The sequence below is a fragment of the Crassostrea angulata genome, chromosome 5 (assembly GCF_025612915.1).
Source record: "Crassostrea angulata isolate pt1a10 chromosome 5, ASM2561291v2, whole genome shotgun sequence".
In the NCBI taxonomy this organism is placed as follows: Eukaryota; Metazoa; Mollusca; class Bivalvia; order Ostreida; family Ostreidae; genus Magallana; species Magallana angulata.
The window spans coordinates 1,759,454-1,816,975 of NC_069115.1; the positions used below are offsets into that span (position 1 = coordinate 1,759,454).

General features: G+C 34.9%; 4 protein-coding genes across 4 annotated transcripts; 1 reads left to right on the forward strand and 3 right to left on the reverse strand.

The window, feature by feature from the left end:
• Positions 1–8,904: 8,904 nt before the first annotated feature.
• LOC128184606 (putative per-hexamer repeat protein 5) lies at positions 8,905–28,174 on the forward strand. Its single transcript, XM_052854164.1, has 5 exons — positions 8,905–9,155; positions 25,493–25,635; positions 25,876–26,298; positions 26,539–26,712; positions 26,954–28,174. Exons 2-5 carry the CDS (start codon positions 25,509–25,511, stop codon positions 27,187–27,189), a joined length of 960 nt encoding a protein of 319 aa, XP_052710124.1. The 5' UTR covers positions 8,905–9,155; positions 25,493–25,508; the 3' UTR covers positions 27,190–28,174.
• Positions 17,921–19,043, reverse strand: LOC128183615 (uncharacterized). The gene is made up of 2 exons (XM_052852714.1): positions 18,962–19,043; positions 17,921–18,336 (listed from the first exon to the last, which is right to left on the reverse strand). Exons 1-2 carry the CDS (start codon positions 19,041–19,043, stop codon positions 17,921–17,923), a joined length of 498 nt encoding a protein of 165 aa, XP_052708674.1.
• Positions 28,175–30,116: 1,942 nt separating the features above from the next.
• LOC128184648 (tumor susceptibility gene 101 protein-like) lies at positions 30,117–45,757 on the reverse strand. The gene is made up of 11 exons (XM_052854211.1): positions 45,552–45,757; positions 43,415–43,499; positions 43,225–43,290; positions 42,375–42,538; positions 41,931–42,084; positions 36,559–36,801; positions 36,309–36,433; positions 35,888–35,980; positions 35,341–35,474; positions 32,079–32,181; positions 30,117–31,131 (listed from the first exon to the last, which is right to left on the reverse strand). Exons 1-11 carry the CDS (start codon positions 45,591–45,593, stop codon positions 31,042–31,044), a joined length of 1,299 nt encoding a protein of 432 aa, XP_052710171.1. The 5' UTR covers positions 45,594–45,757; the 3' UTR covers positions 30,117–31,041.
• Positions 45,758–46,833: 1,076 nt separating this feature from the next.
• LOC128186333 (stress-induced-phosphoprotein 1-like) lies at positions 46,834–53,826 on the reverse strand. Its single transcript, XM_052856133.1, has 8 exons — positions 53,720–53,826; positions 53,311–53,520; positions 52,573–52,641; positions 51,123–51,207; positions 50,347–50,447; positions 48,268–48,338; positions 47,457–47,515; positions 46,834–47,356 (listed from the first exon to the last, which is right to left on the reverse strand). Exons 1-8 carry the CDS (start codon positions 53,732–53,734, stop codon positions 47,232–47,234), a joined length of 735 nt encoding a protein of 244 aa, XP_052712093.1. The 5' UTR covers positions 53,735–53,826; the 3' UTR covers positions 46,834–47,231.
• Positions 53,827–57,522: the final 3,696 nt, after the last annotated feature.

Genomic DNA, 57,522 nt, shown 5'->3' on the forward strand with positions numbered 1-57,522 from the left:
CAAAAATAAAACAGACACAAATCAAAATCACAGAATTTTAAAGATTTTCTTTGTATTTCTATCTCATTTCAAGTTTTTTGCCAAGAAATATCAGATTTGTAAAACAATGATTCGACTAATAACTAATTACCTTAGTTCTTTTTTGTTATCACATCCTCTAGTTGAATGTACCGTTCATTATACCTTAACTACTGCAAATATTTATAGTAAAAACGACTGTTTATTATTCATATCTAAATTATAATGTGGTAAATCAAATCATTAAATAGCAATGATTCTACTACTAACAGACTTTACTGCATATTTTAAATCTTACTACATGTATATATCAATACTTTTTATTCAAAATATTTATAATACTCTCACCATTGATCTGCTGGTAGTTGTAAGAGTATTATGAGAATTTTGATTTAAAAATGCGCATCAAATCATTATCACATATGATAAATCATAAGGTCTTTAATAAATTGTCTTTTTCAAAGAGCCAGTGGCTGCCACATTTATACTGCTGAAATATTCTTTTCACATGTGTCTAATTATTGTAAAGAACCATGGCTCTTTTGTTAATTGACTAAACCTAAAAAGCGCTATAGCACTACAATGGGCCAGCGAAAGTACTGTTTCATATATTATAAAAAGGACCCCACTGGATATAATCTTTCGAGCTTTATTGGGTTATCCTGGTATCATATTTATGTTTTTAAACCCCATTATGTATGAAATTATAATCATTTTATATTGAAACACAATATGTACAATTTGTATATTTATATGTATGATGACATGATACCAAATCTATCTATCTATCTATCTATCTATCTATCTATCTATCTATCTATCTATCTATCTATCTATCTTGTCGATGATATTAATAAAGGCCCATGTACACCCGCCACTTTGTTTCACCTACCGTGTAAAGGGTTATGAAATGTTGAATTAGTTTGCATCACAGGAATATGGCGCAGTGTTCAGTGAACAGAATCAGTATTTATTATGTGTGAGTGTTTGCCATTGAGCACGATAAAAGAGGGTCTCAAAAAATTAGACAATGGAAAACTCTGTTAATCTAATCATTAGAGGAAGAATTTTTGATTGCTACGCACATATATACATTTTAATAGACATTTTATTATGTGTGTTCCTTTTGCAAGTTTTGTGTCTGACCAAATGAACACTTCACCATACTTTTTTTTTTAAACTTGATAAAAGACGATTTGTTAAAAGAAAGCAATGAAATTATGTTTGTGTTAATGTACGAGTATAATAAATTTAGCTCTGCTAATATGTTAAGTTCGATGCAAGATTTCCTAATGTAAAAAAATTATCGTTTAGTTGGATTCATCGTTCATTATCTTAACTACTGCAAATATTTATAGTACCAATGTGTAACGACGACTGTTTATTATTCACATCTAAATTTCAATATGGTTAATCAAATCATTAAATACAGAATGTCATTAAAACACATTCAGTCTGTTGTTTTTAAAGATATAAAGATATTTAAATTATGAAAAATTTTGGCAGACACTCTGGAAAAAAAAAGTATGGCAAGCGTGCATGTATTCTGCTTTTACTTGATATTGGATATCTATGTACAATTGTCGACTTATTTTTCACTGATGACAAATTGTAATGTCGGGTTTGCTTTTTTATCCGAAAAACAACGCATATTATATCCAACATTGTTTATAATTGCACCAGTATTTCCATTTTTTAAAACTTTTTAATATTTTTTTTATATTCATCTGTATCATTGTACATTAAAAAATTGAATATCAGTTTATCTTTTGCATTATGTAACTGTAATAAACGTCTGTATTTTAAAAAAATAAATAAAAAGTTTGTTTTATTATATAAATAAATTTGTTTTATTATAAACAGTATGGCTTTTTTCCTTATAGCGTATTTAACAACGAAAACCTAAAACGGTGTAAAAAATGAATTGTTTCTACCTAATTGAATAAGCTTGATATATTTACAATGTATTTTGTATCTTGCATTTTGTCGATTAAAATAATTGAAATGTAAAGTACATAACATATATAAAGACGATAGTGGTAATTATCTCATATTAGACACTACTGTTGAAAATATGCACCTTTTACTGGTAAATATATATGGCCCAAATTCAGATACACCAAATTTTTACTCAGAATTAAGGAATAAAATTGACTCCTATCTTAATACACAACATATGGAGGTGATTTCAATGGAGCAATGAATAAAGACTTAGACTCTATGAATTATAAACATTTGAATAACTCAAAAGCAAGAATAGAAGTTTTGAAATTAATGGAGACATTGAATCTTGTGGACATATTTCGGGAAAAAAATGCAAATTTGAAAAGATACACATGGAGAAGGAAATGTCCTATAAAAGAAGGAAGATTAGATTTTTTCCTTATATCTGAAACTCTAACAAACAGAGTAACACATGTTAAATTTGAAAATAGCTATCGTTCAGATCATTTTCCAGTAATTCTTGAATTTAACGTAAATGAATTTATGAATGGGAAAGGCTTTTGGAAATTCAACAATTAGTTAATACAACATATATTATCTCTATAAAAAAATAATTAAGGAAGTAAAAAAAACCAATATGTTTGTCCTATATATAATATAGATAATCTGGATAATATAAAAAATGAAGATATTCAATTTACAATTGATGGTCAACTTTTTATAAATATTCTTCTTACTGAAATAAGTGGTAAGTCCATTTTCATATTCTGCTTTTAAGAAAAAAATTCAAATGAAAGAGAAAAGGAATTAGAAAAAGAGATTACTTGTCTTGAGCAGAACTTAACGGAAAAACCCATAGATTTATTATCAAATAAACAAGATGCGCTACTCAATATAAGAAAAATAGATTTAAAGGTAAATGTATCAGGTCAAAGTCTAAATGGATTCACGAAGGAGAAAAGCCATCCAAATATGTCATTAACCTACAGACTAGGAACTACATAAGTAAACAAATACCAAATATTGAAAAAATTTTATCAATTGGAAATATTAAAAGAAACTAAATCGTTTAATGAACGCTTGTATAAGAAAAGAGAAAATATGATTGAAGAAAGTTTCCATGAAAAATTTAAAAAAAAAATAAGGTGTCAAAAACTTAATAGAGAAGAGCCAAATACCCTTGAAGGTCCTTTAACTGATACAGAAATTCTGAATTTCCTTAAGAAAATGAAAAATTACAAAAGTCCTTACCCTGATGGTTATACAAGTGAGTTCTTTAAATTTTTCTGGAGAGACTTAAGAACATTTATCACAAGAGCAATAAACCACTCTTTTCAAATAGGAAACTTTTCAGAAATAAATAAACTAGGTTTAACTACATGCATTCCCAAATCTGGAAAACCTAAACAATTTATAAAAAATTGGGGCCCCATTACTTTACTAAATATTATTAACAAGCTAGCTTTAGGAAGCTTAGCTGAACGCATGAAAACTGTTCTAGATAAATTGATAAATAATGATCAGACTGGATTTTTGAAGGGAAGATTTACTCGGGAAAATATGACTTATATATGACCTTTTGTATTATACAGAGCAAAACAATATACTAGGCCTTTTAATGTTAATTGATTTTGAAAATGCTTTTGACACCATCTCATGGAGTTTTATCTCAAAAACACTCTAGACTTTTTTAATTTTGGACCCTCTTTCAAAAATTGGATAAAAACATTCTATAATGGAATAAAGGCTTGTGTGATAAAAAATGGTATAATTTCAGAATTTTTTTTATCCAGAAAGGGGCTGTAAGCAAGGCAATCCGATATCCCCATATCTCTTTCTTCTCTGTGCTGAGATTTTAGGAATATTAATAAGAAATGAAAAAGATATCAAAGGAGCAAACTCCATTTAGTAAACCCCAAATTATAAATGATAACATATGGCACAATCCCAAATCACCGTAGACAATAAATCAATATTTATCAAAAGTTATGTTAATAAAGGATTTATTTTTGTCAGAGATCTACTTAATATAGATGAAACATTCATTAACTTTAATAAATTGACACACATTAATCCAAAGACAAATTTTATAGAGTATGCAAGTTTAACAACTGCAGTTACAACCAGACTGCATACACAAGATATATACTTACCAAACATACAGAACACAATACAATATGGACCAATTGTCCCTTATCATATTCTATTGTTTATTAATACTTGTAAAGGTTGTAAACCCATGTACAACATACTATTAGACAAAAAAAGAGAAATATGTGACTCTATATCAAAATGGAGAGAAAAGGGTTACAACTATTCACAAACTTCTTGTAATAAAATTTTTGAACTCCCTTTTAAGTGTACACAGGAATCAAAACTACATTGGCTGCAATATCAATATTTCATAGGATTGTTCCTACAAATAAATATCTCTTTTTTTAAAAAAAACAGGGTCTGCTGTATGCACTTTTTGTAAAACAGATGAAGAAAGTATTAGTCATTTATTTAATGAATGTAATATAATAAAAGAATTGTGGTGTGATGTTAAACAGTGGATTTTTACACAGTTTGAAATCTCGATTACCTCTGATATTTAATTAGTTCTTTTTGGAAAATATAAACATAAAGAAAGTTATAAATTTTTTAACCTGATAGCTCTTATTGTGAAGCAATATATTTTTTCATGTCAATACAAAAGTAATTCGATACCAAATATACATGCTTTGAAAAAGGTCATAACAGAAAGAATCTTAACAGAAAAAAAAATTGTTGTTAAAAAGATGTAAATATAAGGAATATGAAAGCCACTGGCAGGATATTTGTGAAAAATTGTAGGTATATAGACAAGATTAAGTTTTCTGGGGTTTTTTGTGTTTTGATCTCTGTGAACCCTCATATCTTTTCATTGTCGTCAATAAAGTGTAGTCTATACATTTATAGTGATCCACCTGCATAATCAATCTCTCTCTCTCTCTCTCTCTCTCTCTCTCTCTCTCTCTCTCTCTCAGCTTCACTTCATATGAATTATACAAAATTGTACTATTAAGAAGAAATAGCTTAATGATTATGTAATATGTTTCTACAAATGTTCCAATTACCTACTATGTCATATATGTACATATGTTGTGAAATGAAAAACCCAATTAAAAAATTGATTTATCTAATTGCTAATATTTTGTTTACACACCAAAATATTAAAATATTAAATTTGCATTAATTACAAAACAAAAGCATCTTTAAATTAGCACACGGTAAGATTAACTTTTGAAGTAAATGATTGAATGGTTACTAGTAGTTTACAATTCTGCAAAATGGTAATTCCACTTAAATGAATTGATTTCTTTTTTTTTAAATTACAATTGTTATTCATTTAAATTAAGGTCCGTGCTCTTAAAATATTGCGAATGTATATGTATTTCGTAACAGTTTTTAGGGTATAAAGATCATGCTGGTTTTGTTTAGTAATCTGAACGTTTGTCTACAAAACATAATATTTGACTCGTACAACATATATATATATATATATATATATATATATATATATATATATATATATATATATATATATATATATATATATATATATATATATATATATATATATATATAATGACCGAGAAGAATTTGCTTTTTTTAATATGATATTCAAAGGGTCTATTGCATCGGCTGTATAGTTTACACAGCAATACAGCCGCCTCAGGGCATAGCGTTGTAATTTAAATCAATATTAAAATAGAAAATAAAATAAATATAAAATATGAGAAATAAAATGGGTTTTTTCAATGTATGAAGAAATCTGTTCACCAGAGAGTCAGTCGTATCATCCGTGTGGTGAACATTGTTAGGTGGCATTGCGTGGTATATATAGTAGAGATGTAAGCTCTAACCTTGAGACCACCGGTCAGTCACGTGACTGGGTCTTACGCCGTAAGGTGTCATCGTCCGACGAGACAGTTGGTGCTCGTGTATTTATAGCAGGACAGTAACTGGCCTTGTTATATTTCATCGTCATCTTATGTTTATAGCAGGACAGTAACTGGCCTTGTTATATTTCATCGTCATCTTATGCTTCATCCTCGTCCTAACCATCAGTGACCACTGACGCCGTCCAATTACTATGTATCGTCATCGATCCCATTGTTATCATCATCTCAAGATAATAATAACAGTAATCGTCAAAAGTTATCAGTAATCATCACATTATATATATATATATATATATATATATATATATATATATATATATATATATATATATATATATATATATATATATATATTTGCATTCCCATTGTTCTTTCCCACTGTAAGCCCATACGGAGGAGCTGCAATTATTTCTCTATAATCGCAATTGCTCTGTCTGTATACTATGACGTCATAAAGGTGTAACGTTAAATATACTTTTCCATGACGTTATAGATTTAAACCACTATACGATACATCATGTGTTTTTCTCCAACTCCATAAAATTGATGTATTTAATTAAAACATGTTTTTGATAACATTTTAAAGGAATTACTGTTTTAACATATCATTGATTCTGTTAACAAATCTATAAATGAATCAAAAAGATACATTACAGTCTGAATGTATACTTTTGATGAAATAGCTAAATGTCAAGGTCTAGGCTAATACAGGGTATTTGCGAGTGGTAAAATGCAAATATAAGTAATAAACAACGATTATTTAGTGAACATGGCGTTATGAATAGCAACTGCTCTGCTGGCATATTTTCCATGATGCGCTAGCGCGCATCATGGAATATGCCAACAGAGCAATTGCTATTCATAACGCTATGTTCACTAAATAACGTTGTTTATTTCTTAAATATATATATATATATATATATATATATATATATATATATATATATATATATATATATATATATATATATATATATATATATAACACCATCATTCAAAAATCGATATGACATCGTGATTTCAGACTGCTAAAACTAGTTTTAAAATTTATATTTACGTTAACTTCAAACGTGTTATTTATGTATTTGATATTGGTGTGTGTTTTTTTTTAAAGTAATATTTTTTGTTTTCCCTCTATCTCTTGTTCCTGCATCTTTTTTTTTCTCTTTAAAATCTTGATTTTTTACTTCCATTAACTGTTGAGGAGTGGTGGGAGGGACTAGAGGTGGGGTGACTATTACAGGTTCCGTTCACCTATAGCGGAGCACACTCACCTGTAAGATACAATAGTTATATACACCTGGGTACGTGGCGCCGTGTTACTGCAGACTCCGGTGATAGATGGTCACCGAACACATCTATAACCCCCCGCAACATCAGCTATTTAAAGATTTACCTTTTCAACTCTTCCTGAGGGTACTCATTATAAGTAGTTAGTCTGGGTACTTTACATGGAAATCTACTTTATCCCCTGTTAAATTTCATCTTACGTTTGTAAATTGACGATACAAAAAATCCATTTTTACGGTACATTTTGGGTGTTGGTACATGCAAAATAAGACGACCTTGTTCTGTAGTATAGGCAGCAAGTGGAAATAGTATTCAGTTATGGCAAAAGGGCAATAGGTACGTTTTAAATTTACAAGATGGGTGCTGATATAAATTTTAAATTTCAGTGTAATATTTTAGATTTTGTGAATCAATGTATTACCCCCCTCTTCTAAATTTGAAAATTACAGTATGAAAAAAAAAAAAATTTGCCGTGTTATTTTCGAATAGCGTAACTTTGTTACATTATTTATATGATTTTTAAAACAGTTTATAAATGTACTTGTAAATTTTTACCTAATCTTTTTTTTATATATGTAAAAATAGAATTTACAAGGTGAAAATATATAGTAAAATAAGACGTACTATTCATCTTTTTAGAAGCTACATGTATGTTACACTTTCTTTTACCTTAACAAGCACTTAAGTCAAAGCCGCTTTTGTTTCTATTCTTCACTAGAAATCGGAAAAGGGTACCATTATAATTCAAATAGCTGCAATTGAAAATTAAATAAAGTTTTTTTTAATCCAGTTGCAAACAGTATTGCATGGGAAAGTAATGACAAAATTTTTTTTTGGAACTTTTCGTTAAAGACTTTCATTTTTCCGCACATGAAAATTACTATTGTTATTGATAATCAGTATAACAAGTCTTACGTATGTCAGACACCATAAACCTTTTTATAAAATGCAATTTCAACAAAAGCCTAGTTTTAAAAGACAGGACTTTTTTCAGCTTTTCATCTTAAAGTTATAAAATCTGAAAAAAATTGTAAAAACAAGTATTTCGCGGCTGCAATTAATTAACTTCACGCACATCATATCATTAATATACAATGCAGTTTAATAGCTATAGCTTAATTAATTATTTGATGCCGAATCAATTATTTTCGCACATAAGTATATCTAAGAAATTTATTCATTAGCTACCTTCTAAAACTTTATACTCATTTAAATTGAATTGGAAAACTTTATACTCATTTAAATTGAATTGGAACAGTTAAAGGTTTTTATAAACGCGTAAACTGCCCCATACCAATTTTTATTAGGTTAGTTACTGACTCACTACGGAGTATATATATATATAATACAATGAAACTATTACAAAGAACGAGTGGAATTTGTCTTTGAACTTTGAACTTCGCAAGAAAAATGCAGTAGGCTATAACTAGTAACTCATAACACGTAGAAGTGAATACTTTTATTCCGTGTTGGATATTTTTTATTTAATTTTTTTTTTCGAGGGGGGGGGGGGGGCTTATGATAAATATTTTTGTAACATTTTGTCACAGTATATACATATACATTGACATACTAAATTAACCGAAGGTATGTAAAACAGCAATATTATTATCTCTATTATTAAAGAAAAAAATTCACTTTAAAATCACTTACAGATAATTTTAGCAAAAATGTTGTTAAAAAAGGAAAAAAAGAAAAAAAATGAAAAACGTACACGTTCATATACCGCATTGACCTAAACTCAGGTAAGACGGATATTTTTAGATGTGTTCATAACTCGTAGACCTCCGAGAGTATACCTGGCGATGTGGTTGATGACAAATGATGGATTGTATGACGTCATCGCTGCGATATCATCACTGGTAACCAAGTATCTGGATTGCGCCACCTGGTGGAGAGAATGTAAGAATCTAGGGGAAGTGTGAAGGTATTGAAGAGTTATAATTAACTGAGGGAGAACTTTCCTTCATCTTCATAGTGAGTATGATTTTACAAATTCTAAAGTGGCAAACATTTTATGCTATAAAGTATCGATGAAAGTTAATGGAAACAGAATATTTTACTTTATTTTTTTTTGTCATCAAGATAAAATCATTGAAATAACAAATGGGGAATATAGAGAAGAAATGCGAAAAGATCAACATTCTTAAGCGTTTGCACACATTTTTTTATTTGTACATTTTAAATTCATGAAAAGGATTTTTTTAAAGGTGTACAAATACTTCATACATGGAAATGAATAAGAGTTTATCCATATCGACGAATTTTCGTTAAAACTATTACTATTTTTCTTGTGACAGAACGCGCAGGGAATATTTTGTATGTTTTATCCAAGGGTAAGAAAACGTCTGAACAATAAGATCAGTAGTTCAGCTTCAGATAGCTTAAGGAGGTTAGATGGCCGACATAGTAACCAGCAGATTTGCCTTAAAATTTAATTTTGGCCATAAACTATTTACCCACGCAACCGCTCAGCCCTCTTGATTCTTGTTAAGTACTCCGTTGCAATGTTTTTCAAAATAAAGATTTACCCTGCATGCTAAGAAAACTGAAAACAATTAATTAGGGACACGAAATTTTCGGGTTTTTTTGTCTTTCAAGACAGTGTGAATATATTTTATTTTCATAAACAAAATTTAACTTAAACAACATGTGATCTGCCTGCTTCCTTCATTCAGTTGATTTTTTTTCTATAGTTCGCTTCTCCTATATAACCTCTTATACAGAATTATTTGAATGTGTTGTTTTGTGATAAATCGTGCACGGAATTTATTGTAAAACTACTGTGTATGTCAGAATCTTCAATCAATTCAAATTTTCATAATATGGCTATAGGAAGATTAACATGCATTAATTTTAATTAAGCTAATTTAACGATACCTTTTTGAAAAAAGGGTAAAATAGACTCACACCCAATCTTATACAAAATCAGATCTCTACAACAGTGTCACAAGGCGCAGAGAGTGCGTTTTTGTGTTGTTAAATAGATCTGTATCGTGTTCTGATTGACAGATACACCCTTGATTGAACCATACGATCGAATTCATCTCAGTTTGCAATAACATTTCCTCAGCGTCGGTCTTTAAGCCGAATATATAGCAAAACCCTTGGTCTTTAAGATACTTTAAAATGCATCATCACTTTAAAAAAACCGACAAAAGTGAATTTGAAAGGCGCGAAAAAAACCTCAGTTTATATTAAATAATAGAATACGAATCAGTCCATACACGGACGAAGAAAGTTTTTCCGGGGGGGGGGGGGGGGGATAAATTCTTGATTTTTTTTATAAACATTAAGATGTATGGTTGTATTTATATATGAACTATTAATTGAAATTTCGTTTTCAATGAAGCGATCAGGCGAACCATTCTTTCAGCATTGGAGATAATAGCGTCAGATAGTATTGTCATGTAAATTTTGAATTTACCGGGTGGCATTAAAAAAATTTACAACATGACAGTATTGACAAAGACGTTTCTTATCCGCTGATCCATACTGGACGAGGTTCCTTCATAGAACATTAATCCTACCGGTGGATTAAATTCCTCCCAGAGGCTTGATGAATTGTGTTCGCCAATTTATTAGAGATCAGATAAAAATGTATGAATTTATGGAAAAATTCTTTGAAGAGGATTATTGCACCTGCCGCGGCCATTGAAGAGAAAAACAAAACGATTCAATAGGGCATATATATAATTCATATTTCTTTCCCTTCCCAACTTCGCGGGTTATTAAGCGATGATTGTTCAAATCAATTCAACACCACATAAAAGTATAAACAATGAATTTTAATTTCTAATTTCATTTTTTTTTCTTGAACAAACAAAGAATGTATTAATAAATGTTAAAAACGTTGTTCTAAGCAAGTTAATGATGTTTAAGTATACGGTCGCTAGCTTTTGAATCTAATTCAGTCGTTATCTAAATTTCAGTTTCTATTTGGAGTAAAGAAGATCTTTAAGCAACAAATTATGAAAACAAAATTATAAAATGGATCATTAAAAGAATTTATTCATTTTTGAAATCCTATTTCAACATTCTTTAAACTGAATGTACATTTCAGCCAATTGTGTTAAAAACATATAATTTAATATTTAACACTATGTAATTTGACGGCTACTTCGGTTAAAATAGCCCTTCAATTTGAAAAGAAAAATATGAACTCGTCCGAAGAATTGCGTAGACGGGGATTTCGAAATATGGATCTACAATATGTAATTTGAGCGAGGGCAATTTGTTTTGTTTCTTTTTTAAAGTTATTTTTTATACACAAAAAAAATTTACGAAGATGCCGTATTGACATATATGTCTTTGTTGAAATTCAAAGGAATTAATTTGATTTAAAATTACTGCTTTAAACAAAATATCATGTCTATACTTAAATACTAAATACTTAAATACTAAGACTTAAATACTAAGTCATGAGACAGAGTCACATTATCTTCACAGTAGATTAATGGCAAATATCCATTCCTTGAGCCAGAAAGTATTAACTCGTAGATAAAATAAACTCTCCAGTACTTTCAGTACTTTGATTTCAAAATGTAGTCTCATTAGTGTAATACTTAGGCGAGACAATTAATCATTTGCACACAGTTTAAGCTATGATACAACATTTTTCAAATTACATGTATATAGAAAAATATATTTTTTTTAAATGATTTTTTTTAATATCAAGAAGGAATAAGATAAAGCTTTCATCAAACGTCATTTTTTTTAATCGTTATTGCCCTGCAAACACATCAGGATTGTTTGAAACGGGAAAACCGGTGAAAGAAAAACTTAACTCAGCGTAATTTTCCAATAAATTTCAATTGTTTATAATTCTAATAATATCATGCGGGTGTCAATTTCAACAGTTACCCTCCCAAGTGCCTGTTTGCGAGGGTAACTGTTGAAATTACAACCCAAGAAAACCATTGTCAACCGACGCGAAGTCGAGGTTGACAATGGTTTTCGAGGGGTGTCAATTTCAACAGCTACCCTCCCAAACAGGCACTATTAATTTTATTATACTGAATGTCTTAATTTTAAAGAGAATTTTACTGCTTTTATATAGAAATGAAGTGAATTCTACGGCGATTTGATCGTGCATAATTTACGCGCATGTAACAATTCGTTGTGTTACCCGTTGCCAAGTGTGTTGCTAACACTGAGGGTAATAGAACGGATTACCAACTGCGTCTAAACCAATCAGATTTCAGTATTTAACATTAAAGTGTAATAGAAAAAATTGTTTATAAGGAACACTTACTTAGTATTACTTCTTCTTGACCTCATTTTAACTTTTTGTATGCAATATTTCCTGTATGTGCAGCTCTATAGATTGTTTTTGACACTATTATATAAATAGTGCCCGTTTGGGAGGGTAACAGTCGAAATTGACACCCCGAGAAAACCATTATCATTTAATATTTATTCGTTTGATGAGATATCGGCACTTCTGATTGGTCGAAAAATTTCTTTGATACCTGCATCAATAAAATTTTAGCCGGATCTACTTTTCTCAACTGTTCTGATCTAATACTATTTATAGAACGGGAATTTCCAAGATTAACACTGTCAACAAAATGTAAAGTTGTGTCTGTTTTATTGTCAGCAAACAAAATACAACCTTGTGGATATAAAAACTTGAAAGTTTAACCTTCAAAAATAAACAAAACACATTATTTGATTCACGAAACAGAAAATTAAGCGTCTTCTCACGATTTCGTCTGCTTGAGATCAATCAACATTTACAGCGAGGCTGGCTGTTCCTTTTCCAGGAATATTATAACAAAAACATATATAGAGGATATCTATATTGTGTGATTTTATATCTGCTTTATCCAACGAGTTGAAATGGTGTATATATTCGCGAGGCTTGCCGAGCGAATATAACCATTTCAACGAGTTGGATAAAGCAAATATAAAATCACACAATTATAGATGTTCTATTTATCTCATACAATTTGATTTATATTATGAAGCTTTTGAGACAGTCCCTTGTGTGACCCAAATTGTTTTTTTTTCAAAGATTAAAAACGATGATGCAACGTTGTGTTATGCGGCTATTATGACCTTGCGCAATACAATTTAGTACGTCATTCCTGAGATAAATCTAACTGTTTTAATGTAAAGTTTCACTGAAATAAACCTTAAAATAATTTTTTAGCTCTAGATAATTTTTCTTAGGGCTTTTTAACTTGATTAAATGGAAATTCCGATTAGAAGACTTGAATAATCAAGTTTGTTGACATACACAAAGTTGCGAATGCTCGTTAGTTTGAATTGACTCGAACGAGGAACAGGTGTTGATGCATGATGTTTAATAAAACAAACACTAGGCTAGCCTTATAATTCAAAATTGAAAATAGTGAATAAGGATGCTTACTGGTGGTGGAATAAAAGTCTCATTAAACATTATTTCGGTAAGTTCTTGTATATAATCACAACCAGAGCGCTCTGTTTTCATCGCGTCGTCAGGATGAACTCCTTGATAGTTTTTGTAGTTTTATAAATTTCACAAAGCAAATTGAAAGTTGGAAGTGGGCTAAATTTATGAAAAATCTTGACAAACAAGAAAAAAAGGGTCTTGTGGTTACGGTTATGAATAACTTTGCAAAAAAAGGTGGGGGGGGGGGGGGGGGGGGCTAACCCCCCCCCCCCTCACAATAGCCCCCCGGTTCCGACGACTGTGCTACGCAGTTATGTGTTTTCCTTCATATTTGTAATTTAAATCTTTGACAAAATCAATTTTATATTAATTTTTGTAGTAGATATAGTTATGTTGAAAGTACTAGCAAATCTTCGAAAATAGGTCACTGAAGCGTTGAAGCGAGGGGCTGTGTCAAAAGTAGTTCCGACCGGAAGTATTTGATATAGCATCACCCGTGTGATATAGCAAAGGTTTATCACACGGGTAATATACACCACACGTATGAGATAAAGACCTATAAACTTTCACGGTAACACTGCTGTTAAAATTTGGTAACGATAAATTTTTAATTTACACACGTACATGATTGGTCATCAGAATAAGCGTCGTAAAGAAAGCAATGAGTAATGCATCAACTCCTTCGGCGCATTCCAAGCGGCAGATATACCATTTAAGTACATCACTGACCACAACGTTTACAAAAGTCGCTTATACATACTATTCTTTGTCGACATATCAGCTATTTTCATCCACGATCGCCTTTCCTTGGATGGTTATGTCCAGTTGCATATTCCAGCGATCTCACATGAAAACTAGTTTTATTACGAGTTTTTCAGCACAGTGAATAATATCACAAGCTATCGCATGTATTTTCCTTCGTTTTCAATTCAGCCGGTTCAGATTTTAACTCACTATTTGTGTTTAATCCATTAAATTCAGCTCAATAGCTCTGCATCAGCTGAAGGCGCATCCATTTTGAATATTGTTGCTGTTGTTGTTTTGTATTCATACGCGCCGCTTCATTTACATTATTTACATTTTTGATCAATGACACTTCACATATTTTTATTTAAAAATGTTTTATTAAATGATAAGAAATGAAGATAATGATTTTTCTATTGATCGACGTATCAAAGAAAAAATTGACCGGAAAACTTTTTCATCAATGCGCTACGCGCATTGATGAAGTTTTCCGGTCAATTTTTTCTTTGATACGTCGATCAATAGAAAAATTATTATCTTCATTTCTTAAGTCAACCGACGCGAATGGAGGTTGACAATGGTTTTCGAGGGGTTTCAATTTCAACTGTTATCCTCCCAAACAGGCACTATTTATTTTGTTATACTGAATGTCTTCATTTTTAAGAAAATTTCACTTCTTTTATATAGGAATAACGTGAATTATACAGCAAACCGTACGCGCATAATTTTCGCGCATGTAACATTTTTTAATGTTACCCGTTGCTAAGTGCGTTGCTAACGCTGAGGATAATAGAAAGGATTATGAACTGCGTCTTAACCAATCAGATTTCAGTATTTAACATGAAAGTATAACAATATTTATCATTGAATGTTATAAATACACATAATTTAACATTAAATGTGTTATTCTGTGGGATCACAATGTCCAAGCAGTTGTTATATATTTTGTATATAAACAAAATGGGTCAATTTTAATTTTATAAACAATAACGAAGCAGCAATCAAAATGAGTCCGAATTGAGTTTCCAGCCTTATGTCATAAGTAAAACGGTAGTTCTACCTACTCTGTAAATCTCATAGCTTTATCTTAAATCAAAAATGAGAAAAGCTCCGGACAAAATCACTTTTTAAAACGTGAAAAACGTCAATATCTGACGAATTTAAAAACGTCATCAAATATTTTTTTCATATCATAGAGATCTTTTAGATACACAATAAACCTGTAAATTTCAAAACAATCGATGCAAGCGTTTTTGAAATATTTGAGTTGGAAAAAAAATAAGAACTAGAGTAAAGCTCGTTGCAAAGCAACGAGTGGGTCTTCCGTTTATGCCATTGGCATTATCGTGTCTATACTGTATGAATGTTGAAATCGCTTTAAGAATTTCATTTCTATAGACAATATAAATCAGAATGAAAGCAGCTATTATCATCTCTCTCTCTCTCTCTCTCTCTCTCTTTCTGTCTCTCTCTCTATCTCTTTCTGTCTCTCTCTCTCTATCTCTGTCTGTCTGTCTGTTTCACTCTCTGAGAAATCATATGAGTTTAAGGAGGCTGAAATAAGGGGGCTTCATAACTACCCCCATTCCTTCCCCCGCCTAGATTATACAAAACATGTTACAGTTTTAAGTTCAGTATTATAAAACTATATAATTTCAAAAATAGCACCCCATGAACCAGTGAAAAGCTATTGATTGCCCACCCAAAACCTTTCAGGTTAAACGAAGATATATATCTGACATGCCTCCAAGTTTTTTGTGCTCTGTGTTACACATTTGATTGATGGACCATCACCAGCGGACTGACCATTGACCAACTCGGTGCACTCGTCTCGACCTCATGTTTGATCATATCAATTCATTTTTAAGGAAGTTGTATAGTCAACAAATCACCCATCAGATTTACCTCAACATTTTGAATCATAAAGTAAAGTTTTGAGAGAAAAAAATCAAAATATTTTAGCTTTAAAATTTTATCTTACATTTTTACATAAAGCTCTTCCTCTGAAGGAGATACACATAGTCTAAAATTTGGCCACGACCATCCAGCGCTCTTAATAAGCCACAAACCGGTGGCCAAACAGTTACATACATTTATCTATGCTTTGTATGTATCTCATCTTTATGCTACCATACATTTAGTCGTTCTTTGATGAACTTTCTTTCTTCTTTTTATTTTTTCTTCATTTATGCATTTGAATAACAATTGTGAAAGATGTAAGCCTTCTGTCTTACAGGATCCTATTGAATCTTATGGATGACAAGTCCAGTATTTCTTTCTCAAACGGTTTTATTAAGCGTGATCGTATAGTTAAGATTACAACAATCTAAAGCAGCCCAAATCAGGAGTCTCAGCATCTCTATAAGCGGTATCTATCTAAATCTTCTCTAAATCTAAATCTCTTCAACATCATTTTACATGGGTATATATAACATTTTACTTATGATGGACAGTTCTGACTAGTTCGGCCCATTTACGGCGATCATGAGTGAACATTTAGTGTTCAAAATTAAGATTAATATTTTATTCCTAAATAAAGTAACAAAACCGTCAAAACTGCCAATCAAAGAGTCTGGATGCAGGATGTGAGTCTCCGAGTCCTGGGTCTCGGAGTCCCCCACCTAGTATGAGGCATCACTTACTCACAATACGTTCATTCATACACGGCATAAAAGGTTACAAAGGTTAATATATAGAATACACAATACATGACTCAATATAGAGTACTAGAGCTATCGTTGCAGACACAGAATCGCCAAATATGTCACATGTTGTTAAACTCTCAATTTGGATATTATTATGCCCGTATTATGCACCTGATTTCATAACATCATTTAGGAATACTACGCATTGCTACAAGAGTCACAGAGTTCATTCTGTCAATTATCATTAACACCATTCAGTGCGCAGCATCTAGGTACACATAAATATCATAGTGACCATTATGTAATACTAGCAATTCAAGGTCATAGCATGGCTATCTGTTTACATACGTCCCCCAAACAAAAGAAATATCCCGAAGGGAGATTTCTCATGCCTGGCGCCCGGAATAGGAAAGCGTCCTTGATCTACCCTTGATCAGACGAACTTCCTAGTGACATACCAGTCAGAACATCTATGTTAAGAGATAGTAACAAGTGACATGTTTCCACCTCCGGCTTGGAACACCATTCATCTATAAAAACAAATCTATACCCAGGATGTATACATGTTCATAAAATCATATAGCTTGATTATATCGCATTACAATCATGAAAACAATAATGAATAAAGTATGATAATAATGACCAAGATGAAATAACCATAGTTGAATATAATCGTAATTCATCATCAAAGTAATACTAAGTATGATTAAGCTTGATGTCACATATATATAAAAAGTCAGTGCATGCTTATAAGTTCACAAAAATATCTCTTCCTTCCTAGGGGCGAGGTTCGCGTCATAAGTTCGGAGTCCATCGGTTTCTTCCTGAATTTTTCCAGGGTGAATCAACAAATACAAGATTTACATTAGCGCAAGATAACGCACATTTCTACTTTACACATTTCACATTTTTAATTTTCACTAACTTTCACAATTCCTTTATAAGGAATACACAACTTCTTCGCGGCTGTAGCTTAATTATTCATCCATCATCGGCACCCGTGGATAGAGGGTCGGCGCGGATGGCGAGGCGACTTCTCGCGGAGCGTCTCCTGCGTTCCTCTGTTGCATAGACATCGCGGCCTTCTCTTCCAGGTATTTACGTGCCAGCTCTGGGTCCGGTCGATAGTATTTGGTCCATGGAGATTCTTCATTTTTCTCCTCTCCAAGTAATTGTTGTGCTAGTTTAGTCGAAATTGTCCCTGTGTTACTGGTCAATTTGCGAGTTGCGATTCTTCCGCTTCGTCGGGGTTTCTCTTGGATCCTAGTGTCTTTCGGGATTGGTTCAAGTTCAATAATGTCGCTAGAGGTCCTTTTCTCTGGATTCTCACAACAAAATACAGTGTCTTTGGAAGAACCTTTCTTATCTCCGTCACTACCGCTTTTTCGACAACCTGTCCAGCAACCACGACAACATATACCACCCCACTTTTTAAATATTTTTCCGTTTCTTAATACAAAGTACTATCGTTATTGTTACTGCCAAAGTTAAAACCAGGGGCTTCCCACCAAAGAACATGGGTTGCAAATTAGTTACTGGCAATTCCGCCATAAGCGAATTCATAGGGAAAACTTTAATATCTTTAGTCTTAAGACAATAAACCATGAAAACCCGAGGAACCTTGTCCCATACTCAAAATGTTGATCGCAAAATTCGATTGTTTTTACGAATTATCTTAAATCACTTACAAAAGTCACACTTACAAAAATCAGTCGTAAAATTTCTTTACTTATTTTCTGTCTCATGTATTTTGAGTATATGTTAAATCTATACATACAAATAACCGAGGTGCTGAGTCCGCGTTTACTAGTCGGCGTATCTCAATACATGTTTAATGTCACAGGGGGTCATCCTGTCATGTCTTTTTAAAAGCGTGCAATATATACAAAGCTAAGCTTATTCAAGATCATTTACATCTACATATACAACAATATAACCTATTTAGTTTATTATTTTGGCTAATTCCTTCATAATAGCCAAACAATCTACAGCAAACTTTTGTTTGCTATTTTCCCTACGGGGCTTAGGAATTGATTTACGCGGTTTAGGGATTGGTTTGAAGCCTCGACCTACTTTAGGGACTATTTCATCTATTTCCATATTTTCATCTAAGGGTACATTTGGGTTATCTAAGGGTATTTCATAGTCTTGACCACTATTTTCACCACATTGATTTGACTCATGGGTCTCATCCGATTCTGAATCTACGGTCTGATCATTCTCGTGTTTATACTGCTGATCATCCATGATTTTCTTAGCTCTTATACGTCTTTGAAGTTCTGCTAGGGGAATATCCTCTTCGTCTGAAGATCCTTCTCTTTCCCATTGTTTGGACTGTATAGCTCTTTCCAATGGTTCTGGTTGCATGTCTTCATTTTCTGACGACGATTCATCTTCTGGTGGCACCACATAGTTAGTTTTTCTTAGAGTTCTTACACCATCTTCAGTAGTTGATGAAAGGGGCCAGTGCGAAATGTCTGCTAGTCTTAATTGTCGTGCGTGGCATTTGGTGGTTAATCCAGTCAATTGATCTCTCACCACGAAACTAACTGGTCCTTTCTGCTCAATGATTCGATAATATGGTAGCCACTTTTTATCTAACTTGTTTTGTCTTCTGTTGTTCTTAAGGTAGACAGGGTCACCTACCTGAAAATTTTCATCTTTGCTTTTCCTATCGGCTTGAGCTTTCTGTTTCTTCTTGGCTTCCTTCATATTACGATGTACTAGCAGGAAAGCTTTATGTTGTTCTTGAAGGGCGATCTTGTGTTGATCTTCTCCCGCATATCTCCTTCGAGGTTTCATTAACGTATCAAGAGGTAATACGACATCTCTGTTGTACATAAGGTAATATGGAGAAAACTTTGACGAATCGTTAGGATGGAAACGAATGGCTGCCAACGTCTGATTAAGATGAATATCCCATGTTTGAGCGTTGTCTGTTGTTTTCTTAGCCATCACGTCATGTAGAGTTCTATGAAATCGTTCTACTTTACCATTACCTTGAGGGCTGTAATAAGATGTTTTGATATGGTTGATATTCAATTCTTTTAAAGTTTCTTCCACTTTCTTATTCACATTTTCTGTTCCGTTGTCTGTGAGGATTTGAAGAGGACAGCCATATCTTGGATATATTTCTTCTAAGATAAGATGTACTATGTTGTCAGCTGACTTATCAGGAACGGGAAAAGCTTCTGGCCAACCAGAGTAAATGTCAATAAAAGAAACTATGTACTTGTTTCCCGACAAGGATGTTGGATATGGTCCTGATAGATCAAGTCCTACTTTAGCCATTGGAAAAGGTGGTATATCTGTCTCTTGAAGTGGAGGTTGATTTTTCTTATTGCTCCTCGTTTGGCATACTACACATCCTTCTATATAAGAGTATAACCTTTTGTACAGATTTGGTATGTAGTACTTTTGTCTGATTACGTCATATGTTTTGTCCACTCCCATATGTCCAAGTCCGTCATGATATTGCTGCACTACTAAAAGTTCTAACTCACGTGGTACATACAGGCGAAGTTTTGGGCCTTCTGAGTCTCCATCTGAAAGATAGTACATTAAACCATCAATTTTCAAAAACTTCTTTTCTTCGGTTGCCGTTGCTGTTCCTTTATTTAACCGATTCTTCAGTTTCTTGATCTGCTCATCGTGTTGCTGACTTTCTTTGATGTTGATTTCTTCTGGTAGATCAATAAATGGTTTTACCAATTCGTCGTGTTGTTTAACTTCACATCTGGCTAATCTCTTAGGCGAAAAGGCAATGGAGTTAAGTACGTTCACTTCAAAGAAATTGTCCTTAACATCTGGTTCATCATGCTCTGATTGTTCTTCCTCTTCACACTCGAGGTTGACTGTCGGTAATCGGGATAAGAGATCTGCACAGCAGTTAAATCTTCCTTCTATGTACTCTACCTTACAGTTATATCCTGCAATACTTAATGCCCATAGTTGAATTTTCTTATTTTGCATTGGAGATTCCAAGATATACTTGAGCGGCTTATGGTCTGTTCTTATAGTAAACTGAGCACCGTGTAAATAATGGTCTAACTTCTGAAGGGCGTAATGGATTGCAAATGCCTCCTTTTCTATGGTTGACCACTTTTCTTGAGTTTTACTCAGCTTGTGGGATAAGTAATATATTGGCTTATCTTCTCCCTCATCTGTCTTTTGAGTAAGGCACGCTCCAATACAATTGTCGCTGGCATCGGTGTACAGGATGTAAGGCTTATTAGTATCTGGATATGCTAGTAAAGGCACTACCGTTAAACTTTCTTTAATAAAGTCAAACGCTTTTTGGCAACATGGCGTCCATTTGAACCTTGCATATTTTCTGGTTAAGTCAATCAATGGTTCCGCAATCTTAGAGAAGTTCGGTATAAATCTCCTGTAATAACTACACATACCTATAAAGCCACGAACTTCTCGGACTGTAGTGGGCGCTGGTAACTTTCTTATAGCTTCGACTTTCTTTGGATCAGGTGTAACGCCATGTTCATCAATGATGAAACCAAGATATTCTGTCTGTTCCTTGAAGAAACTACATTTCTTTAGCTTCATTTTAAGTCCATGCTTCCTTAGGCGGTTGAAAACGTCTTGAATATGGCGAAGATGATCTTCCGGTGTCTCTGAGAATATAAGAATGTCATCCAGGTATGCGATAGCAAACTCTTCTTGTCCTTGAAGAACTATGTTCATCAGCTCTTGAAAGACTGCCGGTGCATTACTCAACCCAAATGGCATCCGGTTAAATTGGAATAGTCCTTTGTGACATGCAAAGGCCGTTTTTTCTTTACTTGAATCTTCTAATTTCACTTGCCAATATCCACTCTTTAAGTCTAGTGCAGTGAAATATTTTGCCTTACCTAGTAAACATAGGATGTCATCAATCAACGGTAGCGGGAATGATACGGGTTTCACTATCTTATTCAAGCTTCTAAAGTCAACGCACATCCGGTCTGATCCGTCCTTTTTCTTCACCACTACTAAGGGAAATGACCAAGGCGATTGTGATCTCTCAATTATCTTTGCGTCCATCATTTCCAGTATGGCCTTGTCAATTATCTGTCTTTTATTTAAGGGTACACGGTAGGGTCTGTTCTTTATTGGGTGGTGATCTCCAGTTTCTATCTTCATTTTAACAGTATCAGTCACTCCAAGGTCACTGTCTTTCTTTGCAAATAAATCATTGTTTTTGCTCACAAGTCTTTTGATTGAGTGTTCAAATCTTCTAGGTACATCAATTTCTTCTTTTGTGTCTTGAGTAGTCTGTATTTCTGAGATTTCCTTCTGTTTTAATGCGGTAATTCGTCCTACTATGTAGCCTCTTGGAATTTTATAATTTTTGTTAGTTTGGTTAACGAAGATCATTGGAACTTTCTTATCCTTCCGAACTATACAAACGGCGTCTTTTAAATATAGTCCTGGGTCTTCCATAATGCAGTTATTGTCTATGCTGTTCACTTCAACCAAGTCATTTTTTTCCAGAGGAAAATTGTTATTTATTTTTCCATAGAATACAGTCACCGTGTTTGGTCTCATAATAAGTTTCTTAGGAGTTCTTACAATAGTTGAGATGTGTAAATCTTCTTTAAGTTCCGCGTATACTTTGCCATCAATACGCATGAGTCCAAGATCAAAGTATAAACGAACATTGTTTTTCTTGAGCCAATCACGGCCGAGAATCATGTTTCGGTTGAGTCCCTTTGTCACATAAAGTTTGTGGTCTAAAGTTAACCCTGAAATCTTAAAGGAAATATTTACATACCCTATCGCAATTAAAGAATTGCCATTTGCTGCTTGTAAAGAGGGGATGTCATTATTAAACAACTTGGGGCGGGGAAATAGATTATCATACATTTTCTTACTAATTAGAGATACGGCTGCACCTGTATCTACCAAAGCTCTAAATTTATTTTTACCTACTTTTAATAAACAGCTACTGGGGTTGTTAGTAAAATTAATTTCATATGTAGGTCTTTGTTTAAAGTTCTTTCTTCGGGCTTCAACGAAGGAAGAACGTCTTAGTTTTCCTGTTTTTGTTTGTCAAAATAAGAGCGCGATTTGAAATTTTGAGACGATCCCCTATTTACTTGGTCGCTAGATTTATATGTTCGGCCTTGACGATTTGATGGTCTGCCCCGATTTTGCTGCGCTCTTTGATACATATGCGAGCCCCAACAATCTGCACGCACATGACCTACTTTACCACAATTCCAACATTCCACAGGCGAACGGGGTTTCTGCTCTATATTATGGACGGGTTTGTTTTGACTGGGTCGTTTATTTATTTGAGGACTGGACCTGACTTGGGGTTTATTTTGAGTACAAAATCGAGCCCTATGACCCGCCTGTTTGCATTTAAAACACCTACTATTACGCGCATGGTCAATTTCCATTGGTTCTACATGCCTTGTTTCTACTGAGGTAAGATTATCTGCTCTATCCTTTAATAAGGGAAGAGTAGTATCAAAATTTGAAAGAGTCCGTCTGTTGTCATTACTTTGTACAATTTCTGTCATATTTGACCCTCTTATCGCTAGCCTCTGTCTCAAATGTTGTTCTCGCATTGCTATTTGAATTGCGGATTCTAAATCTTTAGGGTTTTCTCGCAAAATTTTCATTCTGAGGTAGTCGAATGTCAACCCGTCACAAAAGATATCTACTAACTGTTGTTGTATCAAAGGGTCTTTTAGTCTGTCATTACTGTAGGCGTCTTCCGCGATTTGCAATAGTCTCTCGGCGAACAACTGAACACTTTCATTTGAATGTTGTCGAGTCTTACGCATTACTGCTAACGCGTGTTGGGGGTCTGTTATTTCTGCAAATCTATTTTTAAGGGATTCCTTAAGATCGTTCCAAGATGGGATTTCTTCAGACGCATCTGTTTCATCTAAATACCTTTTAATATAATCCCCAACTGAACCCTTACTCGTTATGTATGCAAGCATGGGGATCTCATGACCTTGTTTCCCAGACATAACACTGTACTTTTCAACTTCCTTTATCCACTGTTTAAATTTTTGAGCATCTCCCTCAAAAGGAGTTATCACAGAGGATAGGGGCACTGAGAGTGCGGCTGTTATAGCTTTAACTTGACCAATAAAAAAATCTTTTTCATCATCCTGATCTGGGACTCGGTGTCGAGGTTCACGAGTTTCATACGGCCTAGCATCATGATATGTTTCAAAAGTATTTTGTTTAATCTGCTCTTTTTCTGGGGATTTTTGACCTGTTTCTTGCCCTTTATTTTCATTGTTCTGACCCAACCCCGCGAATTGTTTTTCTAATTGCTCCATTTGATTTTTAAATTCTTTTTTATCAAACCCATCACCTGTCGCCATATTGGTTGCATAGACAAAGTTGTTTACTTCGAGATAGCTATAAGAGACATATAGAAATGGTTCTTACCTTACTCTGTATTGAACTTCGCTCAGTCCTGGTCACGGCACCAAGAAAGTTCATGTAAGCCTTCTGTCTTACAGGATCCTATTGAGGGTCAGCTCAAGCTTATGGATGACAAGTCCAGTATTTCTTTCTCAAACGGTTTTATTAAGCGTGATCGTATAGTTAAGATTACAACAATCTAAAGCAGCCCAAATCAGGAGTCTCAGCATCTCTATAAGCGGTATCTATCTAAATCTTCTCTAAATCTAAATCTCTTCAACATCATTTTACATGGGTATATATAACATTTTACTTATGATGGACAGTTCTGACTAGTTCGGCCCATTTACGGCGATCATGAGTGAACATTTAGTGTTCAAAATTAAGATTAATATTTTATTCCTAAATAAAGTAACAAAACCGTCAAAACTGCCAATCAAAGAGTCTGGATGCAGGATGTGAGTCTCCGAGTCCTGGGTCTCGGAGTCCCCCACCTAGTATGAGGCATCACTTACTCACAATACGTTCATTCATACACGGCATAAAAGGTTACAAAGGTTAATATATAGAATACACAATACATGACTCAATATAGAGTACTAGAGCTATCGTTGCAGACACAGAATCGCCAAATATGTCACATGTTGTTAAACTCTCAATTTGGATATTATTATGCCCGTATTATGCACCTGATTTCATAACATCATTTAGGAATACTACGCATTGCTACAAGAGTCACAGAGTTCATTCTGTCAATTATCATTAACACCATTCAGTGCGCAGCATCTAGGTACACATAAATATCATAGTGACCATTATGTAATACTAGCAATTCAAGGTCATAGCATGGCTATCTGTTTACAAAGAAACAAAACACGTGATCAATTTTTTTAACGTGAAATGACAAAATTACAAACTTCTTAACATGAATAGCTACCGTGAAAATTCACCATTACCACCCCCCCCCCCCTCCCCCCGAAAAAAAGGTTTGCGTTCAAGGGACATAACTTTTTTGTAAACGGGATTGGACAAAAGTAGACGATAGAATCAATAAAATTCCAATGAGTTTGTCCACGTCTAGTAAGGGCATGCTAGCCTAATGGTCCCTGACCCTGTTAATAGATAGACGTACGTGACAGCGGTCTAAGCTTTTGTCTTCACAGGCCCCTCCCGCCAAGGATGAGGGTTGAGAGTTTATGGGCCGTCGGGGGGACACTCCTGGCCCTGGTGTCCATTGCGGGCGCGGACGATCTTCTACAGACGCTGTTCGCCGCCGGCCTTATTGTCCCTGTTATTGGATTTTTCAGTAAGTGTTGTCAAAACCATTATCTTTTAAAAAACTGTGTTAATCTTCGTGAATATGAAAACGTGTACATGTAAATTGTAAACACACTCAGTATTAATGTTGTATTTAAGTTATGGAATTAAGGGCACATATTTGAGACATTTCGAATCCAACAAGGTTGATTGGATAAAGAATTAATAAATTTGAAAGAAATCAGATAAACCTAGAAGTTCAATAAACAATTTGGTCTTGTGTTTACAGCCGGTGGGGTTCAGCTCACACCGGCTCAACTAGCGGCTGCTTTTATCGGCGCCATCGCCGTCACGTCGGACAAGATTCCTCCCTTTTCTTCTTCGTCTTCATCGTCATCGTCATCATCATCCGGGACACCGGTGGCAAGTCCTGTAGTTCTTGGAAGCGCATATAGTGGAGGAACTGGCACCGGGACTGGAACGGGAACCGGAACTGGAACGGGCACAGGAACTGGAACGGGCACAGGAACTGGCACGGACACCGGAACTGGAACGGGCACAGGAACTGGTACGGGAACAGGAACTGGCACGGGAACCGGAACTGGCACGGACACCGGAACTGGAACGGGCACTGGAACTGGTACAGACACCGGAACTGGAACAGGTACCGGCACTGGAACAGACACAGGAACTGGAACAGGAACTAACACAGGTAAGATACTTGACAGAAAAGATATACTTTTTGTTGCTTTCCTGACTATATATACACTACATTAAATTTATATATGGGAAGCGTGTAAAATTGAACGTACAGTATTGATTGCGTGCATTAATTATCCATTGGGATAAACTTACTGCTCACATACTTTTTTTCATTCTTTAAAAACTGTAAACACAAACGGTTTCAGTATAGCAAATCACCTCCCCCTCACACTGTAAAACGACCTTTCAGGAGCATGGTGCACCACCGCAGGATACACGTACGACCAGACGGCCGCCGCCTGCTACAAGGTGGTGTCGACCCCCGCCAGCTGGACGGACGCCACCGCGGCGTGTACGGGAGACAGCGGGCACCTGCTGAAGGTGGACAGTGACGCCAGATACAGCTTCCTGGTCAACCAGATCAGTAAGTGACGTACATTGTGCGCGTGCTCCTCAACAACTATATAATGACAGATTTAATTGAACAAAAATAATCAGCATTTTAAAAAATGCCCAAGGATACAATTTTTGGGCCGAGAAGGATTAGAAAAAGAAACTGTTAATAAACAGTAATAGATTGAAAATATATTTTCTGTATTAGGGATCGTGGTAATCGTACATTTTGTCACACAAGCTCACAATGGTTTCCGCCATTATACTTGTAGCTTCGGGTTCTCTACAGACCGTCTACATCCAAGGCAAGCGGGCAGACGTCAGCTCGAATTTCCTCTACGACGACAACAGTCAGATCACTTACTTTAAGTGGGATCAGAACGAGCCGTCTACTGGCGCCACGGACCTGAAGATCCGAACCAACCAGTCCACCAACCTGTGGACAGCCGTGGACGGGACGGACACCGCCGCTTATATCTGTGAAATATACGACACCACAAGCGGCTAGCTGCCATTAATCATGGCGGTAGCGTAATAACCATAGGGCAATACGAGGAGCGGGATGTTGGGGATTAACGTTATAACGATAGGCCGTAGTGATATATAACTTGGAATTGTGACAGTGCTTTAGAACTTTGAACTTGGATAATTATAGAACTTTAGCCGTAAAAAGGCAGCGTTTTGAGGCTTTGAATCGAGCCGTAATTACAGTAGAAAACAGTACATTCGTATTATATATATATAAGAAGAAAGTGATAATGTTATACAAAAATTTGTTTTGAAACAATACTCTATATAAGCAGTAAAAATCAAAACTGTGTAATAAGAACAATGGTAAATCAAAACTTTTCAGAATCTATCAATTATCAACAGCGAACTGTAAACGTGTAATATTATTAGACACCGGTAAAAATCAGCATTTTAGATCAACGCATTGATAACCAGATAAAATAGCTTGTAAAACAAAACTCTCATTTACAAGGGAAATCACTGTTAAGAGTATGTGTGGTTATTGAATATGAATATTTTAGCATTTGTAGATTTGCGCCTTCCCGAAAAATACTGTAAACGTACTACATTTGGTTGTGTATTCTATTTAGCGCTTTTGGCGGAATGCGGCTTCCGCTAAATCAAGTACATCGCTAAATGTCATTAATATATGTATAAGAATAGGAACATTCAGGAATGCGCTAATTCAAATTCACTCCAACTTGTTTAAAAACTAATTTCCGCCAAATATCGTACACGCCAAATATAATACGTTTACATTAATCTCGCCGACGAAAATACATTGCTACGTTATATCCGCAAAATTAACCCATGAAAATAATTATCTAAGTTTACAATATTCAGTTCGAAATCTTTTGGGTCTAGATAACAGAATGAGTAAAAATAGTGTTCAACATTTACTTTACATAGCTTGAGTTTTGCACTAATTGTTCATTTTTGATTTATCGTTATGTTATTCCAAGTAATAAAAATCATTAAATGTTTGTTATTACTCTTTTTTGAGGGGGGGGGGGCTGTTAAAATTATCTTGAATGAGTTGAAAATTTTATAAAATGCTTGTTAAATCATTACAATGCATCCATCTGTTTGGTGGGAAATGTCATGTTGTAAATTTTGAATTTTGGCAATAAATACAAAGTTTACAACATGACGTAAATCTGGTATTTACTGCCTCCCGGTAAATTCAAAATTTACAACATGACAGAATAAGAAGTGAAGAATTGTGAGACTGGGTGTTTTGCAAATACAAGATAACAAAATGCCGGTCACTTTCAGATAGTTCAGATATTTCCAGGTTTCTTGCACCTTCATAGTTGTGGCCATTTTAATACTAATTATATTGATCTCCGTCAGGATAAGAGATTCGCGTTAAGATACTGTATAGAAAAAAAATCAAAATTAAAAGCTAAAATATATGGCTAATAAAATTCTTTATTAAATTGTTAAAGCTTGAATAATAAAACTACTGGCCAAGAGTTAATTCTCGACACTTCTTGACCATTCTGACAAGGCCTAAGGAGTTCTCTCCCTTGAAATGAACGTCATAACACAAGGGACGTGTGTGTGTGTGTGTGTGTGTGTGTGTGTGTGTGTGTGTGTGTGTGTGTGTGTGTGTGTGTGTGTGACACACTGTGTGTATATATAATCAAAAAAAGAAAAAGAAAATGAAAATGAACAGTTCCAAAGTTTCTGAATAGAAACTTTGGAACTGTTCATTTTCTTTTTCTTTTTTTGATTATTTATACTGTGTGATATAATCTTTCACTCTTTTTGGATTATATATATACACACACACACACACACGTCCCGATAACACGCATTATTACGAGATGCATATTATGCTTGGCGAGGATTAGTATTAAGCCAAGTTGTTTTTACAAGAACTTGCTCATGTCACCAGTTTTTTAATACATTCAAGGCGGATCTGATAATAATGCACCAGTATATAAATAGTGCCTGTTTGGGAGGGTAACAGTTGAAATTGACACCCCGAGAAAACCATTGTCAACCGACGCGAAGCGGAGGTTGACAATGGTTTTCGAGGGGTGTCAATTTCAACTGTTATCCTCCAAAACAGGCACTATTTATTTTGTTATACTGAATGTCTTTTTTAAAATTTTTAAGAAAATTTTACTGCTTTTATATAGGAATAACGTGAATTCTACAGTGAACCGTACGCGCATAATTTTCGCGCATGTAACATTTTTTAATGTTACCCGTTGCCAAGTGCGTTGCTAACGCTGAGGGTAATATTATATAAATAGTGCCTGTTTGGGAGGGTAACAGTTGAAATTGACACCCCGAGAAAATCATTGTCAACCGACGCGAAGCGGAGGTTGACAATGGTTTTCGAGGGGTGTCAATTTCAACTGTTATCCTCCCAAACAGGCACTATTTATTTTGTTATACTGAATGTCTTTTTTAAAATTTTTAAGAAAATTTTACTGCTTTTATATAGGAATAACGTGAATTCTACAGCGAACCGTACGCGCATAATTTTCGCGCATGTAATATTTTTTAATGTTACCCGTTGCCAAGTGCGTTGCTAACGCTGAGGGTAATAGTAAATATTATTAACTGCGTCTTAACCAATCAGATTTCAGTATTTAACATGAAAGTATAACAATAAATATTATTAACTGCGTCTTAACCAATCAGATTTCAGTATTTAACATGAAAGTATAACAATTAAAACTTATTTCAAGTTCAAGCCATCGTAGGATTAAATATGGCGTCATTTGAAGTTATGGGCTATATAGTACAAAATCGATACAGTGTGTTATCACAGGCAAAAACCCTAGAAAATGTAAATATACACAAATATATGTACCCCTCTGTTCGCTGGTCCTTAACCTAGTGGTATGTTTTCTAAAAGACGTTATCTAAAACAGAGATATTTCAGCTTTGAAATAAAAAAGAAACGTGTACTTTTTTCCTTTGTTTATGAGTCAATATTTACACAGTCATTATTACACGGTAACATAACAGTAACAATTACTACAATACATCCACGGTAGACAAACACCATTTTGTCTGCGTCAACAATAACCATGACGTCATCATGTCATTATGTCCGCAGTCAAACCTTAAATATCATGAGTAACAGATCAGAACCTCAGAGGACAAAGAGGACAAATTCAATCCACTGGGAGTTAGCCCAATGTTTAATCATAAATAAATTTCATTTCACATCCATGTTATAATGCAAATGCCATAAAAAATTGATAGCTGGTTTTACAAGTGTTGGAGATGTTGAACACAAGTTCAATATACAATGCACTGCCATCTTGTAGTCAAACAACAACTTATCAAAAAAACCAAAATAAGCTATTTGGTAATTTGTGTAACAGTGTAAAATAGTGCTGTATTTTTTTTCCTGACAAAACAAATAAATACGGTACTTACTTTCCATTAGACATACATCAGAAAATTAGAGGGTTAATCGTTTTAGTTTCTTATACTTGGATAAAACATGTCTATATTTAAATATCTAAACCCTGTCTATAAAAGTTCATTTTATATAAATAATCAGTTGTTTACCATCCAAATCTATAATCATGTCTTTCCGTTCAATTTTCCATCATACAGACTTCAATAAATGAGAATGATGCACATGTATAATAACCTCATTTCTGATGAGCAGAGATTTGAAAAAAATAATTCCTTCTGAATTGCAAACATTCATAAATAAAATCTAGCAGTGTATGAAAAATCAAAATGGTGTCTATCTCCAAAATCCCCTTGAGAAACAGTCACAACTAGGAGTCCGATGAAATCTAACACAGACTGGTCACTCCTTGATTTGTTCAGCAATTATGTCGTCCACTCCACGCAGAAGACTGATAGGCGTTCATGCCATTGGAGGAAGTCCTGCTTTCTCTCGACATTTCTGTATCAAGGCTCTTAAGAAGAATTGTTTCCTAGATAACTCTCGTACTTGCTGCAAAACAAAGGACATTTTTTCTTCTTCAAAATGCAAGTTTAAAAGTAATGTATGATTTTTCTGCTATCTATCTATCAAGTTGATTGATTACGAGTTTTCAAAGGTTCCATCAAATTAGATCAATGTGATCAATATATTAGACAGATTAAGCTTAACAATATCAAAGAATAAAATATAATATTATTTTGATAGTCATAAAAATATTTTGAATTTGAAAAATATTCAAATGATACCTAATAATACATGTTTACATGTACTGTAAATATAGAATATTCTTTTGTATTGATGAGAATGAAACAAAGAGTATCAGGGTTAATAAGATTTTTAAATTTGGGAAGAAATAAAAGAGGATAGCAAGATATCCCAAGCTCTTTTTGTTTTATAAAAAATAACCAGAATGCTATATTTACATTCAGTGTATATTTCCCCTTATGTTTGAATTGGAAATCTGCGACATTCAATTTTTTATGAAATTAATACGGTACACTTTGCTAATTCATGCGCCATGATCACAAATATATACATACATCTACTCCTAAATAAATAAGATTTTTCTGCACAAAGTTTCTGGTACTATATTTTTTTTGTATATAGTTAATACCATGTTAATATGGCTGTTCCATGTATGTTTCATATCCCTGACTAAGAGCGTAAAACTTTATAACTTTAAAACTTTAATTTGTATAGCTTTATAGAGACGATAACAATATTTCATAGAAATACACATCAGTATGAAAATAAAAATTTAAGCATTGAATGCTTATTTTTGGATTTTGTCAGTCCTATGACACACCAAGTGGTGCAGACAAATTATCACACTGCGCTAACGTGCGGTATTCAATTTGTCTGCACAGCTTGGTGTTTCATAGGACCGACGACAACCAAAAGTAGTCATTCAATGCTTAAATGAACACCCTGTCTTTGGTGTTATGGCTGCTACTGACCTTGAGGAAGACGTCAAGGTCAATGACATCCTTACGGAGTGCCTCGCCCAGATAGTAGATAGCGTCCTCTATAGCCTGCTCCTCGGCGAAGGAGTTCAGTAGTCTAGAAATAGAACATTTGTTCAACATAAACTCACAGTAATAACAAACCACAGTCTGTACTATCGATATCTGTTTGGTGACTGGTCATTGTCACTGTCTGAGTGCATGGTGGATAAGTGGTAGCCACTGATTGGAAGTATGGTAGTCAGGGAGTGACTTCTTACAGACTTATCTTTTTAGTAACTATTCACTATCTGTACCATTATTAAGGTGAGGTTTGAGGTTACAGGGAGATAACTTAGATTTCATTGTGACTGACATACATCAACTATACTCTCTAATAGTGGTGGCAATTCACTGAATGTACCACAGTTAAGTAGTGACTACCTAAATACTGACTTACTGTTTAAAAGTTGAATATAAGTGTATAATAACTCTCTGTGCAGTTGTTAAATGGTAACTTCTAACTGTCAAAGCAGTAAATAAGTGGCGTTATAGTGGTAAGTGGTGATTTACTATCTATGCAGGGGTTAAATGGTAACTACTCAACACCTGTACACTGGTTTAGTGTTTGCTACATGTACTTGCTGTCTGTAAAGTGGATATATGGTATGTGCTGTGGGTGGTGGTGATTTACTCTCTGTATAGTGGATATATGCTATGTGATGTGGGTGGTGGTGATTTACTCTCTGTATAGTGGTTATATGCTATGTGCTGTGGGTGGTGGTGATTTACTCTCTGTATAGTGGTTATATGCTATGTGCTGTGGGTGGTGGTGATTTACTCTCTGTATAGTGGTTATATGGTATGTGATGTGGGTGGTGGTGATTTACTCTCTGTATCGTGGTTATATGCTATGTGCTGTGGGTGGTGGTGAATTACTCTCTGTATAGTGGTTATATGCTATGTGCTGTGGGTGGTGGTGATTTACTCTCTGTATAGTGGTTATATGGTATGTGATGTGGGTGGTGGTGATTTACTCTCTGTATAGTGGTTATATGGTATGTGATGTGGGTGGTGGTGATTTACTCTCTGTATAGTGGTTATATGCTATGTGCTGTGGGTGGTGGTGATTTACTCTCTGTATAGTGGTTATATGGCGTGTGCTGTGGGTGTTGGTGATTTACTCTCTGTATAGTGGTTATATGGTATGTGCTGTGGTTGGTGGTGATTTACTCTATGCATAGTGGTTATATGGTATGTGCTGTGGGTGTTGGTGATTTACTCTCTGTATAGAGGATATATGGTATGTGCTGTGGGTGGTGGTGATTTCATTCTGTATAGTGGTTATATGGTATGTGCTGTGGGTGGTGGTGATTTCCTCTCTGTATAGTGGTTATATTGTGTGTGCTGTGGGAGGTGGTGATTTACTCTCTGTATAGTGGATATATGGTATGTGCTGTGGGTGGTGGTGATTTACTCTCTGTATAGTGGTTATATGGCGTGTGCTGTGGGTGGTGGTGATTTACTCTCTGTATAGTGGATATATGGTATGTGCTGTGGGTGGTGGTGATTTGATTCTGTATAGTGAATATATGGTATGTGCTGTGGGTGGTGGTGATTTCATTCTGTATAGTGGTTATATGGTATGTGCTGTGGGAGGTGGTGATTTACTCTCTGTATAGTGGTTATATGGCGTGTGCTGTGGGTGGTGGTGATTTCATTCTGTATAGTGGTTATATGGTATGTGCTGTGGGAGGTGGTGATTTACTCTCTGTATAGTGGTTATATGGTATGTGCTGTGGGAGGTGGTGATTTACTCTCTGTATAGTGGTTATATGGTATGTGCTGTGGGTGGTGGTGATTTACTCTCTGTATAGTGGTTATATGGCGTGTGCTGTGGGTGGTGGTGATTTACTCTCTGTATAGTGGTTATATGGTATGTGATGTGGGTGGTGGTGATTTACTCTCTGTATAGTGGTTATATGGTATGTGCTGTGGGAGGTGGTGATTTACTCTCTATATAGTGGTTATATGGTATGTGCTGTGGGTGGTGGTGATTTCATTCTGTATAGTGGTTATATGGTATGTGCTGTGGGTGGTGGTGATTTACTCTCTGTATAGTGGTTATATTGTGTGTGCTGTGGGAGGTGGTGATTTACTCTCTGTATAGTGGTTATATGGTATGTGCTGTGGGAGGTGGTGATTTACTCTCTGTATAGTGGCTATATGGCGTGTGCTGTGGGTGGTGGTGATTTCATTCTGTATAGTGGTTATATGGTATGTGCTGTGGGAGGTGGTGATTTACTCTCTGTATAGTGGTTATATGGTATGTGCTGTGGGTGGTGGTGATTTACTCTCTGTATAGTGGTTATATGCTATGTGCTGTGGGAGGTGGTGATTTACTCTCTGTATAGTGGTTATATGGTATGTGCTGTGGGTGGTGGTGATTTCCTCTCTGTATAGTGGTTATATTGTGTGTGCTGTGGGAGGTGGTGATTTACTCTCTGTATAGTGGTTATATTGTGTGTGCTGTGGGTGGTGGTGATTTCATTCTGTATAGTGGTTATATGGTATGTGCTGTGGGTGTTGGTGATTTACTCTCTGTATAGTGGTTATATTGTGTGTGCTGTGGGAGGTGGTGATTTACTCTCTGTATAGTGGTTATATGGCGTGTGCTGTGGGTGGTGGTGATTTCATTCTGTATAGTGGTTATATGGTATGTGCTGTGGGAGGTGGTGATTTACTCTCTGTATAGTGGTTATATGGTATGTGCTGTGGGAGGTGGTGATTTACTCTCTGTATAGTGGTTATATGGTATGTGCTGTGGGTGGTGGTGATTTACTCTCTGTATAGTGGTTATATGGCGTGTGCTGTGGGTGGTGGTGATTTACTCTCTGTATAGTGGTTATATGGTATGTGATGTGGGTGGTGGTGATTTACTCTCTGTATAGTGGTTATATGCTATGTGCTGTGGGAGGTGGTGATTTACTCTCTGTATAGTGGTTATATGGTATGTGCTGTGGGTGGTGGTGATTTCATTCTGTATAGTGGTTATATGGTATGTGCTGTGGGTGGTGGTGATTTACTCTCTGTATAGTGGTTATATTGTGTGTGCTGTGGGAGGTGGTGATTTACTCTCTGTATAGTGGTTATATGGTATGTGCTCTGGGTGTTGGTGATTTACTCTCTGTATAGTGGATATATGGTATGTGCTGTGGGTAATGGTGATTTACTCTCTGTTTAATGCTTGAGTTTGGAGTTGAGTCCATGTACTCACTGTCTGTACAGTGGGGTAGTTGTCACAACGGCCTCATCTATGTCCAGTTTGTCTTGGTTGTCAAGCTTCTGTAAGACTTCCTTCACCTCCTGATCTTTGTCTTGTAAGAGTTTGATGTTGTTTTCTATCTCCACCTTCAAAGAGATGAACTTTCATCACTTAAGAAATAAACAGCAATTTTAAAAGTTCACCAGGATATGATGTTGGTTGGTCACGTGATCATATCCTGTGAAGCCCGAAGAGATTTCTAACATTGAATCTTTAGTCTTTAACTATACATTAAAAATGGAAAAATAAAGTTTGAAAATATTAAGCTCAAATTGTATCCAAGTCCAAGGTAAAAGATAAATTAAATCAGAATTTTTATGAAATGAAAATTTACAGCCATCTCCTATCATCAAAAGCTCAGCTATTGATTCTACATTTTTAAAGTTATCTTCGCTTCTAAATAACTCTTAAATCACAAAAAAATTATGTCCTGCAAAAATTATTCCAGGATTACTTAAGTTAAAGATTCTGGCCATCTACTTTGTCAGATTAGAGTTACCTTTTCATTTTCCAGCTCTTTGACCATGACCTCCAGCTTCTCTTTGCCCTTGACAAGGTCAGCCTGTGTTTTGTGTAGAACGTTCATCTCTGCCTGTTTCACAATAATCACAAGATTATAGACAAATAGCAACATTTTATCTAGTAAATATTCTTTCTGTTGTTCGAACCCTTACCCTGTTTATATCACATCTTTAATGTCAATAAGGTAAATATAAAATCCTCTGCAGTGGGACATTGATCATGATCAATCAAAATTTTATCTTAAAATTTTTTTTTTTATAGTGACTGTTACTAATAAGGAAGGATAAAAAGATAATTATTAGGTAGTCAAAAAACACAAAATCTTTTATCTCAAGGGTCCCTTAAATGACTTGCATAAACTAACAACAGTTGAATTGATAGTGTCTGCATGTTGATACCTGTGCTTGTTCAAACATTTCTCGAAGCCTCCTTTTCATTTTGTCTTCGACGGCCGAGAGCAGGGACATCCGGAGATGTTCCTCTGTCACTGTGCTGGTACTCCCAGGCTGAGCACTAGATGTCACTGTAAAATATATCAACCAATCATAATAGAGAAACTCACTGTAAAAAAATATCGACCAATCAATTAACAGAAATTCACTGTTCACTGATATGAAAATGTATTAATAGACTCTTACTTTGACCTACCTGTGTTAGTTCCTGGAGTGGTGTATTGTGGGTAGGGAAGGTTTGATCCTCCTCCATATTGGTTGGTACTAGTGGGGTACTGTAGGGGGTAATTCTGGGTGGGGTAGCCAGGATACCCTGAAGACGCTGGCCCAGGATATCCGGAGAACCCTGACCCCCCGTATGGAGTACTGCTGCTGGGGTACTGGGAATATCCTGGGGGCTGATTCATACTGTCAGGCATGGGCATGGGGAAACTGCTCCCTGGGGATGAAAGAAACAAACACAGTCTTAATATAAACACAGAAAAACAACAGAGTGCATAAAAGAATCTCATATCTAAACAGAATGCATTGAGAATGTACATTGAATTGAATTTGTCAAAATACTGAAGACAAAAAAATTAATAAATCATTGATTCGGAGCTAATGTATTTGTAATTTGTACAACTGTGCAGTCCAAACAACATAATTAGAGTCATCTTAATAAGACTCTGGGGTGTGTTATACAGAAGAATGTATGACAACCTTTTCAGTCTCATGAAATAATCCCACATGAACAGGCCTATGTCACATGGCTGTTTGACACATTGAGTGCCTCGACCCAAAGTTCAAGTTTTTTGTTAAAATGGCTCCAAACACAAAGATTTTGCTACAAACAGTAAATGTGGATCTCAGTAACAAAAACAATGAAGAAAACAATATCATTTAATATTTATTCGTTTGATGAGATATCGGCGCTTCTGATTGGTTGAAAAATTTCTTTGATACCTGCATCAATAAAATTTTCGCCGGATCTACTTTTCTCAACTGCTCTGATCTAACACTATTTATAGAACGGGAATTTCCAAGATAAACACTGTCAACAAAATGTAAAGTTGTGTCTGTTTTATTGTCAGCAAACAAAATGCAAACTTGTGAATATAAAAACTTGAAAGTTTAACCTTCAAAAATAAACAAAACACTTTGCTTGATTCACGAAATAGAAAATTAAGCGTCTTCTCACGATTTCGTCTGCTTGAGATCAATCAACATTTACAGCGAGGCTAGCTGTTCCTTTTATGGATTTCAATATTATAACGAACATATAGGCATATAAACTTTCACGGTAACACTGCTGTTCAAATTTGGTAACGATAATTTTTAAATTTACACACGTAGATGATCGGTCATCAAACAAGAGGCCCATGGGCCACATCGCTCACCTGAGGAACAATAGGTATGATAAAATCAGCTTAATGGAGTCATAATACAAACTGTCTGGACAATGTACAATAATACATGTAGATCCTGTATGAATAAAATCCATTTTCCCCTGGATATTCTTATGTTTATAATCATTAGTCCCCTTTCTGACGGGATGATTTTATAGTCATATCATATGTTGAGTATTGCAGTTCTCAAAAAGATCCTTAACAATAGTTTATATATTAGAATTGTCCTGGGGCCAAAGTCTTAATAATTATAAAGAATCATCTGGCTGATTAGTTTCTGAGAAAATTTTTAAAGATTTACCCTATATATTCCTTTGTTAAACTTTGACCCCCCATTGTGGCCCCGCCCTACCCCTGAGGATCATGATTTTCACAACCTTGAATCTACACAACCTGAGGATGCTTTCACACAAGTTTCAGCTTTCCTGGCTGATTAGTTTTTGAGAAGAAGATTTTTAAATATTTACTCTGTTTATTCCTATGTAAAACATCGACCTCCCATTGTGACCCAAACCTATCCCCAGGGGTCGTGAATTTTACAAATTTGAATCTACACTACTTGAGGATGCTTCCACACAAGTTCCAGCTTTCCTGGCTAATTAGTTTCTGAGAAGAAGATTTTTAAAGATTTACTCTATATAATAATATGTTAAACTTCGATCCCCCATTGTGGCCCCAACCTACCCCCAGGGGTTATTATTTTCACAACTTTGAATCTACACTACCTGAGGATGCTTCCACACAAGTTTCAGCTTTGCCGCCTGATTAGTTTCTGAGAAGAAGATTTTTAAAGATTTACTCTATATATTCATATGTTAAACTTCGATCCCCCATTGTGGCCCCACCCTATCCCCGGGGGTCATGATTTTCACAACTTTGAATTTATACTACCTGAGGATGCATCCACACAAGTGTCAGCAATCCTGGCTGATTTGTTTCTGAGAAGCAGATTTTTAAAGATATACTGTATATATTCCTATGTAAAACTTCGATCTCCCATTGTGGCCCCACCCTACCCCAGGGGGTCATGATTTTCATAACTATGAATCTACACTACCTGAGGATGCATCCACACAAGTGTCAGCTTTCCTGGCTGATTAGTTTTTGAGAAGAAGATTTTTAAATATTTACTCTGTTTATTCCTATGTAAAACATCGACCTCCCATTGTGACCCAAACCTATCCCCAGGGGTCGTGAATTTTACAAATTTGAATCTACACTACTTGAGGATGCTTCCACACAAGTTCCAGCTTTCCTGGCTAATTAGTTTCTGAGAAGAAGATTTTTAAAGATTTACTATATATAATAATATGTTAAACTTCGATCCCCCAATGTGGCCCCAACCTACCCCCAGGGGTTATTATTTTCACAACTTTGAATCTACACTACCTGAGGATGCTTCCACACAAGTTTCAGCTTTGCCGCCTGATAAGTTTCTGAGAAGAAGATTTTTAAAGATTTACTCTATATATTCATATGTTAAACTTCGATCCCCCATTGTGGCCCCACCCTACCCCCGGGGGTCATGATTTTCACAACTTTGAATTTATACTACCTGAGGATGCATCCACACAAGTGTCAGCAATCCTGGCTGATTTGTTTCTGAGAAGCAGATTTTTAAAGATATACTGTATATATTCCTATGTAAAACTTCGATCTCCCATTGTGGCCCCACCCTACTCCAGGGGGTCATGATTTTCATAACTATGAATCTACACTACCTGAGGATGCATCCACACAAGTGTCAGCTTTCCTGGCTGATTAGTTTCTGAGAAGAAGATTTTTAAAGATATACTGTATATATTCCTATGTAAAACTTCGACCCCCCCCCCCCCCCATTGTGGCCCCACCCTCAGGTGAGCTAAAAAGATTAAGTTTACAATACAATAAGAAGAACAGACTTTGAACATTTTCTTAATAAATATTGACAAATTTTTTACTTTTTTAATCTTTAGTTTTTAAGATCTGTATACAAACATAGAATTGTGAGCAAATCTTTGTATCTTGCTTATAATTCGAAGCTTAACACTCAAATATGGTTAGTAAATAGAAATTGTAAACAATTAAACACAAGAAACATGCACTATAACAAATAAAGAACACAATTTATTTTTTCGAAATGAATCATATATATATATATATATACATGTATATACCTACATATTTCCGTCAGCGATATCAAACTCTATTTAAACTGAATAAACTCGAGAAAATGTCGAGCATCTCAACAAAATCTATTGCATTAATCTACCATTACGCAAAAGAAAATGCCGAATTACCGATAGAAGGAATTGTATTTCAGTACCCCTACATCAGATTTTGCTTAATTTGCGCAGGTAAACAGTTAACTGTTTGATTTACCGAAGTATCTGTTTGAATTGATACGTAAAAATCACGAAATACCTGTAGACGATAGTTTCCAGGTTTAAAAGCGTAAATAATGAAAACGAAACGAAAATCCGAACAAGCTAACACCAACACCCTTGTTTGATCCTTGTTGGAACAATTAGAAAATTAATTAATAAACAATAAAAACAGAGGGAAATGCACTTTAGTACGTTGTTAATGCATCAGATTTTATCATTTTCGCAGGTAAACATTTACCGAAGTCTATGTTCCAAATACAAGGCGATTGTTTCCCAAGTTAAAAAGCAAAATGAAACGAAAAAATGAAAACAAGCTAAAACCAACATCACAAGTGAAAATGACAACGCGTTGAAATATTTAACCATAATTTACTTCACAATAATCGGTACCAATGTTATTTCCATGTTTCATAGATCATATTCGCACGTGAACTGTTGCACAACAAACTGCCAGCTTCAAACAAAGAACCTCGTTTTCGAGATGCGGTAGACTGGCGATGCCTGTCACAAGACCAGTCTATCGCAATGAATTGCCAGTCTACGATATATGGAATAACGAGCCATTCTTTATAAGTATTTTCGCAATTATCTCAAATTTGGAACAGAAATCGCCTATAATTTTTGCAATTTATATTTTCCTTTCCCTAAGGATGATTTATGCTAAATTACGTTAAGATTAACTCGGTAGTTCTTGAGAAGAAGATTTTTAAAAATGCACCCCCCTTTTTCTACAGTTTCAAAGTTTTCTCCGCTTTGAATACAGATTGGACTTTTATTTCTGCAATTTATATTCGCCCTCCCATAAGGATGCTTTGTGCCAAATTTGGTTGAAATTGGATAAGCGGTTTTAGAGAAGAAGTTCAAAATGTAAAAAGTTTACAGACGGACAGACGGACAGACGGACAGACAGACGGACAGACGGACGGACAGACGGACGACGGACAAAATGTGATCAGAATAGCTCACTTGAGCTTTCAGCTCAGGTGAGCTAAAAAAGCGTAGTAAAGAATAGGTATGAGTAATGCAGTAGTTACCACAAAGTTTACAAAAGTCGCTTATACATACTATTCTTTGTCGACATATCAGCTATTTTCGTCCACGATCGCTTTTCCTTGGATGGTTATGTCCAGTTGCATATTCCAGCGATCTCACATGAAAACTAGGCCTAGTTTTTAATTGATACGAGTTTTTCTGCACAGTGAATGATATCACAAGCTATCGCATGTATTTTCCTTTCGTTTTCAATTCAGCCGGTTCAGACTTTAACTCACTATTTGTGTTTAATCCATTAAATTCAGCCCAGTAGCTCTGCATCAGCTGAAGGCGAATCCACTTTGAATATTGTTGCTGTTGTTGTTTTGTATTCATACGCGCCGCTTCATTTACATTATTTACATTTTTGATCGATGACACTTCACATTTCTTAATTTGAAAATGTTTTATTAAATGATAAGAAATGAAGATAATAATTTTTCTATTGATCGACGTATCAAAGAAAAAATTGACCGGAAAACTTTTTCATCAATGCGCGTAGCGCATTGATGAAAAAGTTTTCCGGTCAATTGTTTCTTTGATACGTCGATCAATAGAAAAATTATAATCTTCATTTCTTAAATCTATGCATTACATTAACCTGTGTTCCTTGTGGATTTGTACAAAGTTCTGAGGGATAGTAAATACTTTTTCTTCTCCTGTGTTTGGTGTAAATTATCTCGACACGGAAATGTTTGGAGGTCATTAGGTATATAAACTTAGTCAGAAATCATTCACAGAATGATTCATTGAAAATCACATGACATTTATTGACCACTAACCTTGCATCGGGTAGGGGGCCTGACCAGGATACTGGCTGGCCCCGGGGTAGGGGGGTCGGGACTGGGCCATCTGAGATTGCCTAGAGAACACTGGGGGTTCCTCTCCAAACACAATAACCAGAATCTGTATCAGTCCCAACAGATCCGACTGGGGCTGAAACGTAACATCCAGAGTAAGAATGGAAAAAGGAAGTATCAATTTATGATGTAGCTATTCAAAACTTGAAAATGCTGATTTTAATTAAAGTGAACCTAATTCTTATTTTTATATTTAAAAAAAAAAGTAATTAATGGCACATCATGTTTAATAAACAGTATTTGTATTGAGAATTTAATGTAATTCCTAGCCTGTTTATTCAAAATTTCTCTCTCTCCCTCCCCCCCCCTCTCTCTCTCTCTCTCTCTCTCTCTCTCTCTCTCTCTCTCTCTCTCTCTCTGACTTACATATCGCCAGTCACGTAGGTATGGTAGGTCTACCTTCCCGTTGGTGTCCACATTTCTCCCCGGCTTGATCTGCATTGCACTGGTTGGTTTGACAAACACCATGGGAGGGTTATAGGGGTGGGTGTCCAGGATCCAGATACCGATGGGAATGTTGTAAATACTACCTGAATAACAGGATTTCAAAGCACCCAATGTAGTTTTCAGTTTTGTGATGCGTGGAAATACAATGCATACAATAAGGTGATTTAATCCAATTTTTGGCCAACAAAGCATATGAAAGATTACAAGATATGTAAAAAGTCCTAAATGAACAATAAATTGATTGTTATACATAATTATATATTCAGTTATCACTATTCTAGAGACAAATTTATATATTTACTTGACAGTGTACGTTCAACAGATATGATATTACCTTCACATGCAACAGGTAAGCAGTATGATTTTACCTTCACATGCGACAGGTAAGCAGTATGATTTCTATTGATAGACTACCTCTTTATATACATAAAAAGTTACCTCAGTCTGATATCATATGGATTTTTTAAACAGTTTAACCTTAAAAAGTTGCAGCTAATTGCTATTGTTACTTTTAAGTTAATAACAAAACCAGGTAAAGATACCTTTATATCAAAACATGTATCAGTAGGTATGTTGGAGAGGATAAGTTACCTCTAAATATGACAGGTTATTGTTACCTTCATCAGTGACTGCTATTGTTACCTTTCTAACAAAGCAGTTACAGTAACCTTGTGCTAGGTAAAGTTACCTTTAACAAGAAAACAGGTAAAGTTACCTTTAACAAGAAAACAGGTAAAGTTACCTTTAACAAGAAAACAGGTAAAGTTACCTTTATATGTGACAGGTATGGTGCCATCCAAGTTCAGGAGTTCTTTTCTGTTGCCATCATTAAATACTGGAAAATCCAAAGGTCAGTCTTAATAATTAGCTATGTCAGACAAAAAGAGTGCTAATAAGAACATAAATCAAGAGGTAATAATTACTTACATGAATTTTGTCAAGAGTTAATAATTACTTACTAAACGAGTCATGGCTCGGCCGTAAATCTTTGAATTGGGTCATAGCATTTGTCACATCTCTCCTAGCAATGTCTGCGTACTTGTACTGTGCAGGAGAAAAGAGGGTGAATGACTTAACTAGCTGTCCATTTAATGATAACCAGTCAAAGTAAAATCTTAATCAGGCTGAATGATAACGAATATTAATTATGGAGAGGATACAAGATCTCTTTGTATCATATTTTGCTTCATTATTTACTATTTATAAATAATGTGTGATTCAAGCAATATTTGTGGCATACTCACTACAATGAAATGATCATATTGGTAAGAACAATATATCTTATCTAAGAATATCATAATGACTGTGGTATTACCGTAAGAATAAGAAAAGTCTAAAATGGAATGGTACTGTCATTCAGACAGGTTTGACTCCCACATCTGTGTTTTTATTGTTTTAATTTCTTAATTTCTTTTTATTACGATGTCAATAAAGAAATCAAGATTTTTCCTTATATCACTCATACCTCACTCATAGGTAAGACATTTTTTTTTTTTCTTTCATTGTGAGCAGTCAGAGAACCTGCGATAAAGTGGTAACAGGTCGTTTCGGCCTTTTCCTCTTTCGGCCCTAGATACGTTCGGCCCTCGTGAGTTTCGGACCTTCGTCTCTTCGACCTTATATACCTAGTCGTTTTGGCCTGATATAATAACTTAGTGTAATTTTCATAAATGTGTTTGTTAATATTATTTTTTTTTTAATGGAGTCATCCCCCCATTATCGACATCAAAGTTTCCGTCAATTAAGATTATTTTCTCATATCAACCAACGTAAAAAAAAATAATGAAGAGATTATAATATGACAAAAGAAAGTCTACATCGACACATTTATTTTGAATATTTTGAACATTAGTTACTTTTCAATTGAGTCAAATGCTTGTTTCTTTAAACACCGATTGACGGACTATACTCATGAATTAGGTAAAGAGGTGTGAAACCCCCCTTTTTTAAAATCTCTATTACTACTACTGTTACTAACAGTACATAACAGTGATCCTTGACTGCTTCAAACCACCTTCAAAAAATTTCACAAAATTGTTCGATAATCTCATGGGACCCCAAATTGTTTATAATATATAAAACATCCCAAAAAACGCAATATCTCTATAATAAAAGATATAATAAAACATAGGCCAAAACGACTAAGGGCGAAACTACAAAGGGGCGTAACTACTAGGGTCCGAACATATCTAGGGCCAAACGAGGGAAAGGCCTAAACCACTATAGTCTGTCCAAAGTTATTGCTTCCATCAACATGATAAATTTTTGATGATTTTTAATAAAAATACACATATCTGTGATAGAAATACAATTGAAATCGATGAAAGGGAATATATCCAAAATATCTTCATTGAACAATTATCCCTTTTCACTCATAAAATTTCACAGGAATGAAAATTTTCTTATGGAGATTTATAATGGGAAATGTTTACATCTTTTCTCCATTCGGGATACACTCGGATTACAACGCACAACTTTTTAACGTTATCATCCGGGCTTATTAATGGCTGATGCAATGCAAAATCTCCGTAGATTTTCAATTTTAGGATGTGTATTGAAACCTGAAGCGGTAGAGGGGGCGTTTCAAAACAGATAATCTGGACATTTTTCATATTAGTGGATGAATGAAGATTGAGCACAAAGGTATTTATTATTATTGAAATATCAAGCAAAAAGTGGTGGAAGCAAAAACTCGGGACAGAGTATAGAAATCGATAAAGTACATGTAGATATATAATTGATTTGAGATATAAACCCTTCATTTGATACAGCACATACTGAATACACAGTTGAATGAATTTAAGACAAAGAATAAAAATGTGATCAAGATCTGCCTGAATTTACAAATACTTTCTGGTTATCTTTAATTTGCCAAATATCATTAAAATCAATCATATATCCCAGACAACATGTAACTTTACAGCATATGAACTACCTAGCTATCTGAAAGAATCGTCTCATAGACATATAACGATAAAATAACAATTTGACATATTTTCGCTAACAGGGAAGTGCATGACTTCTTTTAATTTCTTTTTGGTATTGCTCAACTGACAGGTTATGTCAATAGGAAGAGAAACGAAACACTTTACATACCTTACTCAAAGCCTGCTTCAAAACTTGATCTGCCCCGGCCATTATGCGGTGACTTACTCTTCTTACTGATTAACAAGTTCTCATTTTTCGGTGATCGATGTCTCAGACTCTGTTGTAAACTGTGCGATTTTGTTTAAAATAACTCATTTAGTCATTGTCATCCACAGAATGAAAAATTGACGTATCCTCTCTGTCGACAAAAAGCTTTAAACCATTTCCTATATTAATGTATACACAAACCTTCACAAGATTATGCATAAAATATTCAATGCGGACAAAAACGGATAACAACAACACCCCCCCCCCCCTTCCCCGTTTGTGAAACACAAGATATATTGTGTTATTTACAGCTCAAGAGCAACGTGACCTTAATTGTTTTACAGTTATTTTATAAACTACCATTTCTATATTTTAAGTACGTTTTTGCTTTTAAATTAAGCTCATCTCATTCTTTAAACACATCAAAAAAATCCCCATGTATAGACCACAATATAAATATGTGTGTGGTCTATACATGGGGATATATATATATATATATATATATATATATATATATATATAAAATTGTCATTTCCACCAGAGACATAAAAAACATGTTATTTATGTCTCTGTTTCCACTGTTAATCTCCTATATTTCCTTAAAACTTAGTAATAATATCATTTCCACAATTTTGAAAGAATATGCTTTGCTATTGCTAACACTGAATGTATGATGTGAACATCTTATAAACGCTTAAGCACATTATTAACATGGCATGCAGGGATCTAAAAAAAATTCAGGGGGTGGGGGGTTACGAGATAGTGGTGTATGAAACATATATTTTGATAATTTTACTATGTGAATTTAATAAATTTTAATTTTCCAGGGGAGCTGAGTGTCTCAAGCAAGGTCAAATATGCACCAGCTGTACGTAATTCATTGACACTTGTGCTAATGAATAACACATGCAATATTAACTAAAATTAATGTGCACTTTGAATTCATGAACATTTTTACGGAAATGTCAAAGAAATATATGGGTGTCAAACTTCAAATTGAATCAAATGTGTTAGATTTATTGCTCCTGGTTTTTCTCCAAAATATTCAGCATGCCCTAAATAAATATTAAGTATATATATTTTTAGTAAGTCTTGTGTTTTACAGTGATTGTAGCACATAAAAAATAAGCCTAAAGCATGCTCTTTGCCACAACTGTGCAGGTTTGCAATTTTGGCTCCTTGGATATACCCTTGTTCTAAATAAAGTAAAATATAGCAAGCAAATATGATTTATAACATAACGTTTTTCAAACATGAATCATTTTATTTTAAGTATATTGTACATGTACTTAATTCAGTCTGTAGAAACTAAATGCATTTAAAATATACATGAATATGCATCACAGTCTTATACATTAAAAAACAAGAACAACATGCATGTCTGAGATAAAAATTGAAACAATACAAAATGAAACATCCACTCATTGTGCATATTTGAACTAGCTAGCTCTAGTCCTTTGTAGAAATTTACAGTAACAGACATCATACAACACCAATTCCAGATCCTGGGAAAAAATCTCTTCCTTCAATTAAATTTGAACGCATTCCTTTCTCTTTTGAACAGATCTATATGCCATACAAATATAAATCAATTCACAAATTAATAGTTGTATCCATGGTAACCAAAGTGGATGTCTGTTGTCATGATTTCCCCATTCTGAACCTCTGTCTCCCAGTCCCTACCCCTCCACGGCGATGACCTTTATCTGACCTTTGACTTCCTGTTGATTCAGAGCTTTTACTTTCACTTTCCTTTTGAGTGTTGTCTACAACAAGATATTCCAGAATACATTAACTGCATCATTTTTTTCTTTATTGAAATGTTGATGACAATCCGGGATTGCAGTACAATGATTCAATACATACCACCAAATAAATCTAAGGGGGGCTCCAAAAGAGCTGACCGGTCATTACTGTGAATAAATCTGAAATATACATGCATATACACATTTCAGGATTTTTGTATTAGAGATCAATATTTAAATAACTGGTTCACCATAATTAGTATATAGAATATTGTGACATAATTGTGAATACTATGATGGCATAGTTCAACTGTTCTTCTCTAATATCTATTTACTGCCCTGCATGCATGCCTTAATCCCAGGATTTCCACATTTGCCTAGCTGCAGGTCTGTACCTCTAGAGCTATGGGAAAATTGGGGTTGACTAAAATATTGTTGCTCTAATTTTTACTTGCCTTAGACTTTCTCTTAAACATACATTTCACTTTTTTAACTGACATTGAAAAGTAAAGTATGATAAATTCACATGCAGACTGAGAGTCACCATTTTTAAATGTACACAAACATATACACTACTTCACATTACAGATCTGGTGATATAGTCAGTTTAAGACAATCTAAATGAGTAAATAAAGTGGCTTTTTATGTTTAAGAAATTTCTTGGTTTGATTATTTGTATTCAATAAATACATTAGGAAATAAGGTGTATAAGCCCAAAACTCGTGTATTTTTTTGGTAACGGTAAATTGCAAGTTTTTTGTTTAGAAGGAACTAAAGCTCTATGGCATGTCAACCAGAAATTTTCCCATAGAGCATACAGATCTGCAGCTAGCATTTATCTGCAGCAAAGGAAGTTTTGTGTTTTGATAATATACTTGTTAGGTACATGCATGTCGTTAAAAGCAAACTCTATGTTTGATAAGCTTACTTACTTGTAAGCGTAGCTCCCAAGAAGTGCGAGTCCTGAAAACACAGCCACTAGTAAAATCTGTAGAATTAGACTCTGTCAAAAAGAAAGAGAAATAGTGTTAGAATAAACAGTACATTCAGGAATATTCCAAACATTTACAGCAGCACTGGGGTATATACAGTGTATACAGTATGCGCCTATTTATGTAACTTGAGGATAACAGTACAGTTTTTCCCTCAGTGTTCAGATATAAATGTCGGTTAGAGATTAGTCAGTGACATTTGATAGGTTTCTCTCTGTTGTCAGATGTCTATGTCAGTAAAGGATCAGACAGTGATATGGTGTTTTTTCTGTGGTAAGAGGTCTATATAAGTGAAGGATCAGTCAGTGACACAGTGTCTCTCGTACTCTGTGGGCAGATGTGTATGTCAGTAAAGGATCGGTTAGTGACATGGTGTCTCTCTCTGTGGACAAATGTCAATGTCAGTAAACAATCAGTCAGTGACACAGTCTCTCTCTCTCTCTCTCTCTCTCTCTCTGTGGACAAATGTCAATGTCAGTAAAGGATCAGTCAGTGGCATGGTGTCTCTCTCTGTGGGCAGATGGTAATGTCAGTAAAGGATCAGTCAGTGACATAGTGTCTCTCTCTGTGGCCTGATGTCTATGTCAGTAAAGGATCAGTTAGTGACATGGTGTCTCTCTCTGTGGGCAGATGGTTATGTCAGTAAAGGATCAGTCAGTGACATAGTGTCTCTCTCTGTGGCCTGATGTCTATGTCAGTAAAGGATCAGTTAGTGACATAGTGTCTCTCTCTGTGGCCTGATGTCTATGTCAGTAAAGGATCTGTCAGTGACATGGTGTCTCTCTCTGTGGGCAGTTGGTTATGTCAGTAAAGGATCAGTCAGTGACATGGTGTCTCTCTCTGTGGTCAGATGTCTATGTCAGTAAAGGATCAGTTAGTGACATGGTGTCTCTCTCTGTGGTCATATATCTATGTCAGTAAAGGATCAGTCAGTGAAATAGTGTGTATCTCTCTGTGGTCAGATATCTATGTCAGTAAAGGATCAGTCAGAGCCATAGTGTATTTCTCTTTTTGTGGACAAATGTCTATGTCAGTAAACGTTCAGTCAGTGACACAGTGTCTCTCTTTCTCTCTTTGGACAAATATCAATGTCAGTAAAGGATCAGTCAGTGACATAGTGTATCTCTCTCTCTGTGGACAAATGTCTTTGTCAGTAAACAATCAGTCAGTGACACAGTCTCTCTCTCTCTCTCTCTCTCTCTCTCTGTGGACAAATGTCAATGTCAGTAAAGGATCAGTCAGTGGCATGGTGTCTCTCTCTGTGGGCAGATGTTTATGTCAGTAAAGGATCAGTCAGTGACATAGTGTCTCTCTCTGTGGGCAGATGGTTATGTCAGTAAAGGATCAGTCAGTGACATGGTGTCTCTCTCTGTGGCCTGATGTCTATGTCAGTAAAGAATCAGTCAGTGACATGGTGTCTCTCTCTGTGGGCAGATGGTTATGTCAGTAAAGGATCAGTCAGTGACATAGTGTCTCTCTCTGTGGGCAGATGGTTATGTCAGTAAAGGATCAGTCAGTGACATAGTGTCTCTCTCTGTGGCCTGATGTCTATGTCAGTAAAGGATCAGCCAGTGACATGGTGTCTCTCTCTGTGGGCAGATGGTAATGTCAGTAAAGGATCAGTCAGTGACATAGTGTCCCTCTCTGTGGACAAATGTCAATGTCAGTAAAGGATCAGTCAGTGACATAGTGTCTCTCTCTGTGGCCTGATGTCTATGTCAGTAAAGGATCAGTCAGTGACATGGTGTTTCTCTCTCTGTGGGCAGATGGTTATGTCAGTAAAGGATCAGTCAGTGACATAGTGTTTCTCTCTGTGGCCTGATGTCTATGTCAGTAAAGGATCAGTCAGTGACATAGTGTCTCTCTCTAATGTTGTCAGATGTCTTTGTCTCAGTAAAGGATCAGTCAAAAATATAGTGTTTTTTTTTTTCTGGTCAAATGTCTTTATTTCTCTGTGGTCAGACATGTATGTCATAAAGTTCAGTCAGTGACATAGTGATTTTGATTGTTGCTGCTTACCTGTACGGCAGGCTTCTGAGGTATGAACTGGTCACACACCACAACAAGGAGACCCAATAATAGCCCGGCCCCTCCCCACACCCAGGGACGCCTCGCATCCTCTGTCAACACAGAAATATAAAAGACGTAAAACTTACATTTACTTTTAAGGCCAAAGAAAAGAAATTTTAGTTTCTCTGGAACTGTCACATCAGCAAGGTTAATTGCTGTTGTATAGATCAGTATAGAGAAGATTAACTAATTTCTTCAATTTAAAGTTGAAAAGAGAAATTCTGGTTATTTTTATGAGCAAATAGTAATATAAAATTAAAACAAAATGCTTTGTATCATGTTTTGAACAATTTGGCCTAAGAAACTAAAGATTTTTTTTATTGGCAATACCTGGAAAGGTTTCTCAGCATCTAGACGACATGTGTTAGTTGATTTACATACAAACAGACTTAAGTATAACATGCCTTAATCAGACTATGTCGGTAAAAATCCATGCTGCAGCAATGGTTACTGTTCAGTTTTAACAGTATTCAGTTTTATGAAAAGTCAACTCACAAGTCATATAGTCAACCATTGACAATCTATTTTGCTATTTGTAATTATTCAATCTATTCTATAAACTGGCATCATTATCAACATACCATTAATATGACTTATAATTTAAGGCTTGCTAAATGCATTTAAAACATCTGAACCTAGCCAACAAACTTTTTGAAACATTTCAATTGATATTTGAATTTACTTAATTTTTTACTGTGTAGTACATGACACCTCACATAACTAACCTTTCCTGGCCTTTGTCATCTCTTTTCTTGTTTTGCTAATGGCCTCGGCCAAGTCTTTATCACTTGGTTCAATTTTAAATGCTTGCTTGAAAAAAAATAAAATAAGTAAAAATTAAGAACTTTCGATAAAACTTATGCAAATTAATTCTTAGTACATAACATCTGATGTTAGACTAACAGTAGTTGCTTATTTTATGCACGAAGAATATTTTCTCTCTTTCTCTCTCTCTCTTTCTCTAGGGATAGGGGGTTGCGCTGTATGTATCATAACCATTAAAATTAGTACCTTTGGCATACTTATTGTACATTAAGGACGTTGTTAACTCAGGGTTTGAGTTCTCAAATCTGGATTGTTAAAAAGTTCAATTTCATGAGTAAAATTTGTTTTAAATACAAAAAAGTATTTATGAAATGAATTATCATTAATATAACAATCGATATTTTTACTAAAATATGGAATTCGGCTCTGACAAAGTTTGACTTTTAGCAAAACGGAGGAAATTCGAACTAAATTTTTCAGATTTTGTTTTCCACTGAAATATTTTTGGTAGTACTATGATATTTAAAGTTAAGATTTTATTTGTTAGTCAACATAATTTTGCATATTTTCTGTTGGTTTTATCTTGCTTTTTCGTTTAGATAATCGTATGGCACACACTACATAAATATTGAAAAATGCTTAAAAATGATAAAAGACACCATATCTCAAAATTTTGATCATTGACCGCATATGAATTTTATACCAGCAGAGAAAGGTCAATATACTTAGTTTAATACTTCAAATGTTTTAGCATTATCATCATTCAGTTTTTTGTTATATTGAATCAAAAATGGGTAGTAATTTGAAAACTGATAGAGGAAATTCGGACTAGAATATCTATAAATATTGTGAATGAAAACTTAATGCTTTGTATCTATTTAATGTCACTACCATTCATAAACTGTATTTCATTTGTTAAAGAGTTAAGCAATTTGTATTATTTTCACAATTAAAAAATCTGAATCATAGTTAAAAAATTTTATGGATTTTTCTCGAATTTCCCAAAAATATTCAATGGTCATTAACTCAAAAAGTAGGTCATTGATCTACTTTTTTGAAAGTGAAGAATAACACTACCATGTAAGGTCTATAACACACAATAGTTGGTTTTTCATTATCATCAGTGGAATTTTTTTTCATTCTGAGTAAACGTCATCCTTAATACTCTCTCAAAAATTCTTTGACATAAGTTGATACCTAAATAACACTAGGTTGACAATGATGCAAGGTATGTGTAATTCTTGCTGCGTTCGCCAGAACGTTAGCACCGTAAAACATAGAGAAATTAGATGAATAGATACAAACTCAAAAAAGTAAACCACATGTCTTTTTTCATTTTAAATGGCTTTTCTTTAATCTTGGATTGCATTAATTGACACTCCAAAAACATACAAAGCTCACTATGCTTACCTCATAAGACAACAAAGCTGTTTCATGATTTCCAACTGCAAAATGCACTTCTCCTTTCCTAAAATAACCCTGGAATTAAATATCAAAGTAAAAAGCATTCATATTACAAGAAAAAAGTCTAAGTCCAAATGTTAGATCATCCTTCGAATGAAGGTCAGGTATTCTGATAACGAGCTATTTAGACTCTGTCCCAAGACATCCTGGATTCACATTTCATTTAATTGCTTGATAATTAAGAAATGAACGCAATGTCTACCCAAGTTATACTCGTATAACCTGGGTTGGGGCAATTTACGCTCCCCATTATAAATCTCCGTAAGGTATCTGTTTTTGTTCCTATGAATTTTTGTGATTTAAAGATGATAATGTGTCAATGAAATTATCTTGGAAATTATCCCTTTCAACTATTTCAATTGCACTGCTTTCACAGGTATGTGTATTTTTATCAAAAATCGTCCAAATGTGCTGCATAAATATCTTGGGACAGACTATAGGCTGATATCCATGGTCGAGTTATAGAGCTCTCAACGACTATTACACAGTAGGTGGTTTATCGTTAATAGGGAAAAAATAGTTATCACAACCTTATGTTCCAATCTAATTAGAATTAGATCCTTCACGCTCTCGTATTTGATATGTCCTCACAGCGACATATCAAATACGAGAGCGTGAAGGATCTAATTTTAATTAGAATGCCTTATGCTCAGGATAAAAAATGTGACACAGAGCTGCAACTACCTTGGCCCAGTAAGGCTGTAACTTGATGGTCTCCTTGGCGTCCTCTAGTGCATAATAAAACTGCTGGAGTTTCAAAAACGCAAGGGATCTGTTGCTGTACAGCACGTGGTTTTTCCCGTCCTTTTGAATGGCATGCGTGTAATGGATGACAGCCTCAGCAAAATTTTTACGACGAACACAATCATTGCCTTGGTTCTTTAGTGACTCAACCTAATCCCATTATGAAAATAGCATGTATTTCGGGTATGTAAGATTAACGGTGGATATCTGGTTTGTTAACATAGTTAAATACTTTTAATCTTAAATCAATTTTATAAAAAATATTCTGACCAAGTTCTGCACTTATTCACTGATTTTCATCGAAAATGATTGTAAATCATTAGTAAATAACTAAATTACGTATATGTACCTCTTCTGCTGTCATCCTGAAGTTCTACTTTCATTTTTAACGAAGTGAAAATTCCGAACCCGATCGAATGTTCAGATTTTGTGCATTCAACTAATTTTTCTTTAATGTGTGGTAGATCGGGATTTCGTTTCTATTTATTATTATTCGTATTCCGATCCCGATGTGATTTATTCTATTACTTTGGTAACGCCCACTTTAAACGATAGCCAATAACGTTAATGACAGTTGTCTATTGTTCTGTCCCATATAAAAAGTCGTGTAAGTCATTATTTGACGAAGGAGACGGCTGGTTTCGCTAGCTACTTTTCTCCTGAAGCAGAGAGGGGGAAGGAGACGGCTGGTTTCTCTAGCTACTTTTCTCCTGAAGCAGAGAGGGGGAGGGAGACAGCTGGTTTCGTCTCGTCTGTCTATTTAAGGTCCCTGTTAAAGTTAGGTTTTAGGGTTGTGGGATTTTAAGTATTTGCTATTGACTTGTGTTCTTATTTTGTTATAATAAATTTATAAAGGGTTGTTAATCTTGGTTTTCATTTACTTTGAGTTTTGGTTTATTATATCTGGTTTATCTATATCGAGAGTAAAGTCGTTTTCATACCTTATCTATAATTTAGTAAAGTTTAATTCTTAATGCAGAGGTCAAATTCAGTCTCAAAACAAAAATAAACACAACGCGAAGTACTGATAAAAACCTATACGGCACTGACCTGCTACATTATTTGGTGAACCGTGACCAGGATAGGGTTTGTACTACAATGGTCAGTGGCACGAGCTACTCACTTTGAGAGCCCTATTCAGTGATTCGGACTTGGCTGAATTCTTTTGTTGTCAGTTTCTATTGTATTGTGTTTTTTGGATTTCTTTAGCTGACGCGTTTCTTTGTAATTGATTTGTGGGTTTGAGAATTCATGTTGTTCGTGAGTTGAAATATTCAGTAGATTATTTTTGTACTTGAATTTTTACGCTGCATTTTTTCATCATGCAGTTATGTTTAGAGATGATAGAGAATTTTTGCGTGAGAGAAATTATTCCCCAGCACATATTCAGACCGGGAATGGTGTCCCTTATGAAAGTTTGAATAAGTCTAACGAAGTTAGAGTAAATACTATTGATAGACGGATAGAAGAGTTATCAGCAAATTGTGATGTTTTAGAGAAAGAGCTTAAAACGAAGTATTTAAAAAATGGTTTTGCTTTTGAAAATGTTTGTCAGAAGGCTAAAGAGAATCAAACGCACGTGCAATCTGACAGTTATTTGACACAGTCACGTCGTTCAAAGTATAGAAAAGAAATTAAGTCGCCAACATTTGATGGTAGTTTTGATATTCATGAATTTTTCATTCAGTTTGAACAGGTTGCTAAGTGGAATGGGTGGAGTAAGATAGAATGTGCAAGTCAGCTTATTATGAGTTTACGGGGATCTGCAAGACATGTGTTATCCGAAATTCCATTGACAAAGGCTGACAATTATGGTGATTTAAAAAATATTTGCAAGAGTTATTTCAATCCCGGAGAAAGTGTGAAAGCTTACCAAGTTGAGTTTAAAACAGCGCGTAGACAAAATGGGGAAACAGTTGAAGATTTTGGTTATGCTTTGAAAAGGTTAGCCTTAAAATCTTATCCACATATACCCTATAAATACTTAGAACCTCATATTGTTGACCAGTTTATCTTTGGTTTAGGGGATATTGATTTGCAAAAGCATGTTCAGTTTAAACATCCCTCCACAATTGAGAAAGCGATAGGTTTAGCAATAGAATATGAGAGTTTCGTAAGTAATTTTGTCGCAAACCAAATGCCTGTTTCAGTTCACACAAGTGACAGCGATTTTATTAATTTAAAAGCATTTATTAAAGAAGAAATTCAGAGAGCGTTTTGTGAACATTTTGTTGATGAAGTTGAGTCTTTACAGAATTCAAACACGTCTGTTTGCAGAAACTTTTCCCATAAAATTATCAGTAAATCGTGCCATCTGGTTGGTCATTGTTCTGAAAATTCAAGCTCTTTAGAAACAACTCTTACTCTCGAAAAACCTTCAGGGACTAATGCCATGGTCGGGTCATTAGTATCAGGCCGTTCAAACCTTACCGATCACAGTCGACCATTCGAGGTAGAGCTAGAGTCGCAGAACCAAACAGAAACTGGTAAAACGCCGGGTAAAGTTCAATGTTTTGAAGAAAATGCATGTTTTGGTGAAGTTATTACAGCACACGATGTGCCTGTCGACTCAAAGTCCAATTCTACATGTAATTCTGTAACAGATGAATCCGAGTGTTCTAACACCGAGTTTCAGACCGATTTTGATACAGTTGCACCTTTGGTTAAAATTTATGAAAAGAGAGAGAACGAGCACATGGCTAATTCTATCCTGAAATGGAAGCTCGATGGAAGAACTGTTCCCCCTGGTAAAGTTTATTCTTGTCTGAGCGGTGAAATCCCCTTACAGTTGTCGTTAGTGGGTACTACTTCTATGTACCAGCCCGTCGACCCAGTATTGTACCCTTACTGCCGACCTGAGCATCCGAAGGGAATTGGCTAAATGTGTTTTGATATAACAATGTCAGTTGAAAGTTAGAGCGGTGTAGCATTTGCGTGTTCTTTGATTTGTTTATTTTTGGCTTATAAACTAAATTAGATTTTTTTGTAAAATTTGATAGGTTATTAAACACGCGTAAATCTAGAAGGTTAGTCTAACAGTAACTACCCTCTGTCGATCTTGTTGACAAAACTGGGATAGTATGCCTGTTAATAACCCGTGTAAACATAATACTTTTATGTACTGTAAAGTTCCGTGTTCTGTGTGATGATTTGATATATGGATTCCGTTATGATATTTATGACATGTTTATTAATAATTCTTTTGATTTTCCAGACCACGTATTCACCAATTTTATTGCAGTTTATCCAGACACCAGGTTGATTAATGTGAAGTTTGGAATTGGACTGGAACCTGATACATTCAACCCCATATATTTCAAGTGTCTGGTCACCTTCATAATATCCGATGTTATACCGGTATCCACTGTGTTCACCCTGGAATCAGCGATATATCCGTGATTATTGTGTTAATCGTGTATAAATGTTGTGTTGTTCCCTTAGTATTATATTCCGGAATGTGTTCCAATTCGTGATTGCTGAGGACCATGAAGACTGGTACTGTGAAGCCACGGTGAACTTAGCAATGTGACATATTCCCCTGATTGTGTTATATTTTGCTTATTTTGTATGTATGTTTTTGAGGGAAATTTGATTGAAATGCACCACTTGATTTTAATCAAATGCATAGCATTTGTCATTAAGGGGGGAGGAATGTGGTAGATCGGGATTTCGTTTCTATTTATTATTATTCGTATTCCGATCCCGATGTGATTTATTCTATTACTTTGGTAACGCCCACTTTAAACGATAGCCAATAACGTTAATGACAGTTGTCTATTGTTCTGTCCCATATAAAAAGTCGTGTAAGTCATTATTTGACGAAGGAGACGGCTGGTTTCGCTAGCTACTTTTCTCCTGAAGCAGAGAGGGGGAAGGAGACGGCTGGTTTCTCTAGCTACTTTTCTCCTGAAGCAGAGAGGGGGAGGGAGACAGCTGGTTTCGTCTCGTCTGTCTATTTAAGGTCCCTGTTAAAGTTAGGTTTTAGGGTTGTGGGATTTTAAGTATTTGCTATTGACTTGTGTTCTTATTTTGTTATAATAAATTTATAAAGGGTTGTTAATCTTGGTTTTCATTTACTTTGAGTTTTGGTTTATTATATCTGGTTTATCTATATCGAGAGTAAAGTCGTTTTCATACCTTATCTATAATTTA

Excerpts from the sequence above, each read along its gene's own strand:
- LOC128183615 (XM_052852714.1), bottom strand. The coding sequence starts at position 19,043 with ATGGAAATAGATGAAATAGTCCCTAAAGTAGGTCGAGGCTTCAAACCA. Across the intron at positions 18,337-18,961 it reads TAAATCAATTCCTAAGCCCC|GTTGTCGAAAAAGCGGTAGT; the intron begins GTAGGGAAAATA and ends GTTGCTGGACAG.
- LOC128184606 (XM_052854164.1), top strand. The coding sequence starts at position 25,509 with ATGAGGGTTGAGAGTTTATGGGCCGTCGGGGGGACACTCCTGGCCCTG. Across the intron at positions 26,299-26,538 it reads TGGAACAGGAACTAACACAG|GAGCATGGTGCACCACCGCA; the intron begins GTAAGATACTTG and ends ACGACCTTTCAG. Across the intron at positions 26,713-26,953 it reads CTTCCTGGTCAACCAGATCA|CTTCGGGTTCTCTACAGACC; the intron begins GTAAGTGACGTA and ends TTATACTTGTAG.
- LOC128184648 (XM_052854211.1), bottom strand. The coding sequence starts at position 45,593 with ATGGCCGGGGCAGATCAAGTTTTGAAGCAGGCTTTGAGTAAG. Across the intron at positions 42,539-43,224 it reads CATACCTGTCACATATAAAG|GTAGTATTTACAACATTCCC; the intron begins GTAACTTTACCT and ends CCTGTTATTCAG. Across the intron at positions 42,085-42,374 it reads ACCTACGTGACTGGCGATAT|CCCCAGTCGGATCTGTTGGG; the intron begins GTAAGTCAGAGA and ends GTTACGTTTCAG.
- LOC128186333 (XM_052856133.1), bottom strand. Across the intron at positions 47,516-48,267 it reads CTTGGGAGCTACGCTTACAA|ATTTATTCACAGTAATGACC; the intron begins GTAAGTAAGCTT and ends TGTATATTTCAG. Across the intron at positions 47,357-47,456 it reads CCCCTTAGATTTATTTGGTG|ACAACACTCAAAAGGAAAGT; the intron begins GTATGTATTGAA and ends ATCTTGTTGTAG.